Source organism: Callorhinus ursinus, unplaced genomic scaffold, assembly GCF_003265705.2.
Source record: "Callorhinus ursinus isolate GAN/ISIS: 27379988/994484 unplaced genomic scaffold, GSC_fseal_2.0 scaffold9, whole genome shotgun sequence".
Classification (NCBI taxonomy): domain Eukaryota; kingdom Metazoa; phylum Chordata; class Mammalia; order Carnivora; family Otariidae; genus Callorhinus; species Callorhinus ursinus.
In genome coordinates this window covers 21,625,966-21,698,054 of record NW_027397071.1, presented here as the reverse complement: position 1 = coordinate 21,698,054, position 72,089 = coordinate 21,625,966, and the positions used below count along the sequence as shown (strand labels likewise).

The following is a 72,089-nucleotide window of genomic DNA, read 5'->3' as shown; positions in this document are numbered from 1 at the left end:
AATAAACAGATTAAAAATAGGAGCAATTCCCCCATATTATGATAGACAAAAATGTCTAAAGATGGTAAAACTGCCTGTGATGTACAAAAATGGTCAAGAAATGGGGCGCCTGGGTGGCTCAGTCATTAAGCGTCTGCCTTCGGCTCAGGTCATGATCCCAGGGTCCTGGGATCGAGCCCCACATCAGGCTCCCTGCTCTGCCAGGAACCTGCTTCTCCTTCTCCCGCTCCCCCTGCTTGTGTTCCCTCTCTAGCTGTCTCTTTCCCTGTGTCAAATAAATAAATAAAATCTTAAAAAAAAATAAATAAAAGCATTCCTTAAAAAAAACAAATGGTCAAGAAATGAGGAAACTTGGGGAATGGAATCTTCATTTTTGATCACTTTGTCATTTCAGCCAATCTAATGCCTGTCAGTTTGCTTTCCACTGTTTGGTTTGGGACTAGATTGCTTTTTTCCAAACAACCTGGATCGTAGGTTTCAATTTCTTCAGATCACCTGAAGTGATGTTGCTTTACTCCTTCCGTCCCTCTTGGATTAGCCAGGGTTCTCCTGAGAAACAGAGCCAATGGGGTATATATATTGACTTATTTTAAGGAATCGGCTCAAGTGATCATGGAGGCTGGCAAACCCCAAATTTGCGGAATGGGCTGGCAGGCTGAGACTTAGTAAGGGCGGATGTTGTAGTTTGTGTTGAAGGCTGTCAGTGTGGAGCCCTAGGGAAGAGCCAGTGATGCAGCTGAAGTCTGGAGGCAGTCTCCTGGCAGGATTCCCTCTTGCTTGGGGCAGGTCAGCCTTTTGTTCTATTCCCATTTTCAATGATTGGATGAGGTCCACCCACAGTATGAAGGGCAATCTGCTTTCTTAAAGTCCACCGATTTAAATGCAAATCTCACCCTGAAACACCCTCACAGGACTATCCAGAATGATGTTTGGCCAAATATGCGGGCAATGTGGTGCAGCCAAGTTGACACATACAATTAGCCAACACACCTCTCAAGAAGCCATCCGTAGCTTTGCTTTTGGAGGGGAGGAATGTGGCTTTCAGTTCATAGCTGCTTAACTCACTGTGGTCTCTTCTCACCATGTACCAAGGCTACAAAACATTAAAGACCGATATGAATCTGTATTGGTAAGAAAGATACCGTTTACAAAATAAGTTAACAACTTGACAAACTGTAGTTTTCTTTGGCCTGAATGGCTCTGCTTGAGTCAGAACTGGCCACAGTAATAAATTCCACAAAAAGCTACATTTCTACTAGCCTAGGAGTATAAAAAATGTAGACTCAAAGATGTATATTGATTTTTTTTTTTTAAGTGAACTCACCTGCTTTGGGACATCTTTCTAGAGCTCTAAACTTGTGTTTGCTCAGTTCATTGTTATGAAGTATTATTAGGAGGGAATTCTGGAATTGTATTCCTTTTTTTGTGAACTCCAACCTAGTTTTTTCCTGATGTGTTTGACAATCCTGTTTCTCCATCACTGGGGGAAGATTAGCCTCTGCTAATCTTTAGGGATAGACCTTTATTGCAACTAGGAAAGCTGTGTTGCAAAGTGCTAGTGATTTCCAAATTTCCATGCATGGAGTTTTTCCACTTCTTTGTTACTTGGGAATTTTATCCATTTGCATATCACCTCTCTGTGGTTGTGGCTCAAGTTTACCCCTCAGGTCCTGACTTCTCCCCTGAACTCTACACACCCATTTCTAACTGCCTGATGTTACAACCTAGATGTTACAACCTAGATGTCCTGCCAACACCTTAAATCCACTATGATTAAAACAAACGATCCCATTTTTGTTGTTGTTGATATTGTTACCAAAACTCTCACTGGGCTCCCATGATTAATCTTGGATTTTCCATTGACTTCTTCCTCACTTCTTTGCCTCCAGTTAGCTGCCAAATCTAGATCCCCATTCTCACAGATATACTGTATGTCAGGTTCTTTTTTTTTCTGGCCAGGACTATTGGAAGTCTCCAATCTAGTATGCTCACCTCTGTTCTCCCCCTGACCCATCCCATACATTAATAATCCCTCATATAAAACTTGGGGTCAGAGGTGTTTCAGAATGCAGATTTTTCTTTTCCGTTTTTGGAGTTTTAGAAAGGTAATGTGGAGAAGATACTTTATGTTACAAAGTCTCCCTAATGGGGACTGGGGTAATGTCCTGTAGTCAAATCTTGTTTTTCTGCAGTGAAGTGTATGAATATTCACTTTAAGTAGGATAAATAAAAAGTATAAAATGGTCTTGTATTGTTCATGTTAAACTTTAATGCCAAATGAGTTCAGGTAAGATTGGCTTTTTTCCTCCAAGCAGAGTATCAAAAAAGAACCAGAACAATGTCCTGCATTTTTTATTTTTAGAACTTTTGCTTTTGGAATTGTGGAAAAGACTTTGTAGATCTGGACTAGGTAAATCTTCCTCAGGTAACCCTATCACTCCCATTTCCTACTGGGTTAGTTGTAAACTCTTCACTCTGCTATTTTCAAATATCTTCTCAATTTGACCACAAAGCATTGTTTTCTGGTTTTATCTTACACTTATCTTCTACATATCCTTTTGACCTACCTAAACTGGTTAATACTTCTTATTTTTTCTTCTGTGTATATTCAGGCTCATCCCTCTTCCTGAAATGTCCTTTCCTCTTGTCCATTCTTCTGCCAACTATCTATTGATCTTTTTTCTGTTTTCAGAATGTTTCCCTCTGTAAACCGTTTGATCCCCATTCTGGGATCAGTAATTGTTGTTTGGTCTAAATTCTTGTAGCAAGCTTTAATTTTCCCATATGGAAATGAGAATGATCCCACTTCCTTACCCCTTAGACTTGTCAGTGGATTAAAAAAATGTTACAAATGCACCTAGCACAGTGTTAGACCCATAGTAGGACTCAGTTGAGGTTAGTTCTTCCTTTTTCTTCTTCTGCTTTTTCTTCCTTGCTTTTTTTAAAGATTTTATTTATTTATTTGACAGAGAGAGAGACAGAGAGACAGAGAGAAGCAGACTCCCGACTGAGTAAGGAGCCCGATGTGGGGCTCGATTCCAGGACCCTGGGATCATGACCTGAGCCGAAGCCATATGCTTAACAACTGAGCCACCCAGGCACCCCTTCCTTGCTTTTTTCCTAGTATATTCTGTACTTCATGTTACAGTTTTAAATGTGCTTTCCCCCACTACTAGATTGGAAGTTTTCTGAGGATAAAACTTGCTTATTAGAAGCTCAGTAAATATTGAGTTATGTGAAATGAATACAGATGGTGTTGCTAGAGAAATTTCAACTCCTCCTTTGGATTCTGGAAAAGACTGATTTGTGTGTCTATGAATATACATTTAAAAACTCAAAACCAAATCAAACCTATGATCACAGGACCCATCTTGATGTTTAGGGTCATAATTTCTGTTTCAGGGGAATTCTGAATGTCTAGAGCCCTTGTAAGGGACACTGCCCACCCAGATCATGGCAAGCCTCAGGGCCTAGAGGAGCACGCTCTTTCTGGTACACTTAACAGCAGCCATTGGGAGACCTAGCCAGAAACCAGTGGGCAGACTGACTAACACAGTTCTTCCGCACTGGTGAGATACAGTGCTCACTCGTATGGAGCCTGGATCATGGGAGAACATAGATTCTGTTCCTATGCTATTTCTTGGGGCTCACTGGAGGGTCCCTGGGCCCCCTCAGGGAGGGGAAGGTCTCTGAATACCACCTTTGCTTTTGTGCACTTGGTCCTTTCAGGTTGGTTGTGCTTATCTCCAGGCTCTGCTGTCTCTCTCCCAAAATTATCTCCTCTAAAATCCCTTTCACCGCCCCCTCCCCTGCCCGGAGAATATTATGTCCCTGGGAAAGAGAAAAGCTAGTGGTGGTAGAGGTCACTAGGTGTTTACCTAATTTCCGTTTAACCTCCTTTCTTTTTTTTTTTTTTAAAGATTTTATTTATTTATTCATGAGAGAGAGAGAGAGAGAGAGGCAGAGGGAGAAGCAGGCTCCCAAGGAGCAGGGAGCCCGATGCGGGACTCGATCCCAGGACCCTGGGATCATGACCTGAACAGAAGGCAGACGCTTAACCATCTGAACCACCCAGGCGCCCTAACCTCCTTTCTTAATAAATTTTTCTTAGTAATTTTCTAAGTAATTTCTTAGTAATTTTTATCTGGGTACATTACTATCTAGAATAAAAACTATATTTTGCAGCTCCCCTTGAAGCTAGTTATGGCCATAAGACTAAATTCAGAGTAAAGGAAAGTGCTGTGTGACTTCCAGGAAGGCTCTTCAAGGTGCTGACTCACTCTGAGCTGAGCCTTGGCGCTTCCTCCTTTTGCTGCCTGGACTGTGGACACAGTGGCTGAAAGGCCAGTGGCAATCTTGGATTACGAGGAGAGCTTGAGGGTGAAAATGGAGCTGAAAATAGGAGCTACCTTCTAAATGCTTTTTTAATGTCAAAGAATATACCTTTTTGGCTTTTGGCCCCATTTTCAGTTTTCTATCATATGCCATCCAATCCAGCCCTGAAGGATCTGAAGATTGAACCCTAGTAAAATAATAGAAGCTAAAACGTGACTGATTGTGAATTAGTCCCGATCCCTTAGTTATGGCTTCAGTTTGTTGCCTGGAGTTCTTAGAAATCTAGATTTTCTTAATTCGAAGATTTCAAAACATGTAGCCTAAGAATTTCATTCTTTTGTTTACCTGTGTTCAGCTTCAACAGCCATTTCCTGTCATTAGAGGAGGTGGGAGGCCCAAACTGTTTGGGCTGGGTAAGGGATACAAGAACAAGTGAGGGGAAATGCGTGTGCGAAATACCATCCCACATCATATCCTATAGATAAATATGCTTTTACTGTTTTCAGGGTAATATCACCTTGGCACATTTGTAGTTTATGTTCCCATGTTTTAATAAAGTACACGTCAATTTGGTGTGCTTTCGTTTTTGTTTTTTTTAAGATTTTATTTATTTGTTAGAGAGCGAGCGAGCGTGCGCACACAAGCAAGGGGAGCTGCAGGCGGAGGGAGAAGCAGACTCCCCACTGAGCAGGGAGCCTAATGTGGGACTCCATCCCAGAATCCTGGGATCATGACCCGAGCCAAAGGCAGATGCTTAACCAACTGAGCCACCCAGGTGCCCCAATGTGTGGGCTTTTGTTTTTGTTGTTATCATCTTTCTGTTTCCCAGAATTATTACTAATAATTATTGGAAATTTACACGGTGCTAATATCTCCAGTCGACCTAAATGACTTAAGCTTTTTGCTTGGACTTTTCCAGAAGACACAGGTTCCTATGAAAATAACACGCAGGGAAAAAAAATGGAGAGAAATCTGCAGATTTAATTTTTGCTCACTTCTTGGTTTTCTTTAAGCCCACGGCTGGATTTACATCGTCAGCCCACATAAATGTGAATTCCTAAGAAATCCAAATAGAAAGAGAATAGAGAGAAGGGCAGAATGTATTTGATTTCTTTATGGCTTGAGCTTTGTTCTAGGCCCTCAAGTATGAAGTTCTTTATATCTATTTATAAATCATCCATGTAAATCTGTGTATGAACCCACTCCATGCACCAGGGAGCATCTCAGTTAACTTGGATGAATAAGGTTCCCCATGATCCAAAGGTCAGTTCCAAGGCTCTTTTGGAAACATTTTAGAGATGAAAACATTTTAATGATGTTTTGGACTCATCTGATGAACAGAATGGATTGAACATGATCTAAGCTCATTGCATGGGGATCGTTACTAACAGCCCGGACTCCAGCCTCTTCCAATATAAGAAAGCTGGGTCCTGGTCTATCGAGGTGAACGAGCCTCAGCTTCCACTTCTACTGCACGGACCCCATTGCCCTCACGTTCCTGCAAGTGTTGGTTCCTCCTTTTTCTTTCTTTTTTTCTTTCTTTCTTTTCTTTTTTTTTTTTTTTTTTTTTTTAAGGGTGGCACTAGGATTTATTGAACTGTGCCTTAGTACAGGCACTGGGGCTTGCCCATGGTGCTCTTGATATATAAAGCCCGGACGTTCTGCCAATTCTTCTTGAGCAAGGACACCAGGAAATTGACCGCTAAGTGGATGTTGTACACAAGGTCGTCATCTGTCATCTTCACATGGCCAACAGCCACTGCCAGACACAGCACCTTCTTCATCTGGGAATTTGATGGTGGACTTCACTTCATCTACTTTGGCCACCATGCTTTCATTGTGGGTCAGCAAGGAAGGGAACTTGCCTTCTTTATTCAGGCCTGGGCCCAGGATTCGTGGGATCTGCTTGATCAGAGATTCTGAAGCCAAAAAGGCATCATACTTCTTGGCCAACTTCTTGACTAATTTCTTATTCTTGTTGAGTTTCTTCAGCACCTCAATATCCATGTGGGGAATATCCACTGCCTTGGCCTCATCACAGTGCTGCTGATCCCCCAAAACACATACGGAGAACTTGGGGCGGGGAGTGGACTTAAGCCTGACGGTGCCCGAGAAGCTTTTGTCCTTCTGAGGGTCATAGTTCTTCAGACTGATCTGCAGCTCCACCGTCTCCAAAAACTTCCGGCCCTTGCGCTGGTTCTCGTGCAGGACTTCCCGCACCGCCTCATACAGGGTGTCGCGGGAGACTTTGCTGCTCATGGTTCTTCACGCTGCAGTAACCGGAAAAGCCTCCTTTTTCTTTCTGCTCCTTCTGCTCCATTTCCCCTGTCTCTTTTTCCTACTCACCATTTCTGATGCTTCCCTTAATCTCTACCATCGCAGAGATTTGCTGCTTATTGATTTCTTTCCTCTCTTCTCTCTTTTTTCCCTTTGCTGTCTCTTTTCTCCCTTTCTTACCACTTCCTCCAAATTTTATGACTTTAGGGTATCAGGGCTTAGGTTTTAGAGCCATCATCATCCAATGAGAGTGACAGCCAATCACAATGTGTCTTCTTAAACTTCAACTCTTTTTTTCTTTTTGTTATTTCCACTCATACAATTGCAGGCTTCACAAATTCTTTTTAGGCTCATAGTTTCCTCCTGAAGGTTGACAGTGTTTGACTGCTTGACTGGGGTATCATGTATATAGAAGTCATAGACCTTAGAACTAGGAAGTTCTAGGAAGAGTTAAAAAGATAGTTTAATCCAATTCCTTTTTTTCTTTTTTTTTAAAGCAGGGTACTGAAGTAAGTAACTTACCTAAGAGCATTCATATGTCTGGTAGCAAAACCAGGACTAAGACATAGGCCTATACATCTTCATTTGGAAGAGAATTATATTAGCTCCTTAGTCCTATATATAATACAAGGAGACCTCAAGGAGCCAAGCAAACAGTTATTGTCCAATAGCTACAGTCTCCAGGGAAATATCTGCTCCATTCTGTTCTGGTGCTTTAGAGAAGAGAGAGACTCTTTATTCTTGAGTTGTAAAATTATCCCTAAATATATACTCATGTATACATTGTGAGATCATTGGGTTTCTTCACAAATAAAAGCTGTTTTCTTATGATTGCAATTATTTATGTATGAATAGAATGTACATGACCCAATGCCTGAAACTTGCTTCATACATATTGGGTGTTTTAAACAGCTAAATGACTCTTTTTAGTTGGGAATAAGCACTCTGAGTATCACAGAGTCTTATATTTATTTTAAAAAAAACTTAAAAACATCTTGCTGTTAGAGAAATGAGCATACAATAAAAATCTTTTACATTGCATTTGCATATTTCACCTTCTCTAGAAAAGTAGAATCTGAGACTTAGACAGAAACGTGGAGTTTTTGCTCAACTCTCTATCCAGTGCAGGAATTTTTAAAAGCTATAACTCTGACAGATAGCCGATGTCTGCTTGAAAACCTCCAGAGCCGGGTATTACCGTTATGAGGCAGCTGTTACTGTTACTGGACAGCACAAGTGTATAAAAAGTTCCTTCTTGCACTGAGTCAGAATCTGCCTTCTTTAACTTCCAGCTTTTTATCCTAGTTCTGGCCTCTGGAACAACACAGAATTAGTATACCATTCTCTCCATGACAGCCCTTCAAATATTTGAAAGCAGATATTATACCTTTTCTTATTCTTTGCTTCCCAAGTTGCTTGAATAATTTATCAAAAATTATAGCTTCTCCTATTCATCTGGACATTTGCCTTTCATTACATCCTAATTGGTCAAAGTCCCTCTTAAAACGTGGCACCTGGAATTGAATTCTATATTGTAGATGTGGTTTAACTAGCTAGAAATCCAATAGAACTGTCATGGGTAGTGATCTGTGGGTAGTAATTTCTCACGGAAGCATCCTAAGTCCCTTAAAAGAAGGTGGCTTGTATGAAAACACTCAGTATACTGTAAAGTGCTTTATAAATGAAAAGCTTTGTTACACTCCATTTAAAAATACAAAAAATAATCAAAGAGTTTTCTTCCCTGTCATTAACAATGTTGATTTCAACCTTTGGGTCTACAGAGTTAGCAAAGAGGCTGCTATTTTTTCCTGGGTAAAAGTATGAAGACAATTTTAAACTCAGCTATTATGTTGTGGTACTGGTTGAACAAGTTTTAAATAATCAAGTCTTTTTGGCACATGATTTTTTCCTTTTTAAAGTGTATGATAAATGTCATTTTTAACCTGTGCATACTTATTTAATGAGACAAAAGCAGAATCTTCTATTGACAAGGCATTTTAATAAGTGGAAGCATTTTCACATTCAAAGTAAAGTTTTAAATATATAATCTGTGTTTCCTCCATTTTAAAATATGAATTTTAAATTTCCATTCCACACATTTCTTTTTTAAATATTGAGTAAAGTGGTTTATGGTTTAATATTGTCATCTAACCATTCATTCTCATTTGCTGAGTATTGATTATGTGTTAAGAACTTGAAAAGGACATTAATAAATTGTTTATCCTTCTTTCTTCAGTAACCCTAGAAGACTTTTGGAAAGAATAACTTTTTTTTTTAAAGATTTTATTTATTTATTTGAGAGAGAGAGAATGAGAGATAGAGAGCACGAGAGGGAAGAGGGTCAGAGGGAGAAGCAGACTCCCCGCTGAGCAGGGAGCCCGACGCGGGACTCAATCCCGGGACTCCAGGATCAAGACCTGAGCTGAAGGCAGTCGCTTAAGCAACTGAGCCACCCAGGCACCCTGGAAAGAATAACTTTTTATCTAAAATGCATGGCATGAATTTACATCTTGAACATTCTCACTAAGGGTATAATGCACTGCTAAATGGGATCATCTCAAAACTAGCAGTAGCAGATTACAGTTGGTAAATATAAATGTGTGTAAATATAAATGCAAAATAAAAATATGAAACCCAAATGGGATAAAGGTAATGATGGCGAGCCCAGCACACTCCCTGGCACATAGCAGATTCTTAATCAACATTGGCCTCATGAATACTGCCTATTAGGGGAGGATTATTTCTAATCAGGCAGTGAGCCTGGTGTGACAGCTGGAGGTTGAGTCCTGTAGATTGATGTGCCATTGCTCAAATGAATAAGACACATTAGAGACTGCACTGTATTTTAAGACCTCATATCTCTTTCATTGGAACATTATTTCTTGGTTAAGAGAAATTACTACATTTTCTAAAACATGACAATGTTGTGGTGGTTTATAGTTTGATTTACAACATATGTCAAACACTCTAAGGAGCATAAATTATTTAAAAATACATAAGTACTCAGAATAAAAATCGGTGGTTCTGTACTGTCCATACTGGAAAGAAATTTATTAAAGAAAATAACCCAGTAAATCACTTCCAAGGATTATAGTATTCTGATAGCATTCTGAAAAGTCAGAATTCTGGAAAATCATCCATTTGTTGGTACATTTTAAAAAAAAATTGTGTAATTTAATAATTCTTTTTTCTTTTTACAATCCTGGTGACTGAGGGCATGTAAATTGGAGAGGACTGCTTTGTAAAATTGGATTTGGAGTCACATAATTTAAATTTATATTATTAGGTCCAAAATTTCTCTTTCTATTGGATTTTCTTTCTTTTTAATAGTTAAAAAAATATACAAAGAGATGATCCTTTCTAGAGAAAGACTGCATTCTTTTTATATTTTGTACACTTAATCTTCCAAAGCTAGGTATTATTTGGTTAAACATGTAATTTATAGTTATACATAGGCTGAGGAAAAATAAATATTCTAATAGCATCTAGTTGTTACTGTTTTTGGCTATATGGATGTGTGGGCTTTTGTATCAATATTAGTGTTTTCTACACTTAATAGTATTTTCCTCCAGCAAAGAACTGTCTCTTTGCTGAGAAGGAAAAAAAAAAACAACAAAAAAACCAAAAAACAACAAACTTGCTTACAAAATGAGGCCATTTTGCATATTAATTAGGAGGTCTTTGAACTCTGAGAATAAAATCCGTTAATGCTTTGGGTATGGAACAATTATGCATTCAAGGACTTTGATTTTATGCTAATAATGCGACAAGCTTTACATTTTTCTTTGTTTTGTTTGCATTCCCTAAAGATAATTTAATGCAAATAATCCATCCATGTACAGCATAGAGCGTGTCGGATGGTTTCCCTATAGTTAAGATTGTATCAGCACTCCCATTATAAATCTCTATTACCCATGGTTTATAATTTAATTGAAAAAACCCACTGCAGGCAGAAACTCAACACTTAGGGTTTCAGGCTAAAAGCAATATTTCTCTTTTTAAAAATTGCCTCCTCTCTTTAATTTCATAGTTAATGGAAATGTAAGAAGGATCATCCTGGAGCTGATTTTGAACAAAGCCAAACAGATCATTGTCTATAACTAAAATAATTTCTAAATAAAAGTAGCTGATATCTTATCAGTGGCCTAATACTACAACATTTAACCAAACGAGAAGAGAGCACAATGGAATCTGCTTATCCTTTCTCTACACAAAAAATACATACAAGGAGAACAAGAAAATTCTGTAAGACCAGATGTCTATAAAATACATGTTTGACAGTATGGTCTGAGGCATTACATTTTTATTTGGTTCCCAGGGGAAGATTTGCGCCTAGATCTGGGCAAAGGCGGTGGAATCTGCTTTTTGTCAGACTGAGCTAGGAAGAGGGCGCAGGGTGGAGAGCCTCCTGCTCCAGAATTCTTTACTTTGTCTGCCATATAAATCTTATCAAGTTTATGCTTCAATTATCTTGATGGGATTCAGGGGTTAATTAACAGGCCCAGCAGTTTCAACCTGCTTACACAGTAGAATTGAAAAGATCAGTTTTTAGACACATGGTGGTTTTGTCATCAGCTTTTGAACCCAAATCCTGTAGTGTAGAAAGGTTAACCTACCTGCCAGGTAATATGCAATCTCCAATCAAGACTTCACCGTAGTTTTATCAACCCAGTGAGACAAAGAAACCATGAGTTAGTTAGAACGAGATGTTCTCTATTTCCTGCAACCCATCAACCTTTTCCTATTTAATTCCTACTTGTAATGCTGCATGTGAAATATATGCCATGATTACTTAACCCTAAGCAGACATCAGAAACTTGCTTAAAGATGGTCTGGCTCTGTCTTTGCAATGCATTGTGTTTCTAAATCAGTTGCCTTTGAGATCCTAAGGGCAATTATTGAGGACAGTAACACAAACTCACATCTTATAGCACTTAGCAGTGCATAAAGGGCTTCAATATATCAAATACACACAACTGCTCAGAAGTAGATAAAGCAGGGGCACCTGGGTGGCTCAGTTGGTTAAGCCTCTGCCTTCGGGTCAGGTCATGAACCCAGAGTCCTGGGATCTAGCCTGCATCCCGCTGAGCAGGTAGCCTGCTTCTCTCTTTCCCTCTGCTGCTCCCCCTGTTTGGGCTCTCTCTCTCTGTCAAATAAATAAATAAAATCTAAAAAAAAAAAAGTAGAGAAAGCAGAAGCTAAGAGATTAAGTTGTGGTTAGCACTCACACTCTATCTTGTCTACTACTCGTTCTTCTGTAGCCCAGTGGCTCCTTAGTTCTCTTAGGTGAACTCATGTTTTTAACTTTGAGAAATAGGGTGTAGGGATACCTTGATGAGAATCCCCTGTACTTACTTGACATCTATTGTTAGAAACCATAAGGGAATTCACACAATGTCTAAGTCCAATTCTTAAAACATTCCATATTTGCTTAGATTTATAAATAAAAAACTTAGAGCCTAGGTAACATTCATATATATCTAAGCTACACAGTAAGTCGATGATGAAATAAAACAAATATGGATTTACTGTTCTATCTCTCTGATTGAAATTATTTTTAATGTTGATATTTTGATTATATTAGAAACATCGCTTAAGTATAAAGGTTATGAGAAATTCTTTTCTGAACACACGTGATTGTACAGTCTTAAGAGATTTTTGAGAAAATAGTAGATAACTATTTTCTCGGTATAAATATAGTACTGGTATAATGAAGCAGGGAATACACAAGGAAACTCCCTAGGGTTGCTGTGAATCTGGCAGTCCATATTTGTTATGTATAGTGAAAAGCAGATTATCTTCTGATATTTACAAAGATTCAAAGTTTTTTAGTTTCTGTTATAAGAATTTTAATAGATCATTCTTTACTCCTCACCCACCTCCTTTTTTTTTCTTTCTCAAATTACTTTTTTTTTTTAAAGATTTTATTTATTTATTTGACAGAGAGAGAAAAAGGGCACAGCAGGGGGAGGGGCAGGCAGAGGATGAGGGAGAAGCAGGCTCCCTGCCGAGCAGGCAGCCGGATGCGGGGCTCTATCCCAGGACCCTGGGATCGTGACTTGAGCCGAAGGCAGACGCTTAACTGACTGAGCCACCCAGGCGCCTCTCTTTAGATTACTTTTATAAACTTAGAATGTCATGCAGGATTTACTTCTAAACTTTTTATAACAAAAAAAGTTTTCTGCCCCTACTAGGTGTTGTGAATGATGTGTGATTTTGTGTTCAGGAACTCAACATTTTATGTAAGTGAATGGTCACTCCATGTGCCACTGAGAACCCATAACCATTCCCTTCCACTACCCTGTCCTGAGCAGATGTCATTAACTGGTGCATTCTTTACCTCTCCTCCCATTCCAGCACTACCCAGGTCCAACCCTACCCAGCTTCTAAGATCAGGTCAGTCAGGGTGGTATGGCTACAGACATTTTTTAGCTCCTTTATTGCTCTTCATTCCCCCAAGATGAACTTGTGTCTGCTCTTCTATTTTCTTGCACAGAAATACTCTTGCTTAGGCCACCAGACACCTCCTAGTGGCAGCATCCAATAATTTTTAGGCAGTATTCGGATAGGTAGTGAAAGATCCTTGACAGATAATGTGTTTGGGATTTAGACCAGAGTTGGCAAAACTTTTTCTGTAAAGAACCAGATAGTAAGTAGTTAGGCTTCTCGGGCCACATGATCTCTCTCTCTCTCTCAACTCTACTCTGGCAATGTAGCGCGAAAGCCTACAGAGAAGATGTAAATAAGTGGGTAGGACTGTGTTCCAATAAAACATTACTGATGGACACTGAGATTTGAATTGCACATAATTTTTTATGTGTCATTCAGTATTCCTTTCCTTTGTTTCCACAGTTAAAAAGTGGAAAAACCATTCTCAGCTCGTGGACTATAGGACAATGGGGGGCAGGTGGGATTTGGCCTGCAGGTTATAGTGTGCCGACCTCTTTTTTAGACAGACCTGAGTTTACACAGCGGCTCTCTTAGCTACTGGCTTTGCCTCCTTGGGTAAATTAGTTTACTTCTCTGTGTTTCAGTTTTGTCAGTAAAATGGGGACTGCAGCAACTTCATGAAGTCTTTGTGAGCATTAAATCTGATAAGGTATGCAAAATATACAGAGAAGTAATTGTTAGTTGTAATTTTTTTGTAAATAGTCACTATAAAAGTAACAAATTGTTAAGTAATTAGTAATTAACCTAACCTGACATCTCTTCCTAAATTAGTGTAGCTGGCCTCTCCTTTTTTTATCAAAATGGAAACAGGTTTCTTATCAGATTAAAAGTAACACATGTTCTTTAAAAAAATAAAGTAATATGTGGTGCCTGGGTGGCTCAGTCGGTTAAGCATCCAGCTCTTGATCTCAGCTCCAGTCTTTTTTCTTTTTTTTTTTTTACGATTTATTTATTTATTAGAGAGTGAGAGAGAGTGCATACGTGGTTGGGGGGGAGGGGCAGAAAGAATCTCCAGCAGATTCCCCACTGAATGCAGAGTTGAACCTCGTCTTGATCCCATGTCCCTGAGATCATGAGATCATGACCTGAGCTGAAACCAAGAATTGGACGCTTAACAGACTGAGCCACCCAGGTGCGCCTCAGCTCAGGTCTTAATCTCAGGGTTGTGAGTTCAAGCCGCAGGTAGAGCTCCATGCGAGGCATGGAGCCTATTTAAAAAAAAAAAATAGGGGCGCCTGGGTGGCTCAGTTGGTTAAGCGGCTGCCTTTGGCTCGGGTCATGATCCTGGGGTCGTGGGATCGAGCCCCACATCTGGCTCCCTGCTCAGCAGGGAGCCTGCTTCTTCCTCTCCCTCTGCCTGCCACTCTGCCTACTTGTGCTATCTCTCTGTCAAATAAATAAATAAAATCTTAAAAAAAATAAAAAATAGAGTAATACGGAAAATACAGAGATAAAAAGAATAGTAAGAGAATAAGATCAACACATAGGGTTAATTCCACAGTAATCCTCCAATATAGGCACCATCACCTCTTTTATTTCATATATGAGGAAACTGGGAGTCAGAGGTATTAAGTAATTTGTCCAAAGTTATCATTTATATAATATTTATTTGCCTTTTTATTGTCCAGAAGAAAATTTTTCTTTGGGGGAGATTGTGTTTCTTCTATCCCAAACATGTGGTTGTGGTAGAGTGGAGGCTAATCAAAATTCTCGTGTCCTTTGGCCACAGAGTCAGGCATTTGTATCAGAAAGGGCCGATCATCATGCCTTTGGTCCTGTGGCTTACCGTACGTTTCTGTCATGGTTGGCCATGTGATCCAGGCTTGTCCAAGCAGTGGCATTTTCTGGAAGAATTTCAACTGAAGCACCAGGGAAACTCTTTTCTCTCTGGCCTTGTAGCTTGAAGAAAGTATTTTTATCATTGTGTTTGGCCATGGATTGAACTTACAGTAACAGCTAGCCTGAGAGAATGAAGCCAACCAGAGGAAGCAGAGCTGGTAGCCTCTGGGAGGAGAGCAAGAGTGGATGGAGGGAAGAGAGAGAAGAAACTGATGAGGTTTGAGTCTCTGGATCCAGGTATTTCTGAAGGCAGACCTATCCCCCAGCCTCTCCATGGTTTGGTGATATGAACCTTGATCAAAACTGTATTCCTCAACTCAATTTGATTTCCTGTCTTCTTTTTTTGCAGTCAAAAAAATACTGATTGAGCAGCTAGAGTCAGGATGCAAACCCAGATCTGGCTGACCCTACAACCTTGAGCTTCCTTCCCAACCTTCCTTGGAGACAACCTCTGCTAATGGTTTGACATTTTTCTCACTGTTTCTTCTTTTTTTAATGACTAAACAAATATTATGCTATATGTAAATATTTAAATTTATGGTATATGTTGCCTAATTATCATTCAATTTGGCTTTACTAATTTATACTTGCCCTAACACTTACATGCTAGATATCTTATGTTGCACCCCCGGGGGGTGCAACTACCCTTTCTACCCTGTTTTGTGCTCTGAGAGGCTGAGCTGGGAGTATAGGTCCCTTACCTTCAGGCTTCTGGTTGGGCTGGTTTGTCCAGGATGGGGGGCACCGGCAGGAGATGAAAAGGAAGGAGAATTAAGAGGTTCCGCTTCTCCTTGGCTCTTCCTGTGGTATTACGGAGGGCTGGCTGCCTTCCCAGACCTAAGGTTACAGTTCTCTCTGCTCCACTTTGTTTTTCTGCTTCTAGCCCTGGAGATTGCCCTCTTCCTTGTGGGTTCCCTCCACCCAGCTTGACACCCTTATGGATAACCCTTTTATTAAATGCTCTTCAAATTACCCAATTTGGGTGTGTTCTTAATTTCCTGTCTGGACTCTGAGTAATACCACTTGCAGAAGGGTATCTTTTCCTTCCACATTTCATGTCAACATAGGATATTGCCCACGTTTTTAATCATTTCAGTTCTCATAAGGGGAAAATGGTATCTTGTTTTAATTTATATTTTTTTGATTATTATTGCATTTGAACATCTGTTCATATGTTAATTGACTATTTGCATATTTCTCTTAATTGCTTGTTAATATTCTTTGCCCATTTTTCTTTTGGGTGATCTCTCTTTCTCTGTTTTAAATTCCTATTATGAGTGGAATATTTGTTCCTATTATATTTTCCAACTGATTGTTAGTATAAGTGAAAATTATTTCTTTCATATTTTGTTATTCCTCTAAACTCTGTTAGTTTTAATAGATGTTAATTGATTCTCTCAGATTTTCTAATATCATTTACAAGGAATGATAATGCTATCTCTCCCTTTCTGATGTATGCCACATTTCTTTACCCCATTTCACTGCACTGGCTAGATCCTCCAGAACACTCTTGGACAACAGGGGTGTCAGTGGGAATCTTTGTCTTATTACTGACTCTAACTCTGCTTCCCCCGGAGTGTGCTTCACAGAATGCAAACACTGACAGATACCCCTTGAGAAAAGTTTAGACTGGTGTGGGAAGCACTACATATTCTTAGAGAGTCCCGATGCACATGAGTATATTAAAAGCTCTAAGTTGTTTTTTTTTTTGTTTTTTTTGGGGGGGGGTTGTTTTTTTTTGTTTTTTTTTTGGTCTTTGCCTAATATAGCTCCGATACCAAATTTTATGTAGTACATTATCAAGCTTGGTAATTTCCATAGGTACTGGAGGACCAAAATACAAACAAAATATTTTGTAATAATATAGCTAAACCACTGTGGTTTTATGCAAAAACTGAATTATTCCAAGGCTGCTTCTTTTTTTTTTTATAAAAGATTTTATTTATTTATTTGAGAGAGAGAGAGAATGAGAGATAGAGAGCATGAGAGGGAAGAGGGTCAGAGGGAGAAGCAGACTCCCCGCCAAGCAGGGAGCCCGATGCGGGACTCGATCCCGGGACTCCAGGATCATGACCTGAGCCGAAGGCAGTCGCTTAACCAACTGAGCCACCCAGGCGCCCTCCAAGGCTTCTTGATTATGTCTCTTTTCAATGCTTATTAGTATAGAAACATAAGCCACTGTATTTTGAATGTAAGGGGTCATATGAATCATCCACCACTTTGGTACATTTTACTCTCAAAAGAAACAGCTGAGATTAAAACACTAACTTAAATGGAAGGATGGGTGTCAGGAAATCGAGCTAGTTTCTCCCCATCTCTTTCTCTCTGTTTTATGCACACACACTCACACAACCAAGCAACGAAATGAATAAAACATTCCTACCAACAGACCTCAGGTTACCCTTTTCTTTCATCTACAGGCTTCCTTATTAACCCTGTCTCCCTTCTTTCCAATACCTTTCCATTGTTCCTTCCTGCCTCCTTTCCCTTTCTTCCGGCAAGCGTGCATGTATGTGCGTGTGTGAATGTGTGTTGTCTCCAGGAAAATCTCTACCATCCCTCTTTTCCCATTGCAATTATCAGTTAAAAATTACTGTTATCGTTGTTGATAAAAATCAAGTGAATATTAGAGAATACGTGCAAGGAGAAGAGAAAAAAGCACTCATTTTTTAAACTCACCTCCACTGCATAATTAATAAATGTTATGTTTTCACACGAAATTAAGACCTGATACAGAATTGGTGACAACAACCTCCAAAGACCTTGAAAAGACTCAGAAGTCCCCTTCAGAATTCTCACAAGTGTCTCATCTACATTTGCTTTCTCTTCCAATTAAGTCTATTATTCCCAGAGCATTTAAGAATAATAAACTTTTATTCAATTTAACTTTCCATTTGCTTTAATTACTAGTATTGAAACAGCTTTGCTTTCTGCTATATTTCATTGCAAGTCTTTCAGCTATACTATAAAGCTAAATTAAGGCTTTTATAGATTTTTTTTTTTTTTTTTTAGGATGAACCTGATCCTTATTTATTGCTTCTAGGGTAATATTCATCTTAAGTTTTAAAAAACTGACATGTAAGTAAACTCTTAGAAAATAACTCACTCATAAATTGGCAATTTCCTGTGTGGTAAATAAAAAAAAAAATACCAAAAGATGGACTCCTATTTTTATAAAATTTCTTTAGTTAGTTCAATTAGGCCATTTCTGTGAGTGTGAATTTAAATCACATTTCAAGGTTAATATAGATTTACAGAAATCAGTGTTACCTCTACTTAATTGTTATGTCATTATTTTAGTCATATGTTTTCCATTTTTAGTAAAATTTCTTTGATTTCTGAAGTTGGAATTCCCATGTTTAAAAGAATAGATCCTGACTTTATGTTAAGTGAAATGGCACACCAGTTTTTTGGAGGGAGGGGCATGGGGTGGTGTCTGGAAAAATGCCTTTTTCATTAAAAAGATCTATAAGAAGAAAAATTCATTATTGCTAATGAATGCAGGGATTTTACTTACTGGAAGTAGTCAAGTGGTCTGGTACAAAAATGCACATTGCATTACGAACCATAACATTGGGAGGTTTGTAATATAAGAGCTGCTAAATATATTTTGAATATCACAAAGACTGTGTTTCTTCCCCGGAGCACGCTCTTTGTTATACCGTGCTTCTCATATTCTTATCTTTTTCATGAGTAGTGAATCTCAATAAAATCTATGGATTGTGTTATGTTTAAAGGTTATTTACTGAACCAATATTTTCACAGATAAGATCAATAATATATGTGTAAACCTTTGAAATTTAGATTGGAGAGGAAGCTGCCTAATAAAACTCGGGTACTGAATTTTATACAACATCTTACCAGCCTTTTAATTTTATATTCAGGTCCTGAAGGATCAGAAGACAAACTGAACACATCTGCAATTATCTGGATTTAGCCCCGATGGTTTTATGCAAAAACTCTGAATGCATTTAAGGTTTATGTATTGTGAAGGCGGTATGTAATGATTACCCATTTCATTTCTTTGTTAAGAACCTTTGTCTAATGTTAAAATTTTGAAGGAAAAGTTTTATGTTTATACCTATTTAGCTGCACCATTAGTGCAAGATATAGACTAAGGAAGTGCTAGAGTTCTAAAGCATGTTTCATTCAGTGATTTTTTTTTTATAGAGTTGGTATCTAAGCTGTATTTGTAAGGCCATCAGTTATTAAGCCACGTAAGTGTTAAATTCCTTTTGAAGCTTTCAAGAGGTATTTTAATTAAATTTTCAAAATTGCTTTTGGATCATCTTCACAATTCTGTAGTGCTTTATGTCCATTAACAAAATAGTAATTAAAATTAAATTTTAAAGGAAATAACCACAGTGGGTCATACTTTTATTAACTTGAGGTAGATAATGAACCTGTCCTATATAAAGACTGAGCTAAATCTGCTGAAAGGCTGGGGATAGTATATTTTAATTAAGGTAATCCTTGTTTGCATCTAACAAACAGCATTGCCACTTAGAAATTTAAGATCTTAGTGATGCATATTAGTACGTTACCTCAACAATCTAATAGAGATTTAATACTTGTGTTTTAAAGAGCAATTTGTCATAAATTAAGAGCATTTGCATAGTAAATTTCAAGGATGTTATTCTTTGCAGAGTTTTCTATAATTAGGGAATGCATTAAACATTAAAATTTTATAATTTTTGTAGTACTAGGAAAGCTTGCTTTGTTATTAAACTGAGCCTTATTTTCAGCTGCGCATAGCCGTATAGAAAAGTCCAGTCTTAATAAAGACATAATGAATGTACTGTCACTAAGATTTTTTTTCCCTCTTAAATCTTAAGTGAAGGCTTATGTGTTTAAAGAATGTTTTATCGTGCGAAATGCAGCTCTGAAGATGTCTATTTACTTGGATGGAGAGTATTTAATCATTTAAAAAGTAGGCCAAAGAGACTTACCCCAACCATACTGCTAAATAGTTGTAAGCTGCATCATATATAAATTAAGTGTTCTGTAATTGGGGGTATGGGTAGAATCTTCCTTTAGTTGGCTAAGTGTTTACAGTATTTGTATCAATGTTAGTCAGTTAAAGGAATTAAAAAATTAAGAATGACAACCTTATTCTCAAGGTTGCTTTTATTTTAATGGCTAACAAGATAATTCTAGCATTTGCATTTTATTGATCCAGAGAGAATGATTTTATAAAATATAGTTTAGGATAAGGCTCAGCAGCCTGGTTCACCCATGGTCAGATGGAGTTTTGACTTGTGGTTGAGAGTCTCTGTCACTTAGACACTTTTACCTGGGGATAACTTCAGGGGATGAAGGGGTGAAGGGCTGTGTGCCTCAGAGAAGGATTTACACCGAACTCAGTTTACCTTAGATTACTGTGTATTCTTCCTTCTTATTATCCTCTCCTGTAAACTACCCGACTCCCTGTGCTTTCTCCAACCAAGAGGAAAGGATCTAGACTCTCTGCCACCAGGATCTACAGAGGTCATTGGCTTGAGCTTGTAGTAATTTTTAAAAAAAGTTTCCCCTTGGCAGGGAACACAAGTGTTTATTGAACATTCATTCAGTGGATGTCTTCTGTCAAAGGACTAATTCAGGTTATATAGGTGTGAACATTATGTGACTCATGATCTTTAACTCAGCACTGCATCAGTTCTAACAATAGTTATAAAATATTTAGATTCCTAGTTTTATGGTATGTTGGAGCCAGCATGGAAGGTGATATTTCACTGTTCTCATGATTTAGAGATTTCTATGCTGTCAATATATCATCATCATCATCATCATTATATAATTAGCTATAAGAGTCTCATAGCTATAATGTGTTTTAATTAGCTATAGCTAAGGAATAATAGTAATGAAAGAGGATATTCCAATTCTTCCTTTCATCAGAAGGGCAGGCTGAAGTGAAAATAGTAGGCACCTGATGACAGTAGGTTGTGAGTTCAAATCTCAAAATTGTAATTATTGGCTGGGTGATCTTGGGCCTGAATTTCTACATTTGTATGTTGGAATGTACACACTCCGTTCAGTTTTAGCTCCCTCTTTCTTCCACTTTAAAAGACTATATTAACTTGAAAGCTCTAGTGGTTTCAGAGATAACATCTCTGGTGAAGATTCCTTCTTGCCCTGTTTGTACCACCAACTGCCCATCTCTACCCCTCGGTATTCAGGAGTTGAAAAATTAAAGCCCAGAAAGATAAAATGATGGATTGAGGGAAACACGAAATAATTTAAAAATAAAAATGAATAGTGGACGCAGATCAACTTCTCCAGGCCGCTCAGTGTTCAGGATGGATTAAGTGTCCCCGTGGGGGGTGGAGTGCTGAGTTTTACCACTGGGACTTAGGGAGGAAGTGCCAAATTGTCTGTGATGGCAAAGGATCTACCACCTAAGGTCTTAGATTAAAACTACTTTCAGGCTATTTTGTTGTTGAGGTTGTACTGTATTAGATGCTCAGCAAAACCTGGTGATTAGAAGCTGGTCAATGAAGATCCTGAACTATAATTGACCCAATCTCCATCCGTTGTAGCTCTAAGAGCCGGAAATAGCATCCAACGCTGTTCAGCACTTTCTATGTCAGAAACCACGCATTTCACATTTACTAACCTATTTACTTATCACTAAAATTTCCTGAGGTTAGTACTGTTACCACTCCCATTTTACTTATGAGGTTAGTGAGGCGCAAAGAAGAGGACATTGTCCGTGTAAGGAAGTCAGAGGACTGGGAAGCTAATCTAGGCAACCTGATGCCGTGGCCTAACTGTTTAGCACTTTGCTATTCTGCCACTGAATATTATGTGGGCTGTCTAAGGAGAATTAGCACAAAGGTATGTATGGAGCCCAGATCTTTCCTTCTGTGACTGTTTTTAGGTTGGAAGTAGCTCTAATGGAGGGCACACATGGGAAAGGGTCTGAGAGAAGAGCAGCAGAATAGAGAGTAGTCATGTCACAGGGCTCTGGAGGCAGGAGATATGGCTTTCACTTTATTTTTTAAAATATTTATTTTAGAGTGAGAAAGAGAAAGAGTGAGAGCATGAGCAGAAGGGGCAGAGGGAGAGGGAGAGAGAATCCCAAGCAGACTCCGTACTGAGTACGGAGCCGCCGCGGGGCTCAATCCCAGGACCCTGAGATCATGACGTGAGCCCAAACCAAGAGTCTGACGCTTAGTGGACTGCGCCACCCAGCCGCCTTAGGAGAGGTGACTTTTCACAATGGTTCTGCAGCTCCTAGCATGAGCTCAGGTGAGCTGTGGAAGCTCACTGAATTTCCTGCTCAGTAAGGTTGTGATGTTAATTTCCACATGGTAGTATTGTTGTTTCTCATCACCCACGTGGCCGATGCCTGGTTCAAAGCAAGGGCTTTATCCTCAGTAACTATTGTCAGGATTTACCCACTTATTACTTAGAGAGATAAGGGATCGCAGTCGTACCCTTGTGCCCAAAGTATTCCTGTTCAAAAGTTAAAGTCTGCCTCATTTTTGTTAATCTTGGTGGCTTATAATGGCCCTTGTTTCTGTGATACGGGTTTTACAATTGTGTTTTCAAATAAATATAACTTCCTTTTCTGGTTACTTCTATTTTTCCATATGAGAAGGTAATAAGCATCTGCAGGAGATTGGAGGCTCACTGCAAAAATCCAAGATATGTTTATGAGCCACTTATTTGCAGTTAATCTCTATGATAACACTTTGTGGGAATTAGCAGTGGTTAGATTGATTTTGGAAGGACAATCCTAACAGGACGTTTTCATTTGGAAAGAGGAGAGGGAGTTTTATTTTTTCATTTCAGTAAATACAGAGTACCTACCATGTGGCAGATACTGTGCCTGAGTAGAGTGAATACATTTCATTTTAAGAAGTCACTGAGCAATTGATGGAAGCTGTTTGCTATGCTGTGTTGACATGGACTGTGATCCCAAGCGGGCAGGAAAGTGTGCCAGGGTTTGAGAGAACAGGATGACAGAATCTGACTATGTATTTACTCTACATGATGTAAGTACAATAATATGAGCAAAATCCAAACCCAAGTCATTTTTTAATGAAAGATGTTTTTTATAAAGTGTTTTGAATATGTTGACTATTTTGGACTTTTTTCTACTATATCTAAACATAATTTGTATTATGCTTGTATTATATGATCACTGGCATATTTTGCCTCGCTCATTGTGTCATTTTATACCAACTTGATATGATCAGTGTATAGATAGGAGTTTATCTTCAAAGAGAAGTTATTAATTATTTTTACGTATATAACAAAGACATAGACCCTTCCCTTTAGGAGTTTAGAGTTTAAACTAGACAGTACTAAGACCAAAACACGCTATAATATCAAACAGGTACCTACATTGAATAAAACATTTTGTATTTCTAGAAATGTCACTTACCTACCTTGATCAGCATGTGTGCTAGTAATTTTTGCTTCTCTTTCTGCAAAAACAGAAAGAACTAATGATTCAGTCCTAATGGGGAAAGAGCAAAGATGTCACAAAATCATACAGTTCTTTAAATTAGTTTTTTTTTATACTTCTTATTAGGATTATGCTCTTTATCTATGATTGCTGCTCTAAAATATTAACCTTTAACAAAATTCATTGCACAGCCGGTTGTAGTTCTGTGATCTGCCCAATTACAGCATTCTGAATGTTTATACATCTTTGGGAATCCCCAGCCGGTCTCCCTAAATTCTCTGAAGAGAAAGAAAAATTCCAATCATTGTTTCCCCTTCCTGCTTTTGTTCCGAGAGAATACAGACCTGCTCATCAAGAGCAAACACACGGAGGTGAGAGATCAGTGAAATTGTAGGACAAGGCAGCCGAGTTCTGCTTTGTTGAGCAGAAGGAGTGAGCCCTACGGTCTCCATGAGGTGTCTCGCTGTCTGCGGAGGATTTGTGTGAACTGTCGGTTGAAAACATTGACAGCGTTCCATTAGTAATGAATTATGGGAGTAATTTCATTAATTTCTTTACCTCAGTCAGTACATGTCAGTGTAAGTTGCTCAACCAAACATCAAAAGAACCACTGCATTGTAACCTTTTAGTCTTTTACTGTGTAACCAGGAACAGCAAAGAAATAAATTAGCATAACATTCCTTTAAAAAAAAAAAGTGACTGGAGATAAGCAGTGGACATAATTTTTCCTGTTTTTAATTTAATAGCAGGTTTATGGTTTTATGCAAAACCATTCACATTATATTTGACCCTCTGGGAGCTGCCTGTTTTTTTTTTTTTTTCTTCTGTGGGTATAATTTTGAATCTTTAATAATCTGTTGTTAAATCCAGTCTGAGTTTGATTAATGAATTGTGATGAGCCAGTGCATTAATTTGCAGGTTTGGTCTAATGCCCTAAAAGGCTGCTTTGTTGTGGATGTTATTAACGCTAAACTCCTCAGGAGGAGCCATGGGATGGCAGTGTGCCCCAAATAATGGACAAGCTACATCTTTAGGAAATCCCAATGAGGGAACTATAGCTCTAGAAGTGACTATGGAGCTATGTTATTGAAGGAGAAAATCCTGATTGAGTTTAATGTCCTAGAACAGGGGTCTGCAGAGACCAAGGGTTCTCTGGATGAAATTCAGGGGGGCCTGTGGATTTAGATAGTAAAATAATTCTTTACTTTCATCAGGCTTTAACTGAAAATTCACATTCTGTTCAATTATAAATGTAGGCAACAGGCCACAGAATTATTAATAGTATCTGTGACTTTGTCGTCAATAAAAATCACAGATATTTTTATAACATATTATGGGGTTACGAGTAGCTCAACATGCCATTTGTGCTTATCACTGCTTCAAAATTATAGTTGTTATTAGGACAGCTGCTGGGTCTGGTTATTTAATGTGTTAGTAAAGAAATACACATAGCACAAATTTTTAAGATGATAACCATATTTCAATATGATTGGTTGCATTTGTATTCTTGTTTTAGGCATTTAAATACATGATTCTGAGAAGGGGTCTTTGGCCCCCAAATGGTTAAGAACTCCCCTTTCTAGAGTGGCTGTTGTCCATGCCACCATCTTTGTCTTTGGTAAACTGATACTTTACTTCTTCCTCAGAGCTCTATTTTCAGGAGCAGGGCCAAGGCTCAGATGTGATACCCATGTGGCCAGATGATAGTTGACTATGTGGTGTTAACATTACCAACTTCTCATTTATTCCCCTACTTTCCTCCTTCTGGGCTCCTGGAAGCTACAGACTGTTTATTTTATTTGCTGTTAATTTCCCAACCACATATTATACTGTTTGGCACATAGTAGACACTTAGAAAATATTTAATGAATTGTGATAGTTTAGGAGGAAATAGATTTTTTTTTTGCCCCATTTGAGTGAATCTGGGCTTTAAGATCATTTTTTAAAGTGAAAGAAAAATCTGGTCACATTCTGAAGAGTTTATTGCATTATAAAAGGTATTTACAAGGCATTAGGAATGTTTTTTAGGAACTAATATTAACCAGTTTATTGTCCAGCAGCTCCGCTTATCGGGGAACGGTAGACTCTCATAACTGATTTTTAAAAAGTATTGTTATCATTAAACAAAAAGAGAACTGGAATTCTCCAAAGGCAAATATAGCCGCAGAGAGATAAAATTAGATTAAGGAAAGAGATTAGCATGTGTGCTGGGAGTGTGTATAAGTGTGTGGATGTGTTTTTGTGTGTGTCTCTGTGTATAAAGAGACCCAGCCCGACTGAGAGAGTCTTTAGAACTGTAGTTGCCTTGGAGATTATTTTTCAATTTAATTTAACAAGTATTGAAACTGAAGCACAAAGAGGTTAAATGATCAGTGACCTCCTAATTGCTAAATCCAATAAAGCCTTCCTGGACCTTATCTTACTCGACCATGCTCCTGCATTTTATGTTGTTTACCTTCTACTTTTTCTGAAAGTCTGTGCATATGCTGTTTGTACCACCCAGAATGCTTTCCTTTCCTCCTCCTTTCTATCTCTGCCCCCTACCCTTCTTCCAGAAGAACACAGCTTTCACACCCACCTGGTCTCCATCCTTTAAGTAGAGCTTTGCTCTAGTTCCGTGTTTATCAAATTTATTTTTCATTCTTGCCATCCTTAAGTAGCCTTTTTAGACATTTAAAAAAAACTCTCCTCATTCTCTCCTCCACCAAAACCTGGTGTAATTTTAGAACCACAGATAGACTATAGATCAGTTGATGTACTCTAACCTTCTGCAGGGAAACAAACCAATATAATATCCAAGAACCAATTTCCCCTCTCTGGGAGTTGGATCACCCCTGCTGAGAATGCATACTCTTGTGGAATTCAAATGTCACCAGACTGTGGATTCAAAAGAGGTTGCGAAGGGCACCAACTTCTAGCCATTTTGCTAACAGAAATTCCAGTCTTTCCTACAGAATTTCTTCCCTCCCCCAACTTTTCAGGAGTGTTTACCTGTTTTGTATAAAAGTAGGTTTTGTTCTGTCTGTTTCTACCTGTGGGGGAACTGGGAACACAGTCACTATCTCAAGGATGGACTGGAAGAGAATTGTTCTCCATTTTGTCTTTGGTCATGACAGTCAAGCCCAGTGAAATGCAGCTGGTGGGCAGTGACTCTCAGAACCCTCTTGTTGCTTCCACAACTGCCTAGTGGGCGGGAAGGTGGTCACCCTCACTGCTCTTGCTGCTGGCTACAGGTGCCCATGTTTACTGACTGGTCTCTGATAGAGTAATTGCTCAGGCAAGTGTGCTATTTGGTGATACTAACTCTTTTACTTCCCATCTTACACAATTGTGTTCTCTGGGGTGCATCTGAGACAGCAGGTCAACTATGCAACTATCCCACCGTCTCTCTGCCCTCCAAGTTTGGCCCATGCTGTTCCATCACCCTGGAATGTTTTTCTCCTTTTCAACTAGATAACTCTACTCTCAGTTACCATATTATGATATCATTTCTTTCAGGAAGCTCCTCCAATGCTCCCCCACAGTCTATGTGTGGATACTCTTCCTGCAAGCTCCCCTGGTATCTTGTATTCCTAGAGTTATTATATGACAGACTGCTTATTTTTCTGTATATCCCATTATCATTCAGGCTCCTTACATGCAGAAAGCATGATGGTTGTGAGGTTTAGCAAGTGAAAATACAAGATGCCCAGTTAAATTTGATTTTCAGATAAACAATGAATATTTTTTTAGTATAATTATGTCCCATAATTGAATATTTGCATATGGGGCATATGTATTTGAATATGGGACATACATATACTAAGAATTATTCATTATTTATATGCCATTCTAATGTAACTGGCCATCCTGTCTTTTGCCTGGCAATCCTAAGAACATGTCATGTTTTACTGTATTCCTGGAGCCTAGCGCAGTACCAGTCATCTAGGAGACACTCCGTAAATCCTTACATAGTGGATGAATTTCTTTTAGAAGCTGGTGATAGAGCAGGGAACAAAACAAACAAAAGGGTTTGCCTTCTTGGAGGTTATATTCTAGTGGGTGAATATAAATAATAAATAAATAAAATACATAGCATGTCAGTGTTAGTAAGAGCTATGGAGGAAAATGAAGCAGAAAAGGGGATATATAACATGTCTAACATAGGGCTGATTTTTCTTCTTGTCAAACTTGCTGTATGTTCATTCTTCCTCATTTCAGCTGATGGCAACTCCATTCTTATAGCTGTTTAGATCAAACCCCTGGAAAATCATCCTTCCTCTTTCTGTTATAGTCCTCATCCAATCTGTTAGGAAATCTTATTTGTTCTCCCTTCCAGAATCTGACCACTTGTTACCATCTCTACTAAGAAGTCATTGGTCCAAGCCACAATCAACTCTTACCTGGATTACTGCAATAGCATCTGGGATGGTGTCACTTCTGCCCTTGTCTCTGTATGCCCCATTTTCAACACAGCAATAGAAAGAGATTTTTTTTTAAATCTAACTCAGATTATGTCATTCCTTTCTTCAAAACATTCCAATGGCTCCCTACTTTCCTCATTTTAAAAACCAGGTCTTCAAGGATCTTCATGATTCAGCCCCATTATCTCTTTGATCTCAACTCCTGCAACTCTTTCTCACTAGGATGACCGGCCAACCATCTCAGTTTGCCCTGGATGCCCTGAAAGTCACACATCCCAGGAAAACCCTGAGTCCCTGGCGAACTTGGACAGTTAGTTGCTCACCCTATCCATCACTCTAGCCACTGTGCCTTTTTACTGTCCCTCCAACGTACCAGGCACACTCCCACCTCTGGCTTTTGCACTTGTTCTCCCTGTTATGAACATTCTTCTCCCTATATCTAAGTCACTAATTCCTTTCTACCTTCCAAGTTTTGTTCAGATGTCATTCCTCTCAATAAAGCTTGCTTCCAAAACTCTATTTATAATATAATTTAAACTCCTTTCACATGCCCTCTGAACAGTCTGACAAATGCTCCTTGACCTGCCCCTGTTTTATTTCCAAAGCATTTATCCATCTCCAACACACTGTATAATTAAGGTGTCTGTGCTTATTGTTTATCTCTTCCTTTTAGAATCTAGGGCCCATGAAGGCAAGAATCTTTGTTTTGTTTACTTATTTGTCCTAAGCACCTAAGTACCTGGCTCACATTGGCACTGGATAAATATCTGGTGAATTGAACTGAAAAGGGATTGGAAGTTGTGGAAGAAATTGCAATGAAAATGGTCAGGGATGAAGGTGATATTTATGCAGAGATCTGAAGAAGGGAGGGAATGAGCCATGTGAATCTAGGTGGAAGAAACATCCAGGCATGTGGAAGAATGAGTACAAATGTCATGGGGCAGGAATGTGCCTGTCATGTTTGCAAAGAGCAAGGAGGCAGTAAGACTAGAGTAGAGTGGTCAAGACGTGGTGGGTAGGAGATGATGTAGGTGACTGGATGGCAGTCCAGATGATGTAGAGATGTAGTCATGACCATTATTTGGCTTTTACTGTGAGTAAAATGAGACGCCAGTTGAACAGTTTTGGGGAGAGTGGTGACGTAATGTGATTCAGCTTTAACAGCTTACCCTAATGACTGTGTTGACAATCAGCTATAGGGAGCAAGGGTAGAAGAAGGAAGGCCAGATATGAAAGGGAAATGAATCAAGAAAGAGATGATGTTGGTTTATATAAGATTAGCAGCTGACGGTAGTGAGAAATGACCAGATTCTGGATAAATTTTGAATTGAAGCTGACAGGAAATGTTGATGATCTGGATGTGAGGTGTGAGAAAAAAGAAGAGTCAGGAATAATTTCTGATTTTTTTTAAAGTAAATTTTTCCTTGCAGTATAATCATGCATACAGAAACATGCCCAAATCGTGAGTGTAGAGCATGGTGAATTTTTCTCAAAGGGTCAATACTCATGTAATCACCTCTTCCAGCAAGACATAGAACATTACCAGCCCCTGCTATGCTGCTTCTCAGCCATCATCCCTCCTCGAATAACCATTGTCGCTGATTTTTTTCCCACTAAGCACAGCTTAACCTGTGTTCACAAGTTTTGATGTCATGTTTTCATTATCATTTAGTTCAAAATATTTTCTAATTTCTATTCTGACTTCTTCTTTGACCAATTTCCAAATATTTGGTGGATGTTCTAGTTTGTATCTGGTTACTGATTTCTTGCTTAATTCCACTGGTTCCAAGAATACATTAATGGTTTCAATATTTTGAAATGTTGGGGGACTTAGGAACTCAGTTTATGGCCCAGAATATGGTCAGTTTTGGTAAATGTCTCACGTTTCCTTATTAGATGGAGAATTTTATATCTGTCAATTAAATCAAGTTTGTTAATATATATTTAGCCTATTAACAAGTCAGGAAATGACAGATGTTGGCGAGGATGTGGAGAAAGGGGAACCCTCCTACACTGCTGGTGGGAATGCCAGCTGGTGCAGCCACTCTGGAAAACAGTATGGAGGTTCCTCAAAAAGTTGAAAATAGAGCTACGCTATGACCCAGCAATTGCACTACTGGGTATTTACCCCAAAGATACAAATGTAGTGATCCGAAGGGGCACGTGCACCCCAATGTTTATAGCAGCAATGTCCACAATAGCCAAACTGTGGAAATAGCCAAGATGTCCATCAACAGATGAATAGATAAAGAAGAAGATATTATATATATATATATATGTATAAAATGGAATATTATGCAGCCATCAAAAAATGAAATCTTGCCATTTGCAAAGACGTGAATGGAGCTAGAGGGCATTATGCTAAGCAAAATAAGTCAATCAGAGAAAGACAATTATATAATCTCACTGATATATGGAATTTGAGAAACAGAACAGAGGATCATAGGGGAAGGGAGAGAAAAATGAAACAAGACAAAACCAGAGAGGGAGACAAACCATAAGAGACTCTTAATCTCAGGAAACAAACTGAGGGTTGCTGTAGTGGAGCGGGGTGGGAGGGATGGGGTGGCTGGGTGATGGACATTGGGTATTTGCTATGGTGAGTGCTGTGAATTGTTAAGACTGATGAATCATAGACCTCTCCCCCTGAAACAAATAATATATTATATATTAATAAAAAATATATTATTTAGCCTGATTGTTCAGTGAGTAATTTTTCAAAGTTTATTGAAGTCTCCTACTATAATTGTGGACTTAATCTCTTTCTATATTTAGTTCTGTTAATTTTTGCTTTACTTTTTTGAGAGACTGAGTTTAAAATTGTCATATCTTTCTAGAGTAACTTTTTTTTTTTACTATTTAAAAAGTTATTTTATTGTCAAATAAATCATACACACAAAAGAGAGGTAATGTATCACATATATATAGTTTAAAGAATAATAGAAAAATAAGAGTCTGTGAATCCACAACACAGCTTAAAGATAGCCCTGTTCTTGTTTACATTCCTGCCTAGTTCTCTCTCACACCACGATCCTGGATTTTTTTCCTAAAGATTTATTCATTTGAAAGAGAATGAGAGCGAGCGAGAGAGAGCATGTGAGTAGCGAGTAGGGGAGGGGCAGAGGGAGAGAAGCTTCAAGCAGACTCCCCACTGAGTGCCAAGCCAGATTTGGGGCTCCATCTCACAACCCATGAGATCATGACCTGAGCTGAAACCAAGAGTCAGCACTTAACTGACTGAACCACCCAGGCATCCCTATCTTGGATTTTTTGTTAATTGCTCTTGCTGTTAAAAAGAGTCTTATCATAATTATAAGCATCCCTAAATTATGGTTTAGTTTTATCGTTTTTTCATCTCCACATCTGGCAGATTAACTTTTAAATACCATTATGAAATGTCCCTTTTTATGTTTAATGATAGTGTTTATATATCTCTCCACTCTTTCTCTGTAATTTCAGATGTGCTTATTTAGCAATGTACAGTTGAATTTTTATTTTTTCATTTAGTTGAACAAACTTTACCTTTCAGTTGAAGTATTTAGTCCATTTACATTTAATGTAAGTAATGTAAGGATATATTTGGGATTATATTTACTGGATATAACAGCATGCATCTTTAATGAATAGAGTCTAATACAAATTACCACTTCTCAGATAATGCTAGGATTTAATAACATATTAATTCCATTTATCCCCTTTGGCTATGAGAATTATTGCTCCTCATGCATTTTAATCATGCATCTTAAACTTCATAGTATATTATTATTGCTTTGTAGTCAATAGTCATTTATATTTATACTCATATATACTTTTCTATTGCTCTTCATTCCTTCCTGAATTTCTGTCTTTCCATCTGGGATCATGTTCCTCTTGTCTAAAAACCCCTTCAGTATTTCTTTCTTTCTTTCTTTCTTTTTTTTTTTTTGATGTCCGATCGTATTTATTTGTCACTCATAGAAAATCTCATTTTTGACTGGACTCAGACTTAGAGGTAGAAGATCTCAGAGACGACAGCCTCTGTCTCTTGGCAATCTGTTCCTGGCATTTTTCTTTGGCCTCCTTCATTCTCTTGGCCAAAAGTTTAGCATATTCTGCAGCCTCTTACTTATTTTTCTTAGGGCGCTGCTTCTTCAAAACAATACGCTGCCGTTTGTGCTGGAGGACTCGTGGAGTAACAAGACGCTGAATCTTAGGTGCTTTGGATCTAGGTTTCTTCCCTTCTTTGTTTAGGGCCTTTCTCACAACATACTGGTGGACATCATCTTCTTTAGAGAGACTGAAAAGTTTGCAGATTCTGCTGGCTCTTTTGGGCCCCAGGTGACGAGGCACAGTAGTATCAGTGAGTCCAGGAATATCCTTCTCCCCCTTTTTTACAATGACCAAGTTGAGAACACTGAGATTGGCATCCACAATGCAACCCCGAACAGATTTGCGCTTTCTCTCTCCAGTCCGCCTGGGTCTATAGCAGGAATGCCCCTTACTCAGCAGCAGGCAGACACGACCATGGGTCAAGACACCTTGCTTCATGGGGAAGCCTTGTTTGTCATTGCCACCACTGATTTGGACCACATAACCCTTCCATTCTTCACCCAGAGCATCAGCAGCAACTTCTGTGGCCATACGCTTCTCATAAAAGGTACGAAGTTTGCGTTCATCGTCCACTTCAATGAGTTTCCGGCAGCCAGTAGCTGGGAAAGAGATGTTCAGCTTCATCCTGAAGCAGCCTACCGCCTCCGAGGCGCCACGAAAAAGAGCACCCCTTCAGTATTTCTTTTAGTATGGGTCTGCTGACAACAAATGCTCTTTTTTTTTTTTTTTTTTTGATGCCTTTGTATCTGAAGGATGTTTTTACTGTGTATAGACTACTAAGTTGTCAAAATTTCTTTCAGCACTTAAGATGCATTCTATTTTCTTCTGGCTTCCAAGGTTTCTGTTCAGAACTTAGTTGTCATTGTTGTAGCTCCTTTGAAGGTAATATGCTTTTTCATCTGGCTGTTCTTATGGCTTAGTTTTTGTCTTTGCCATTTGGCAGTTTTATTGTGATGTGACTAGTAGCTTATTTATCCTGCTTGAAATTGATATCTTTTGTCTGTTTTAGAAAATTCTCAGACATTGTATCTTCAAATGTTGCTTTGGCCCCCATTCCCTCTTGAACGTACTTCTGGATATCCAGTTACACTTATATTATACTTTTGCCATCACTCATGTGTCTCTTGCACTGTTTTTTATATTTCCATTCTATTTTTGTTGTTGTTGTTTTTTGGGCTAAATGTTTTCTACTGAGCTATCTTACAATACTAATCCTCTTTTTACCTGTGTTTAATCTGCTATTAAACCCTTCTGTTGACTTAATTTTATTATTTATTTATTTATTTATTTATTGTTTTTTAAGCTTTTATTTATTTATTTGACAGAGAGAGCACAAGTAGAGTGGCAGGCAGAGAGAGAGGGAGAAGCAGGCTTCCCGCTGAGCAGGGAGCCTGACGCGGGGCCCGATCCCAGGACCCTGGGATCATGACCCGAGCCGAAGGCAGACGCTCAACCTACTGAGCCACTCAGGTGCCCCAAGCATGGGCAATTTTAGAACTCCAATTAAAATAATGCTCTTAAGCCTACAAAATAAGCAAATCTAAAGCTTAACATCCAGGACTTTCCATATATCAAAAAACTAGTAATTGAACAGTTACAATAATTGATTAAAATAATATGATCTATAGATGTCCAAGAGGATTTAACTATTTTCTTCTAGTTTTAAGCTCACACTAAGCTTCCACTACCCATTTTATTCACTTAAATTATCTCCTCTGCCAGCATTAATTAGTTCATAAGCAAAGGAGCAAAAGCCACAAAAGTCAAATTTTATTTCATTAACTTAAATGCTGAAGAAAATGTGTATTTCAAATCTTTAATTAAACTCATTTATCTGAAACATGTTTACACACAGGACAGATAGAGGATTTCAAGTAACTTATGGTAGAGTCCACTGTCCATTTAAAAAATATGCTTCTTTCTCCCACAAAAACTCTATGTTGAAAGGCAAAAAAATTTTCTTTTATACTACATAAAAGCTAGATGCAAACTTCTGATGTATATTTACTTCACTGTCAACTCTGATGCTGAAGCTGGGAGGCAGAAATGTCCGTAGTTCGGTTAAATGATGCAAATAATAAGCTTCCGTTTCTCTGAGATATAAATTAGAAGCCTTCATTCACTGTCTATCACAGTAGTACCAGACTTGATTGACTCTCACATCTGGTCACTTCTTCTTTCCTTTCCCTTTTTTACTTCCCTCTCCTTGCTGAAGACTTTGGTCACCACCTCCTGTTTTTTGTGTCCTTGTTTTTAGTTTGGGTATCATTTCTGCTACATACAACATTACTGACTTACGTGATGGGAACTGTACGAGACAGAGGCTGCCATCTTCCTGTTTGAGCTGGAACCGGACTCTGCCCCTGTACTGAACATCACGATTCCACTCTCTAGAGTACATTTTATTTTTCTCAAGGAATACATTAAGTCCAACTGCTGAGCACACATCTTGAATCTCAGTAGCTGTAGGATTTTCAACAGCTTTACTTATGGGGATTCGCCTCCCCTCTGCGATGGTCTTCTTGTTATTTAAATAAGCAGGATAGATACAAATGAACCTGTCCTGATCGGCCAGGGGGGCCGGGGGGGCCGGGGACCGAGCGGCAGCACAAGCCATCTTCACCCAGGCCCGCACAGAGCCCACCCAAGACCTCCCGGGGAACGACCGGCCGGAATTCGGTTCTTGACTTCTTAATTTTAATTATTGTATCTTTCAGTTCTAGAATTTCCACTTGATTATTTTTTAATGGATTCCATTTTTTCTAGTGAAGCTATCTTGTCATCTATTTTTAAAATATATTTATCCATGTTTGATAACTTTGATATCTGAATTATCTGTGACCCTATTTCTATTGTCTTCCTTTTTCTTTTTTCTGATTTCTTGGTATGTCAGCTAATATTTTGTTGAGTGCCAGAAACTTTGCATGCAAAATTATAAAGGCTCTGGATGGTGCTATTTTTCTCTAGAGAGGGTTAACTTTATATAATGGTAGGCAGCTGGAATAAGAGCAGAGCAATTCAATCCAATCAGTCTATGACTGGAAATAATTGGGTCTCAGAATTTGTAAGGTTGTAGATTCATCTGCTTGGTTCGACCTGTAGGCTGCGTAATCTTGGACAAGTACATAATATTTCTATTCATCACTTTTTTCATTGATAGTACAGGGAAAATAATAGTACTTTCCTCACAGCGTGGTTAAGAAAATTAAATGAGTTCATATATGAAAAGTACTTAGATTAGTACCACAGTAAGTGGTTAGTAAGTGTTTGTTAGTGTAGCTAGTAAGTCTTGCCCTGATCAAACAAACATCCAAGACCAAAATCTTCTCCTTCCATTCCTGCATTTAACAGATATTAATTTGAATGGCTACTGATGGAACTCAATATGTGGAGAAAGATTAGACCTTTTTAGAGGATAGGAACAGGAAATAGGATGGAAATGTAGAACACTTAAAAGCTTTTGCTAGATTGATTATAGTGTCAAAGATATAATGTAAGCATCTCAGTGTTGGCCCATTGTTAACCAGATAATTTCCTACATGTAATTCAGTTAGTTCCCATAATGTTAAGTGGAGTTTCAAGGTGCAAGTCTTGCACTGTGGAGGTTATTTTAAAGACTGGTCAATTTCCTACTTGCTGTCTCTGAAGTGGGAGTGAGGAGTGGTTAGAGAAAGCAAGCCTCAGGAAGAAGGAGTAAATAGTTTCTAACGTTCTCCCCATTCTATCTCCTGGGCTTTGTTTTACTTCCTTTTGGAGCAGTGCATTCTTGATGTAGGTTCCAGGAAAGGTGTTCTATCAACCATGAATTAGACATAATTTCATTAGAGAATTTCCCAACTAATGTTTCTTCTTCACTTTTATAAGAATCATCCTAGTAGGATCATTCTAGTTTGATCGGATTCAAGGTACCTGATTATGCCACAGACACTGTACATGAAGCAATCTGTGTTTTGACTGGTGATAAATTGATAATCACCTAGCTGGCTCAGCCAGTCCACAGAGAGGCAGTTAATATTGTGAAACTTCAATAAAGTCGGCTGTCAATGCGATAGATATTACAGGTGAACTCCTTGATCTCTCATTGTAATCCTTTGAATCTCTGTTATCCATCACTCTATAATACATTTGTTTAGGAGGAAAATAAGCTTCTAAAATCTCACCATCAAAGTGAGTCTCCACAATAACAATTCTAAATCTGACATACAAGTCTCAACAACACTGTCAGAATACTGTTTAGCTATCAAATTTAGTGAGGTGCTGTACATTTACAGAAGGATGGCAAGAGATTGAAAAGCGTTCCCCTTTGTTTTCTTGGACAATAAAAAAGTTGTAGAAGCATATCCTTTTCCACTCCCCTTACCAACCAGCCCTTTGAGTAACTTGGTATTAAGCTTCTGAAATTTTCCTACTGCTAAGCGTTAAGTGGTACAAAGAGTAAGAATTAGATTACAAAAGGGTACAGCTTTATACTTATGAATGGAAGCAAAACTCTGAAGAAGCAAAATACCGACAGATGTTTTTTATTTATGAAAAAGGATTAACTTCTTTTTTGTTTTAGTTATCTTTAGTTTTGTTTTAGTTAGTTACTTGGTTTCATTGTCAAAATGAGTTAGTACCTCAGTAATTCTTCTCAGAGAACTTTTACCCACAAAGGCCAAAACTCAAGAGTAAAACTAGTTGTGGCTCCACTTAGCATTTCTAGGATGTTACCTTTTAGGAAGAAGACATTTACTCTTCCCATGGTATATTTTGAATTTATATGAACATTCTAGTGAATGATCTTATTGTGTGCAGTTTAGTCTCCTGAGGAAAGAATTTTCTTCTATTTAATCTCAGGAAATGGGATCAGCTCTGCCAAAGTATTATAGAACCCAAGGAAACACTTCCTGTATTTAAGTTAAGCAGCTTTAAAATTGCTTAAAGGGGTCTTACTAATTAGAATTCCAGTGGAGAAAGCTTGGGAAGGTTTCAGAATGCTGTATCTGAATCCACTTCTTTTCCACTCCTGGTGGGAATTTTGAAGGGATTTCACGTCGTTTCCCTAGGAGGTCAATTACAGACCTACTTTCCCCAATAATTTTTTAATTCCTTATTCTCAAATATTAAATACACAAAGGAAAATATAGTCTTTAAGCTATGGTATGAGACATAGTGATTGAATCAAAGGTTTCTTATAGTTTCAAAAAAAATTTGGTTTTCTTCATCTTTATTCAGAATAGTCTGGGAGAAGTGTGGAACTAAAAGTTTCTGAGGATATGGGCTTCATGACAGCAAGCTCCTTGAGGACAGGGACATGTATCGTAACTTTTCTCAGAGCAACTTGCACAATATTTTGTGCAAAATTTACATTCAATAAATATGTGATTAAATCTACTGATTTCTGTTGCTTGGAAAAATACTTCTCACTTAGGTATTCTAGAGCAGCCTGATTGTTTTGAAAGAGAAGGATCGTGTCAGAACGTGTTTCAGGCAATCTTTAGTGTGTTTTACTTGTAGTTGATCTCTCGTGCCATTTGGACCTTCCTGGTGTGAGTAGAATGTTGCTAACTAACAGAATGTTTGCTCTGGCTTTTGAACCTATCATAACTAAATTTAATGAAAGGGCTGGAAAGGAAGGGAGGCAAGCATAAGATTAATTTTTTTTTTACATATGGTACATTATTATTTCCAAAAAGAAAATTATATCTAACATTATAATTAAAGCAAATTTTCACAGACTTATTGGAGGCATTGTGTAATATTTTTAATCACAGTAATAAGCACTAAGTTGAAATGCTCAGAAAGGAAATAGTAATAATAGCTAATATCTATTGATTACTTAGATGAGCCATGTTCTTAACTTTTAGGAACAGTGCCTTCCAGAGCCGAGTCACATTTGCCATTTTTTAATTCAACAACAAGGTGACCGACTGTATTTTAGGTCCAACATAATTTCTTTCGATCCTCGGTATGTGAGGCTATGTTCATTTTCATAGTCATGTTAAAGGTTTTGGACCTTTTAATAGCATCTCATCAGATGCTTCTAAGGACCTGACAGGAAATTCTGTGCCCCATTTACCTTGTGTCTTTAAGCCACATTCAGTTCTCCATTCTGGGACATCTTCAGTCATTGGACTCTGAGGAATTTGAAGAGCTCACCAAGGCACTTCATTTTGTTAAATGCTCCCAGTGAGGCTTCATGTGGTATGTGGAATTTCATTAATTTGGAACTCAGTGTCATTGCATTCAGACAAGGCCAGTCTAGAGGGCAGAATTTCAGAGGAATTCATAGAAAGGAGAATGCTGGAATACGCAAAGGAGGAACATAGGGGTAATATACCGATATTGTTATTTACCACACAGAAGATGAGCTTCAAGGGATTTTTAAACCATTTTAAACCTTTGGTATGAAAAAAGCTGATAGATAAATAAATTTATTGGATTTGGGAAAGACATATGGTTCCTGCATCCTGACACACAGTGACAAAGTTGTAAGCAGATAAACAAGAGAGCAGAAGAACTCACTCTCTTTCTCAGTACTCTCTGAGGCTGGTACATAGTAAGCTTCCAATTAACTTTTGTTGAGGGGATGAAAGAAATTGCTGTGAAGGAAGATTTTTTAGGATACTAAACCAAAATACCAAACCATGATCATCTCAAAAGAACGTTAACTCTGGATTTACTTGTACAAATGAGGAGGACAGTGTGAGAGGCAATGGGGACAAGTAATAAAATAAATGCTTGTTCCCTCAAGATTCAGTGTGCCCATTCACTAGCACACTTTACAGTATAAAGGAGGCTAGTATAAGTGGGGACCTGTGGAGCCAATAAGCTTTTGTTTGATTTTTAAAACTTTTTTGTTTGCTTATTTGCCCCCTACCCTCAACCATACTCCTATGTGAGAATAATGGGGTGTGATAATCTTAGACGAGTCACTTGACTTGGATTTTTCATCTCTAAGGAAATGGGGTTGTAACAGGTGAGACTTGACATGTTTTTGAGGTTTTATCTTGGATTTTTTCTTTCTTTCCCCTTCTCTCTTACTTGCAACTCACCTCCCCACAGTTTTATTTATTTTTTATTTATATTTTATTGGCTCACCCCAAAATTATAAAATCTCTAGGAGAATATACTTATGCTTGTCTTTGCCATTTACTATTTGATTAGAGCCCAGAAACTGTGAGGTTATACCATTAACTTGTAAATTTCTGTCTGATGGAAAAAATAATCTCAAAGATTTAATTAATTACCCTGAGGACATTAACCAGTTTTGTACCTAACCTTGCAGTTTTATTCTATCTTTCCTTTATTAGAATTGCCTGTAAACCCAAAGTCCTCAAGTGCTTTTTGTTTTTATTTATTTTTTATTTTTATTCAAGTATAATTAACATAGTGTTATATTAGTTTCAGGTGTACAATATAATGAGTTGATAATTCTATATATTTCTCAGTGCTCATTAAGATAGGTGTACTCTTAATGCCCTTTTTGAACTAATTGGGTTGTATATATGTTGGTGTACACAGATTTTCTGATTTTAAGACTTAGCTGCAAATGGAAAGAGCACAGAAAGAAAATGAGAGATTGATTGGGGTGAGGTGGTGATGTATAAAGGGGCAGTTGAAGAAAGACTGATTCCCTGGTCCCTTATTTTAAGGAATTTAATAAGATGAAGATTGGAATTCCCAAGAGGAGAGACAGAGCAATGGATTTCTTTCTGTAGTTAAGATATTACATAATATTCCTGGAAAGACCTGTGTGGATCCCAGCTCTGGCAGTCGCCAAGCAGGAGGGCTTCCCCTACCTGCTTCTTGTTCCCCACCCTGACTCATACACCTGACAGAGCGGCAGCTCACACTTCCCTTCTAGAAGTCTTGCGACAAGATTCTCAAGATGGAATGGTCTTTGAGAGAGAGATCAAAAGCCCCTCAGTTTACATTTGTCTCTCTATTTATTTCTCTAGGTTGAACAGGGATTTGCTTTTCCTTGTTTTAGGAATTACCCTATTGGGACAAACAGCTGTTGAGTTATATGATGCAGAAGAAGGGTTATCAAGTTTATCAGTCTGAATTCTCACTTTTTGAAAGCAATGTGTTCTGCAATTACTTCAGGTATCAGTTCTAAGTTTCATAAAGTTAAACTTATTGAGTTCTGGGCCATTATTTCCAGTATGGAACACAGTAACATGTATGTAACATCTGAAAAGTCATTCCTTAAAAAATTATGAATAGCACCTTATTGTACATTAGGAGCTTCATGGATTTTTTAAAAAATGTATTTTCAAAAACTAGATTAAAAAACATAAGTTAGCTATATCCTCCAGTGAATTAGGAAACTCAAAATACTGTTTACTTGGGGCTAAAATAATCCCCAGTATACTTATCTACTTCTTGGGTCATACTGCATCCAGTCATGGTGGAATACTAGCTGGACTTCAGAGCTCTACCAGAGAATCACAGACTACACCTGGGGATCCAAACCGAAATGCTCAGGTGCTCTCAGTAAAAGAGGTCTTGGCATGCAGACGATGCTCAATAAACATTTATTGAAAGACTAAAACAGAGGAAATTGCTAAGAGCATGTTAGAGGTAAGGAGGTCTCTGGCAACTTTATAAAGCACAGCAAAAGTAAACAATTACTTCATGCAGGAAACCATAGCACAGAGAGGTTGAGGTGGCTGAACCAGGTGCCGTAGATCTAGCGCAGCCCCTGCTACAGACTTGTGTCTGTGGGCAAGATATTTTAACTTCTGTGAGCCTCAGTTTCCTCTCTCTAAGAGGAAGTGGCTTCTAAACTGTGGTTTTCCTTTTTCAAACTAAAGTTTCTGAAGAATTGTAATATCCACAATAGGAAAAGTAGACCCCTTGGGTTGAATCAAGGAAGGCAGACTGTAGCCCTGCCTGCTCTGCCACCCCCTGGACCCCCTCAGCACACAGTTTGAAAGTGGTTGGACTTCCTCTGTGAGGCCCTCTCTGGCCATGACATTTGTGGGCGGTGTTAATAACCAGGGTTCCAGGGAGCTGTCCGGAGGCCAGGGGAGGGCACTCAAGGGCATACTTTGAGAAGTACTACTTTAGAGTGTCTTCTTCTCCCCTCACACCTATTCTGGGCCCTTTGGTCTCTAAGTCAATTGATGGCATCACAATCTATGTTGTCTCCTACACCCGAACCCTGGGAATTATCCAAAACTGCCCCCTCAGTGCCCATATCCACTAAGTCACCAACTGCTCTTGGTTTTCATCTCTGAATATTTCTGAAACCTACCATTTCTTCTGCAACCCCACTACCACCCCCAGGATTCAGGCTTTTATCCTCTTTCTCTTGGACAATCACAAAAAACCCTGACCAGTCTTCTGACCTTCAGTCTCAGTCCATCCCCATCTGTGCCACTCCTTAACAGAAGTATTTTCATTGCTCCCCATGGCCTAAAGGACAATCCCAATCTCCTTCAGAGGGCAGGTGGGCTCTCCATGACTGGCCCGACCCACCTCGACAGCCTCTACTCACATGTGCCATCTTGTCCTTTATGCTCTGGCAGGATCAAACTGCCCAGAGTTCTTCAGATATACCACATAGTGTTACACCCTCACCCTTGGGTCCTAGGGATTCTCCTCCTCTCTTGCCCTCTACCTTTCTTTTCTATAGCTCCTTTTTCGTTTCTTTACGACTTTGTGCAAGTGTTATCCCTACAGAAGGCCGGCTAAGGGCCCCATTGTGTCTGTTAGGACTCTGCTTGCCACTACCACGTTATGTTAAAATTATCCAGATAGATATAGTTCCTCCATTAGATTGTAACTCACTGGAGACCAGTATTATTTCTTTTTATACCTCTTATTCCCCTGTGTCAAATACAGTGCCCATGAGCTTCTCAGTAAGCAGCCTGTCATGGGATTATCTCTGATCTCAACACATCAGCTCACTGATTCGGTTTCCCATGAGATTAGTCAAGAGATGTAAGGGAATTCAGGGGCAAGGGAAGGGCTAATGTATAGTGTAATACTTGCAAAATTAAAAAAACCCAACTTTTTCATATAAATGCTATTCTAGTACTTACCATAAAGCTACTTAGAGCTTTAAAATTCTATTTTCTTTTCCTTTTAATAAACTGCATCATTTAAAGAAGAGGAAAGTCAAAACACACAAGTGAAAGATGGTAAGTAAATTTACTCAAGTAAGCCTTGGGTATTTTGAGTAAATTGCCAGTTGTTCCTTTGTCTTAGCATGAGCTTCATGGAGGGTGAATGCCTACCTTGTCCCCCAACCCTGGCACACTTGAGGATCAGGGAAGCAAGCTTCTTCAGTATATAATTCTCTCTTTCCTTGTCTAGCACCAAGGCTACCTCTAGCCTATATGACACCCTTGTGTGAATGAGGAAAAAGCAACTCCTCTGCAGTGATGCAGCCCCAAAGGCACAGGGTTTAGCAACAGAACCATGACTTCGTGCTAAGACAAAGGTGACTGCCCTCTAGACAGATGGCCCCATAGGAAGGGAAGCTGGATTGGAGCGCCTCCACCAGGCACCTTTATGAAGGGCACAGACTTACGGTGCCTAATGCAAAGAGCAACACATTCCCTCCTTGTCCTCAAATGATAATCTGTTGCTGCCAACTAAGCAGGAAAAGGAATAGTCATGGTCTCTCTGAAGAGCATTTTGGTAGGTTTTCTTGTCAAGTCTAGCTTGCCGTTTTGTTGGGGCTAGGTAGTGGCATTCTGTGGTGCTTTCTGAGCTGTGACCCAGAGAACTCCCTTCTTTGCATAGAATTGTCATTTTGTATAGCTCATTTTGCTAAGTGACGAAGCTGATTCTGTCACAACGTGAGCCAAACAAAATGGTGACCACTGGCTCATGCGTGAGGGATCTCTTCATTTCCACGCACCCTGGTAAGCGTTATTCACGAGCGGTTCATTATTGGTCTTTATGCATAAAATGAATGTGACATTTGAGACAGATGTTTATTGTTTGTTACATACATATATATGTATTTTTTTTTCTCCAAAACTCCAGCTACTGAAATTGGCCAAAATTACCATCACAAAGCGCAGCTTTTGTACGTTTGGCGTTGCATTCTGATCTCTGACCTGTAGTAACAGCATTCAGATGTGGTGATCTACACATGGACAGACTTTTCTTTTTATTGACAGGAGGGATGGAGTTTCTTGAACAACTGTGCTCAGGCTGAAACAACTGCTGAGTTCCACCAGGGGCTGCTGTTGAACTTCTAAAAAATATATAATATTTTGGAGAAGAAGGGGGTTGGTGGTGGATGGGGAGGGAGGGATGGGAAGGGGGGAAGAAGAATAGAAAAAAAATCTTGAAAGAAAACCTGACATTTCTGTCTAAGGTGCTTTTGCTTTTGCTGATGCCACCCGTGGAATGTTTCGGAAGTGTCAGTAATAAATACTTCTCTCAGAAATCTTCTCATTCTATATCTCTGCATATTATACCCCAAGGAGAGTCATACAAAGACATAGCTGTCAGGGTCTAATTTTGGATCTGAAAACTATGGCGGTTGTCAGGCATCATTTCCCATGTGTGATATTTATCTCCTCTCACAAACAAACTGAGTGCCGGGTTTTTAATTAATTTCCAAGTGTCTCCCATGATAATTTCCCCCCTAATATATTAATACGACGATTTAAACCTTCATTCAGAGGCAGACTTTTGGTTGGAAATCACTAAAGGCTTAGATAGTGTTTAGTATTATCAATAAGTTACATGTTCTTTGGTTTGCAGGGAATCAATAAAGTTGCCCTTTCCTCATTTTTGTTTTTAGAGGCTTCAGTGGGATTGTATCTCTTTTAAGTATATTAGGGAAATCATGAGTGAGCTGATTTTGTTATTTTTCTTCTTGTGATTGGAGGCAGTACTTAGCCTGCTCCTCTTATTGCTTGTGGTAGAGTTACTTTAAGAAAAGTTCTTGATTTGATGAGAAGGGAGTGAATTTCCTTCTGGAAAGTATTCCCTTCAGAGAAACTTGATTTTTTTTTTTTTTTTTTAAATAAGGGAACCAGAAATAGACTGTGGAGAGGGGCGTCTCCCTGAAATGTACAAATCAACTGGGGACAGCAAGTGAATTCACCTCTTCTTTCCCTGCCCAATCTCTCTTTCAATAGAATATGTGGAATAAAAAGGATAACATAAAAATCCTAAGGACAGGAGGGGGATGGAGTTATAGTGCATGTTTCTTAAACAGCGTATTTTTAAAAGAAATGAAAATAATAAATTTGTGTCTTCCGTAGGAACTCACATTTGGTAGAATTTTATTTATTTTTTGGCTATGCTTCTATCTTTATTAATATTGTTATTATTATACTCTTAGCTAAAAGGTTGCCCCAAATTTCATCAAGATATTTTTTTCTCAATTCACCTTTAAGATATTTGATTATTGGGGTGACAGGGCAGTCCTTGCAGAAATATTTATCTTTCTCTGAAAAGGACATTCCAACACCATTGGAAAATCATGACAATAAAAGGTAAATTCCTAAGGTCTTATATGCGGCTTCTAATTATTGGCAATCAAAATATTCAATTCTTGGAAATGCCTGAAACTCCTTCTTATAGGACTGCAGCTTACATTTGTTATTTTTTTTCTGTATGAGGGTTTATTTCTTTCCTTCTCTCTCCCAACTCCCAGCACCTGCTATACAAATGCTTTCCTTGGGTCCCTTAGGGAAATTTAATAACCAAATATCTATCTAGTGAGAGGGGAATTTTTTGAGGTTCAATTGCTCTGTTAATAATTTGTATTTTTTTCTGTCTTGCAGTTTCTATGTAAGTACCACAGAAATCAACCTTTTAAAAACAGATTGACTCTGACAGTTTTTATTTTATGTGATTTCCAAGAATTGGTATAGAAATGCCTCTTAATTGAAATAGTTCTCCTTTTTGGCTTTTGTTTTATTGTCCTTTACTTCTTGACATCTTGTACATTAAATCAGAGGCTGTTTTAGAGACATGAAATGACAGCTTTTTCGGAGCCCGATTCTGGATCCTGATAGATCTGCACTTCTCAAAGCAGACAGGCTGCTCTCCACAGCCTCCAAGAACCGTCCTGCACGATGGGCTCGTCACCTGGAAACACAACCATAAACTGCAGGTTAATCACCAAGGACCGACTTGTGTCAATTCTCCACTGCCCTGCTTCCCATCTAAGAGGAATAAAGCCAAGAACTTTTTTTTTTCTATGCTATTTAATTTAACAGAATCTGGGCTCAACTTTAGTTGGAAATTATATTTCCTCTCGGCCACAATGGAGAGGCTACTCACGTAATTTAGTAGTGTGTTGTAAAGAAAAATCAAAGCGTCCTTGTGGAATATTTTCCCCGATTGCATCTTCCTGTGATGAGAGAATACAGAAAGTGAATGAGATGTGACACAGGCATGAACACAGAACCCATTTGTTACACTGAAATTCCGAGAAAAATGCTGTTTGTGTTACTATGATGTTTTGGAGTTAGAAAAGGGTTATTTGGGGGAAAATGTGTATTTATATCAGAGTCAGGAGGAATAAAAATGAGACAGGATGCAAAAATATGATAGCACAGGAAAGCACAGCTCCACAGACCAGACCAGTCCTCGTTGAAGGTAGCAGGCAAACATCTTATAGCCGGAACGCTAACAAGATGAGCATTCTGGATTTGTTTTTCAGTTCTAGCTAACTCTTTGTAACTTTACAATGTAAGATTCAGAAATTGGAGCCAATTACCATAATATGTGGTGGTTTGGTGGGAGCATGTTCTACATCAGACAGTTAAAAGGTTTTATTGCTATTAGGAGCATGTTAATGCCCTTGATAATGTCTCTACTTGCTTTGTAATGTCTCTCGCTGAAGTATAGAATTCTTTTATCTTCTTATTACATTATGCAAAAACTTGAATTGAAAAGATATTTGCAGGAACATTTAAAGTAGTGCATCAATCAGCTTCAAAGAAGAGAAAATGTTCTCGGAATAGCTTATAAAAGGATAACTGTCAGTTTTATTTTGGATGAACAAAGGCGGCAACGTAAAAAGCACTTTATTGTAAAAGCATACTGTGCAATTCAATAAATATGCCATATAAATATAAAAGAGAAGAAAGTTCATAATTATCTGATGACTTAAATGTAATTTAAGTAATACTTTTAAAATGCATCTAACAGTGAAGTACTCTTTTTCTTTTGGGTTTCGAGTTCTAGCCTCTAAGCCCCCATTAGGTGATAACTTAAATCTTTCTCTCTCTCTCTCTCTCTCTCTCTCTCTGATAACGTAAGGACTTGATTGGATTAGTCATGGTCCTGTTTTTAATATATCTCAGAATGATATAGAAAGGAGTGTGTGTGTGGAAAGCATTAGCAAAAATTTTAAACAGCCACTTAATGGTGCAAGCTTTTCAGAATGATTTGTTCTCGTCTGCGCGGTATTCAGTTGTTTCTCATCCTGTCATTGCTGCTATAAGACAATTTTGAATTTGAATGTAACCGTATTGTCACTTGAAATAGCATTTCCAAGTATTTTGTGTTTGTTAGGTAAATCTATTAGCATTGTAATTGCTGGACTTTCTAAATCAGGGGTGCTTTGTTACTTTGTTACTTTCTACGGAAGGATACTTGCACCCTTCCTTATATCTAGAAATATAGATATATATATGTATATATATGTATAAATGTATATTATATGAAATATATATATGTGTATATACACACACACAATTTTAGAAAGTTGACTTTTAACTGTAAATGCTAAATGTATAACCTTATTTTCAAATGTGTTTCCCAGGTGATAAACTTTAGCCTGATAAATGCTGCAGAGACGACTCTTTTTGACAAGGTTTATAAATCTACAATGTGAACTGTCTATTAAGAAAGTATTCAGATCCAGCACATGGAAAACATATGTAAATTTTCAGAATAGGAAAAAAACATCTACAGAACTCAGTTTTTCTGTAATTTATGTTTCTACACATATCTATATGCATCTAGGCATGGACAGTTAGCTCCCTGCACATAGAAGGCACTTGATAAATATTTGTTGATTAAGTTTACAATATAAAAAGAAAAATATCCCAATCAGTAAAACTCTGTCTTCTGTTTTGTAGCCTGACAAAGGGATGCTAATCTGTTATTAAATATAGGAATAAACATTTTTTTCCCAGACTCAGGCCTTCTTAAGATTCAAAAAAACTTCATTTGAAGTCAAGTAACCAGCCTAATTCACTCCCCCACTGTGTTGTCGCTTATAAAATTATATTAATCTTCGGAACATTTCTAAGAAATAATCTTCATTTATTTTAAAACTGTAAATATGGCACCTTGTAATAAAAAATCAATTCATAACTTTATTTGTAACATCATTTTGCTAGCGACTGATTTCTCATCACTATTGTACATGACGCCTAATTCATTAAAATAATGTTCTCATTTTACTGGGTTTCATCCAGGCTTTGTAGAAAACAGTCCTCAGTTGGCTGCTACTCTCTGATACACCCCATTTTCTCATCCCTCCTTTCTTTTGGCCTGTTTGGGAACACTCTCATTTTGAAAGTACAAGGAAAATTATTTCATAAAAGAAATTTAATAACAACAGAACTTCTGAGATTTCAAAAACGTAGAATTCTTAAGTTATTGAACTATGGGAAAAGCCGTAATTTATAACCAGCAAGTTAGTATGTTGTACACATCTGTGTACTGTTTCAGAAAATAAAGGTTGTTACTATAGCAACTGCCACATAATATGGAACATACGTTATTTGTGAGATGCCAGGCTTCGTGTTAAAAAAAAAACAACAACTCCCTCCTCATGGCTACTCACTGATGTTTCAAGGATTCCACCTTTTCCTTTACTATTGTTGGGGATTCTCATTTCAATATTCTGTTATTTTAAATATTTTTCTTATTTTCAGTTTCCTATACTTTCGGAGTTTGTTAGCTAAATTAATAAGTTTGCATAGCACTGCCAGATTTGGTGATCCTTATTGAGACATTCTCTCCATTTCACTTTGATTTTTAAAGAATTCTACTTAATTTTTTAGATAGAGCAGTAAGTGTGTAGTAAGGACACGTATAGCTACTGTGAATACACAGGTGCTATGCCTAGTAAGGGTTAATTTGGGCTGGCCCTTTCAGGGTTTTAAAATATGTATTGTACAACCATTGTGGTATTTGACCCTTTTTAAAAAATAAAAATGTCACAAAGTATGTATCTACTTTATGAATATCATATTTCATCTGAAAATGTGTATGTCATACTTAATTTTATTTGAAACAATTGTTTAGACAGCACTGATCATTTCATGACGGGAAAACTTAACTCCTTTGTGGAGGGTAGATTTCCAGTCTTTCTTGTAAGTGGTGTGTCAAAGAACAAGAAAGTTGACCAAAAATTCCAAAATTTCAATTTTGGGAGAGATCCTTTTAGTTTTATAGGCAGAAAAATGAATCCATAAAAGAAACAAGGTAATCATGTAAAAAGGGGGCTCCTTTGATATGGCTGGACGAGGCATCGGGATGTCCAACTGGTTCAAAGTAAAAGTCGGAAAACAACTTGACACTTAGAACAACGGTTTTTGATTTTTGTTGGGTCCACTTTGTGGCAGAGATTTTTTGATATGTAGATGTTCTGATATGATTGAATTTCTTGTGCATGGTGACTTTTTAGTATGGATTTCATATATAATTACGATCGTTGACATACTTTGTCAGCTTAGGGGTTCTTGGGGAGCAGTATCTAGGTTTCCCTTTGCACCAGAGAGGATGCTGGGTACTAGTTCTCCTTAGAGAAAACTACCTCTGTATCTCTGTGTCCAGAGATACTGTATCCAGACAACTATCTCTGTGTGCAGGATGTTCTGTGTCATCAAGATATGCTCTATCAACCCTAAAAACAAAACACTTCTGGTGAAAATGGCAGAATGAATAATACCTTTCCTTTTCTCGGAAAAAAACCACAACTTGATAGTTTAATCAATAAACATTTATTAACCATCTACCATGTGCCAGGCACCGTTTGGGGGGATAGAAAGATGAATAAGCGCTTCCTTGTCTCCAGGGAACTCACGGATCTAGTTAGGGAGAGAAGCGAGCCCCAAACTAGCCCAGCGAGGGCCATGGTGGGACCTAGCTCTCCGTGGGCCTCACCAGTCAACGTCAGCGACTTGACAGCAGAACAACAACAGCCAACATCTACTGAACACTTACTTTTTGACAGATACCTCAGGCGCGTTTGTCATTTAATCCACACAATAGCAGTCTGAGGGTTTTACTGAAGAGAAACTGAGGCTGAGAGCGTCGGAGTCACTTGCTGGCCGTTAGCCAGCCGAGTCGGGATTCTCACGCCCGTTATAACTGGGACATTACGTCTTGACTACTTGTCCCCATCGGCGCTGATGGAATCCTTCTCCGAGGCACCTTCGTCTCTCACTGGGCTCAGCAGCATTTGTCTAATTGGCGTCCCTGCTGCCTCTTGGCCCCCGCCGTCCGTCTCCACATGGCTCCCCACGTGGAGGACATGAAGCAGATCACGCATCTTCCTTGCCTGGGCCCTTCCAGGGGCTCTTCATCACATGGGGACATAATGCAACTTTGCAGTGTCTGCAGTTTGCTGCCTGCCAACACCCCTTAAACTCAGTTCCTACTGCTTTCACCCAGCCTGCTCACCAGGCTTGAGACCAGAGGTGGGCGCGCTCTCTGTAGAGGGCCAGGTAGCAACTCTCACAGGTTTTTCAGGCCATACAGTCTCTGTGGGAACTCTGCTTTATAGCACGAAAGCTGCTGTAGACGAACGGATGAAGGTGGCTGTGTTCTAATAAAACTTTATTTAATAAACAGGTAGCAGGCTGGATTTGGCCCCTGTGCCATCATTTGCTGACCATTGTTTGGACTTACTATCCTTCCTTTGTTCCTCTAATATGCCAAGTCTTCCTACCTTAGGGTCCCACACTCTGTTCCCAGATCTTCCGTGGCTATTAGCCCTCACTGTGAATGAGAGACTTTAACTTGGCTGCCATATTTAAGTAGTGCTCTCTACCCCATCTGTACACCATATCACCTGTCTTATCGCCTTCATAGCTCTTAAACAGGCAAGATCCCACTGATTTGTTTTCTTACTTGTTTACCGTCTGTGCCCCCTCTATAAGGTAGCTCCATGTGAGGAGGAATCGTATTTGCCTTGTTCACTGTGGTATTTCCACCGACTAGAGCAGAGCCTGAGGCATAGGATAGATGCCTAGTAAATACTTTGAGTTGAAGTACAAGCCTGTCTGAAACCAAAGCTTGTGCTTTTAATGATGTCTCAGTATTCCCTTTCTGTAAACATAAAGTCACACCCATGATAATATGAGGAATTGAGCACATCAGACCCCTAGAGGACCTCTGTGTCCTGGCAAAACCCCACCTCCCAAGTATTTCTGGTTGACCCAGGGAATATTTCTCATGGGCATGTGGGCAAGTCCGGTGTCTCACCCTGTGGCGTCCACTGAGTACTGACCCTTCTTATGCTGCCATCACTGCCTTTGCTGACACAGTTACCGTGTCCCCTGGGTGGCTTCACTTCAACCAGACTCCTCTGTCACTTACATTGCTCTGCACTCACTGGACACCTTGGATGTCTTGCCACCTCGCAACTGGGTACCACAAAGGCCATGCAGAGACGGCCACGCCTCCTGATGGTCACTGCTGCTGTCGCTGCTGACAATCAATCTCTCTGATTGCCGCTGCCCCTGTCAAGCTCTGGAGCCTTCGGCTTCCTGTCCCACTGGATGCCACCATTTCAAAGTGCTGTGCTGCTTCTGGTCAATGGTAGAGGTGGGAAGAACACCTATCTTTTGTTTTCTCTCAACTTAGTGGTTCCAAGTTAGTGCTGCATGTGCCCCAAGGCCTTATAGCATTTTCAATTTTTTACTCAACTGTCATCTCTCTTCCTAATATAATAGCTGATGCTTATTATATGATGCTTATTGTATGACAGGCACTGTTGGGGAGCTTTGTATTCATTAACTTGTATAATTCTCATGACAGAACCATGAGGCAGGAATGCTATTATTACCATCTCCACTGGAGCTAGAGAGGTTAACTGACTCACTCAAGGCAACTAGTATGTAACAGAATTGAAATTTGAATGCAGGCACTGAGCTTTAGAATTCACACTCTCAAGGCCAGGCGATATGACTTGACATGTATCCGTGGGGATAGGCTGGGGACAGATGCAGGAGGCCAACCCCACACTGTCCTCTGATCCTCCCTTCCCCTGTCATCCCGGGGCTTGTTAGCTACTCAGTGACCCCTCTCGATGCCTCGCGTGCACAATTCCTGGGTGCACACCGTTGATTTCTAGATCTGTGCCAATACATCTGACCATAGGCACAAGGGAGAACTGCTCTCCCCACATCCTCCCCACAGGTCGAATAAGATGCTACAGTAGATGCTTGAAATGTGTCTGTAACACAAAGGAAGAATCATGAACTCTTCAGGGAAAGAAGTGAAATTTGAACTAGACTCTGAAAGATGAATATGATTTTGCCATTCAGAAACTTTGGATAAAAGGGCGTAACTAGACTAAGCACAGACTGCAAGATGTATAAGGGCCCAGCCTAAGACATGGTGAGAGGTAAGGCAGGGAAAGGAGAGTAGGGTGGATCTAGAAGGGGCCTCGATGCATGCTAGGAACTTTGGACATTATTTTGTAGACAAGGATGCGGGTGGAAAGATGGGAAAAATAGCAACAGCTTTAACACCCATGTGCAGGTGAAAAGAGCTCTCTAATGTTCCAGTTGAGTGGAAGGTTTCAGCTTATGGTTTAAAGTCTGCTTGATGTCTGTTTGGTCTGTGGGTTAACTTTTGTAATATCGATTGGCACAAGACTATATCTGCATGGTTCTAATGTGAACTAAATACTTGCAATGCCCTTTATCAAAATCAGTTACACTTTGCTTATTCCTTTTGATAAAGTCTCCCCTCATTCCTGCTCCCACTCCCGCCTTGGCAGGCATGGAGGTGATTCCTGAGTATTCTATTCTTTTTATTTTTTTTTAAAGATTTTATTTATTTATTTGTATTATTTAGAGAGTATTTATTTATACATACTCTCTATTTATAATAGAGAGTGCAAAAGAGAGCGTAAGTGGGGAGGAGGGGCAGAGGGAGAAGCAGGCTCCCCGCTGAGCAGGGAGCCCAATGCGGGACTCAATCCCAGGACCCTGGGATCATGACCTGAGCTGAAGGCAGATGCTTAACTGACTGAACCCCCCAGGTGCCCCTGAGTATTCTATTCTACTAGAATGGCCCCAGGAAGTTCTAGAACTACTGCTATAGAGGACCTCAACCACGGGATGATGTCACACCCGATTGCCTTGAATCACTTCATTCAGGTTAACAAGCCTTCTGGGGACCTATGTGGAATCCCCCAGCTACCTTCTTGCTGCGAAGGTTATGAAAGCACTAATTCTTAGTCTGAGAAGCTGCCTGCCTCACACGGTCATCTCTAACGACTTTGGAGGCTCTTCAGTTTTCATGGACACCTAATTAGGCAGTTATTTACATTTCATTTTACTTACTCTCGTGACTCCCTTCTAACTGGCACACTAATGAAGTTCCTCTGTGACATCACAATGCTCCAACTGATGAAATATGTCTTCCCTTTGGGAATCAAACGCCCATTTGAAATTAATGAGTCTCTTGTACCCAAACTACTTGTGAATTTTGTCAGCTCTGTCTGTGAGAACTATTTAAACTTGCCTGACTCTCGTCAGAACAGAGATCTTAGTTCTTTGGCAAATTTACATAAAATTGTAGGGAGAGTAACCCAATCAATCTGATCTATGTGTCCCTTACACCTTGCAAGGAGCAGGGGGTATGGGGAGTGGGAAGTGATTTCCAAGGTCACAGAGGAGCAGGATAAAAATTAATGAGCCTTTTGAGGAATCAAAAAAGAAATGATCAGCCTGAAGAAATATTCACCATCCTTAGAGTTATTCTGTTTTCCCAGGGTCAATCCAGGAACATGAATTTTTCTATTCCTCTGATTTTCTAAGTTTTAAAAACAGGGGGATCCTTTTATTTAAAAAACGGAATCTTCAGTGATTCCCATATATAGAAAACAGGGAATGATGGAGTTGCGGTGGTCGGGGGCGGGGGGGGGGCAGAGATGGTGGAGTCCCGGGAGCTTGTCCCATAATGCCTTTTTCCTTACCCCACAGCTTCTCCCCCGCTCCCACCTCCGGCTACTGCAGGACTCTGAGGAATTTGATGTGAATATCCCAGCTCTATACCATCCATTCATTCCAACATTTGCTCTAGGAGGTATAGCTCACATAGAAAAGGGTTTAAAGAAGCATTCTAAGAATGGTTTATTTTCTCTTCATAGTGAATTACTCTAGAGTTCCCTTGATTACCATTTGAAATGGCATGACTCCTTCAAAATACTGCAAAGAACACCAAAATGCAATGGTTCTCAGAAGCATCCCTCCCGTAGGTCTTTATCTTCTTCCAGTCCATTAGTTATTCTTATATTACCTTTATTACTCTTCCCACCAAGAGGGGGGAAGGGCCCCTTTGCTCCAGCACTAATTATTGCTCTATTTTCAATCTTGGGGGTGGGAGAGGCACTGAATCATACAGAATAAAAATACTAGAACCATATACAAGTGAAAACCAACTTAGGGTTATTCTTAGACTAATCCTGCCTTTTTGGAGAACTGGAAATATAAAGCTTTAAAATCATCTGCATTTCAAACTTGGAAGAAAAAACAAAAAACTTTATATAAATAGAGCAAATAATGAAATAATAGTTTTCTGTGCTGCTGTAGTCAGTTCAGTTGGTGAAAGACAGGAGGAGCGGGGTGCCTGGGTGGCACAGTTGGTTGAGCCTCTGACTCCTGGCTTTAGCTCAGGTCCTGATCTCAGGCTTGTGAAATCGAGCCCTGCGTTGGGCTCCCAGCTCAGTGCGGAGTCTGCTTGGATGCTCTCTCCCTCCCCCTCTGCCCCTCCCTGCCCCCTCTCAAATAAATAAATAAATCTTAAAAAAAAATAAAAAGGACAGGAGCGGGGTAGAAGGGCAGGGAGGGGAAGCCCAAGATGTGGAGTGCATGGAGCATGGGGAGAGGAGGATGGCTGGCCTGTTCGGGCACCTTCATTTGCTTCTACCTCTGGGACCCCATCCAGAATCTCCTTGTGGGTGGCCCTCACCTGATGGTCAGCATCAGCCCAGTCCTGCCCTGATGTGACCTGTTGAGCTACTAGGAACAACCTGTACCGTGTCTACCACTTGGCCGAGGCTCTTCTTTATCCTTGCCTTTCTTGGCTTCTTGTGAGGTACCTTCTGAAAAAATTCCTCTATCTTCCTGAGAATGTCTGCTCCGAATCTGCTCTCCGCATTCAAGGAATATCACTATGCTGTGGTGCTTTTCCTCTTTTTGAGAAATGTTTTCCATGCATCCAGGAGAAAAGTAAAAGTTAAAATAGTTTGTCCTTTCTTGAGGTTTTAATTTTCTTTGAAAATTTTTGTGAGAAATGCCTTTCTTTTTAAAAATTAAGAACTCAGCCCTGATGGAGACGTGATTTTCTAGGATACTGTTTCTTAAACTTAAGTCATTTCTATTTCTCTTTCATGACTTTGCTATGCTTGCATACCACCTGTGATATTTTTCTCCACATTTTTCTTTAAGTCAACTTAAAAGGCAATAATTCTAAGCAATAAAATAGGTGAAATCAAGCGTTTGATGTGATGTTATAGTTTAAAAAAATAAATAGATAACAATGAAAATATTTGGATGTGAGGCAACTAAAATGATCCCTCCAGTGGTAAATGTTCTACCATTTGGGAAATACCATTCATTCTAGTAAATGGTCTGCTTCTGGCTTATGACTTTGAGTATAAACTTAGGGTCTGGTACAATATCCCACTCTGCACCAACAAGAAAAGAAATGGTAAAGCTGGCGGACTGGGAGGTTGCCAGGAACCGATAGGTCCCAATATAAAATTTATTAAAATCCTGGAATTTTTTTCAGTATAAATAAAATGTATGTGACTTCAACATAAATAAAATATATATGTATATTTTTTTCAATTCGTACCCCAGTTTTAAGTGATAAAGTTATTCCAAGTATATGGCACAGAAGATGACTGCACAAGAGCATCATTTAGGTAATTTCCTTGTTAGTTTCAGCTGGTCCTTCCACGTACCAACTCATTGTCCTGAAGGTGGTGTGATGGTCCTCTCATCGTCCTGTATTTGTTATCCCATAAATAGACAGGGTTTCTGTGATTAAAAAAAAAAATCACGCTACTTAATAATACTCTCAATCAATGGAGAACCTTTGTAGTTTCTCAGGAAAAAGATACAATAAGATTATATTATTACTTTATGTTTTTCTGTTTGCCATAGAATTTCCATTTCAGATTCCAGGGCAAATAGAACAAAGGATCGGTTTTTATAATTTGTTTTTTTCCAAAAGTATGTTCTGGTGTCTCATTATTTGGAGATTGCTGTGAAAACTAGGATCAAAAACATAGAAAGGCATAGTTAATTGTGTAATTCATAATAATAGCAAATTTTTCCTGTTCATAGGTCTTTTTGGATGCATTTTTTTCTTCTGAGAAAGACTGAATGGAATAATTTTCTCCTTTTTCTCTCCTTTTCAAAACTATTGATGCGACACAATGCATGTTACATAATAATCACAGTTACCATGACTTTGGGGAAGCAGGGTTTCAAGTACACATGCTGTACAAAGGATTTTATGAAAATTTTGATTCTCATGTTTGAGGAGAATAAAAGGATTCCTTTGCTTCTTAGAAAGAAACCCTGAAAACAAACGAACAAACGGACTCAGTGCACGGACACCTAGCCGAGCCTGCGTCTGGGAAGAATGACATGCCTTCAGCATGAAGTAGCTACAAGGAAAAGACATGTAATTAAGGAGGGGGAAAAAAATCAGAAACTGGAGCCATTAAAGAGACTGTGATATGAGGAACACATTGTACAGGAGATGTGACCACAGATCTCTGATCTGAGAGCTGAAAGGAAATGAAACTAGTTAAAATTCCACTGCTCATTCACTCCACAAGAGAAAGAACATTCCTGTTCAATGCCACTTGCCACTTCAGTTTTAGAAATAATTAAAAGATGCAAATATTTGTGAATTGCTGCATATGTTGTAATCCTGTTTTGAAAACAGAACAGTGCCTTGTACCTGAGGTTCTCATTGCTGGTTATGTCGGGATTCAGGGGTTAAAGCAAACCCTTCAGAATGAGTTCACTACTGCTACTCAGACAAAGGGACGCAACTCTGAGAGTGCGTTCTGTTTGCCTGCAAGCTGTTGCCTATGCCAAATGAGCATTTTAAAAACCATTCAAATTAAGTTGAAAATTTGTAATTATATTTTCCCTTTTAATTGTAACTTATGCAAATGCTATATTCCAGCTGTACAAATAATTTTCGCTTCAGACTACAACATCCACATTAAATCTAGCATGTAACACCCTGATACAAGATTCTTCCTAAGCTGTAGTTGCAGATTTAGAAGGCTGGGGTTGGCGCTGTTAGTTATGGCTTTCATTGCTGTTACCCTGCAGTTAAGTATAGATTGCAAAGTGGCAATAGAGAAGAGAGACACCTTTGCTATAATTTGCTGGAGACAATTTATGAATAGAGCGCGGAGAAAGAGAATAGGAAGGCAAACAAACAAACAGAAAGGCACAAAGTCTAAGAAACCTGGCTGTTTTGGAAGGTGGATATTGCATCCTTGCCATAATTGATGAATCTGGCTTGCAGCGCATTAGTTACAGGAAGAGGCTGCCTGCGACTCATTTGTTAATTGTCATGCATTTTAAACCACTTAGTGCAAACAGAAATTGAATATTTTCCATTTTCAATGGAAATTTCACTTGGGGAAATATGTACAAAACCATTAAAATTTTTAAACAAGGGTGAAAAAAGCATGGATTGTTTTAAACACACACACACACACAGGATCACACATATGTGAGAAATAAAAAAGAACATCCACCCCCCCCACCCCGCCATGCAGCATACTGTTCTGATTACTGAAGTGCTTTCTTTACATGAGCTTGGGAAAGTTTTCATACTCTTTTTAGGCAAACATGCAGAGCCTTGACTTACTTCAATCCAGTTGACCATTGATCCTCTTTTTGTGTTTAACTGTTCTGGAAGCAATGGAAGAGATGGAAGAAGAAAGTTTACTTCACATCCTCAAAACCTTGTTGAGAAACAAAGCAAACTTATTGAATCAGATGGACTATAATAAATAATACTGTGTGTTTATAGAACTAGCAGAGAGATCAACACTTCATTTCTCAGGGGGGCAAACAGCTCTAGTGTGGCTTAGTGATTTGTTCAAGGTCACACCTAATAGTGGTGAAAACATGTTTCAAACTTAGGAGGTCTAACTTCTTGTCCTTTGTCTTTTTCCATCACGAAGGCATCGGTTAATTAACAGCTGTACAACTAAAGAATCTATTAGCTAAATATGGGTTCTTCCTATACTTACCCATGAAATGAACTTCGACTCAGTTGGAAATGGTATAGGTTTTAAAATACTTTCATCGGTCCTAGATAGAGATTGGAAGGTTTCGTTGATCTCTAATTAGCTCTGATTGTTAAGATTGATTTTTAAACTGGGAAAATACAAGATAAAGAGCCCATAGCCCTGAAACGTATGCTGTAAATCTATACGCTTTAGGTCAAAGAGCAAGTGATTAAAAGTCCAGATTGATTCTTGTGTAAAAGGGCAGTGCAAGGAAATGCTAAAAAAGCATGTGTATGGACAAAAACCCTGGTGGTATGTGTCATTAGCCTGGGAATGCTAGTGGCTTGAGCTTCATTTATTACTGCTCTTGCCACAGTCTGTTCTATAGTCAGCTACCACGATGACCATACTTTACTTGTGTAGAGCTTGGGGACCAATGTCTGCAAAAAGGACTGATGATGGTAGGGTTGGTGTGTTGGTCTATGTGCAGTGATTTCCTATGGGCAAGTATGGATATGTTCAGTTCTTCATACACTGATTCATTCATGTATTTACTGACTCATTCGCCATGCATCTATGCGACATTTACCACGTGCTAGGCAATATTGTGTTCAACACTGGGAATACAGATTGGTAAAGTAAAAATAAATAATTTATTTAATGGATATCCACTACATGGAAGTTCCATAATCTGATGGAACCAGAAATTCTTGACTTCTGTTCTCGGTTCTCATCCAGAAAGTCAGCTGTGCTGCCCATGTCCAAAGCCAGGTTAGTTTCCCTAGTTGTCTCGGCATCTCTCATCTAGCCACACTGAGTGTAAACCCATAGACGTAGACTCTTCCTCCTGTGTATCTTCTCAGAAGGGCAGTTTTCAAGCCTAACCCACTGAAGGGACCCGGCCTCTTCTGTAGTAGGATTGTGGGTAAAAGCATAGACTCTGGAGTCAGTTGTATATGGCTGGTTCCACCACTCACAAGATGAATGTCCTTACTACATATTTAGTTTTCTCATCAGTAAAATGAGTGTAATCTGGAAAGTTCACAGTGAGCATGGCATTTAAATAAATTAATGTGTGACACTGAAGGCCTGACAAATGGTGGCCAACCAGTAACATTTTGCTAAAATTCGTTCTTCTCTCAATACTCCTTTCCATTTGCAAGTGATGTCTCTTGTCTGCCATTTATTAGCTTCATGGGCCCATGACATTTTGCAGTGTGAGTAGTAACTTGGACAACTGGAGTCAGCAAGAATTTTCTGGCTCCCTTTGACTACTCTGATATGCTGCTAATTGTTTGATTTTTCTGGTGGTAAGCATGAGTGGGGCTCCTGGGCTCATCTCTGGCTACTTTCTGGAGGGCATCTGGAAGTGCAACCTTGAAGAAGGCTAACCTATGCTGGCTTCCTTCCACAGGGTCACGGTGGTTTGGGGCATGTAAATTGCTTCGGAATTCCTTGATTCCTTCTTTCCCTCCTCTCCCCCACCTTCACTTTCTACTTTCATTTCTCTCTCTCTTGCTCCTCTTTCCATCTAGTCTTTGAGACATTTACAAATACACATTAACTCCACAGTTCCCGACTCGGGCATTATCTTTATTAACTTTTGCAATTTGTGTAGATTAGAGATCTTTCATGACCTCTGCAGAGCCCCAGGATATGCCAGGGCCATTTATTTGTAGTCTTCTACTTTGATGAAATGCAGATAAATTGAAAAATCTGCCAAGAATCATTGTCCTCGGGATACTGGGAAAAAGCACTTCCATAGTTAATTGTGTGTGCATTTTTAATCATGGCCTAATAAATTGGCTTTTCTTTTTTATGCCTTTAAATTCACTCTCAGAACAAAATCTCAGAATATTAACATTATGGCTTTGCATGTGGTCAACTATTTATCCTCAGATACGGGCTGAACTGGGGAGAGCAAATGACAAAATCAGGTGGAGGAGGCAGAGATTTTTTTTTTAAGTAGGAAGTAGGAGAAATTCTTTTCCTTCAAGACTTGAAACCCTATGAGGCGGGGGTAAGGAAAAATCACGTATAATGTGATAGCAGCCCAGTGGACTAAGAGTCACAGCATGTTTTCTTCATCTCGCTAACTTTTTTTTTTTCCTGGGCAAAAGATCTCTATTTAGAGCTTCTTGGTCTTTAGAGCACACGAGAATCACTGGGGTAGCTATTAAAATGCCGAATCCCAGAGAGTCTGAGTCACTGGATGCGTTGGGACCTGGCAGCCTACGTCTAAAACCATGAGGATGCACAGGGTCTGCTTTCCTCTCTCCCTTGGTTTCTACTCTTGGCTCTGCCCATTTTTGCAGGCTTGGCTGAGAAAGCCTGTGCAAGAGGAGGTGCCTGGAGAAACAGATGCAGCGGTGTCAGGGCTGTTTATTCAGAGCTCACAGCACTGCCTAATACACAGTGCCATTGGGTTGTTGCTCAGGGAGACACCTATGATTCCATTAATTATTTGGGGATCCAAAGTAGCCGCCATTAATGAATTTGAATGTATTACAATGATCCTAATCAGAGTAACAGATGCAAAATGACAATATGATACACACAATTTTCCCCCAGCGAGTTACACACTATTAAGGTCTGTTGCAGTCAGTGAATCCAGATGCTTCCACACTCTTACTGACCATGAAAGATCTTGGTTTCATTACCTGAAAGAAAATAAGTTCATCCTGTCATTTTGCAGAGTTAAAGCAGGATCCAATTCAGCAGCTGGTAAGGCATCAGAAGTTGGTTTGCAATAATCCTGCTTCCATTTCAGGATTGACTGAGTGGAAGAATTCTATTGCATCTGGGCTTATCATTCCCTTTACATTATTTTTATGCTTTCCCAGATGAGATGGTTTACTCCAGCTAAGAAAGCCTCCGATGGACTAAACAAGTTTTATACACACTCTGAGTGAGAAGAAAGTGAACTACTTTTATCGACGGTAAATTCATTAAAACCAGAGCAACAAAACCAAAGTCAACCATGATAAAATAGGAGGCATAAAGCTTCTCAAGAGTATATCCTGAATAATGTTGTCAGACCTCTGGTGCGCATGCGGCTGTGCGTGGCAGCACTTTTCCCCTTCTTGTCTTAGGGATCATACAAAAGGAAAAAAAAAAAAACAGAAAAGGAAGAGCCTCTGTCGTTTTCAATCAGGAGACAAATATAAACCACAGACTGCAACACCTGTGAGAGCTGCCAAGAGAAGCTGATACTGTGTAGTAGCTGTAGAGGAGGAAACAAAAAGAAGCAGCACAGATGGCGGCGAGACATCCCAGGGATGGCAGAATGCAGGGAGTGCCGGCAAAAATACTCTTCCTGAAGGGGAAGGGCTCACTTGAAGAAGTGCTAAGGTTAACAAAATGGTTGAGGAATTTAGGTTAGCAGGGCTGGTGCGGGAGTGCTCCTCTCCTTCTTTGGCTCTGAGAAATACAGTAAAAGGCTGAACAAAGAATCCAAAGATAAGTTGTATTTGTAGAGAACAGCCCAATTCTAGGGCAGCAGAGAAGGATAATGAAGTCCGGAAGGCCATCGTGGCCCCTCGCAGGGCAAAAAACCTCTTGAAAATAGCTGATTTGGGAAATTGTAACTCATTCACTGATGATAAGTTAAAAAGGAAAAGGCATTGATAGAAAGATCCTATAATGAAAAAAACGTGGGAAAAAGCAACAAAACTAACCAGCAGATGGAGAACACTCCTAAGTAGATAAAAATCTTGTCCTAACAATTTTCCATGAATTAAAATAAAAATAGACTCAATGAAGCAATTACCCTGATGAATGAAGACCACAAAGCAGAAATAGAAGAACACGGAAGGGAGGTGGGGAGTCAATGGAAAACATGAAAGATGAGCTGAAATGCAGAATAACTTTGCTGAGTCTTTATGGGTAATAACTGACAAATTATTTTATTTAAAGCTGAGAAAGAAAGTAATAAAGGTGAAATGCTTATTTAGCAGTACAAAGATAACAAGTAGAAAAATAATAATATATCTCTGGGTGATGGAGGGGAGAGAGAAATGAGGAGGAGGACAAAGAAGAAGAGAGTGAGTAAGAAAACAGCCGAGGTGACTTATCTCTGCTGCACAATATCTGGGACCTCATCTGAATGGCTGGGGAATAGAAACATCTGGGAGATTCTTCACTCACATGGTTGGCTTATGGGCTGAGATGATCCAAGGCTGGGTTCAGCTGGGACTCGACCAGCGCCCCAAAGTGTGATATCTCCATGTTGCCTGCGCTTCCTCACAGCATGGTGGCTTTGGCATCACCACACTTCTTACATTGGTAATCCAAAAGCAAGTGTTTCCAGAAACAAGGAGAAAGCTGCCTGGCCCTTGCTGAGCTAGTCCCAGAGTCACGTAGCATCACTTCTATTGTGGTCTATGGGCTAAAGTAGCCACAGGTCCACCCAGACTCAAGACAGGAGGCAGAGACCCCACTTCCCTAGAGGAAGGTAGAGGAAGGATTGTCAAAGAATTTGTGCTCATGTTTTAAATCTGCCACAGTGTTAAAGGATTCACAAATTTCAGTCTAAAAAAGCAGTTACTCAATAATATAAGAATAGATTAATATTTCCTTAATATGGTAAAATATATTTGGCTCAGTGGAAATGCCAGAATCAAGTTGAATGGCAAACAGCAGAGGCATTCCTTTTAAAGATAAGAAAAAGTTAAGGATGTGTGCTATTACTAATATTACTTAACATTACTTGAGAAGTACTAGCCAAAGCAAGTACATGAAAAGAAGGAAATAAAACTAACATTATTTGTAGATAATATGTAATCTTACCTGGAATTTCCAACAGAATTAGTTGAAAAAATATTTCAAATAGAGAATTCAGTAATTAGTGGGAACAAAATTAGTACAAAGAAATTAATAGCTTTCATATACGAACAGAAGAGAGGATGGAAAAAAATACCCCATATAGTAGTAAGTCATAATATTAAATACCTAAGAATCTATGTTAAAATGTTAAAATGACAATAAAAATAACAACAAGCTTTAAAACACTCCTCAGGAAACTGAAACAAGTCTACTGGAAAACCTTGAACAAGTTGATAGAAATACTTAACATCATAAAGAATGTCATTTTTTCCGAAGCTAATTCTAATAAAAATAAGAATTTGGTTTTTGAAACTAGATAGTTCAATTTCAAAGTTCACTCTGAAAATTAAGACCAACCAACAAAACCGAGAAGGAAGAACAATGGTGGTGGGGCGGGGGGAGGAAATGAGTCAGGTGATACCACATATTAACACATATTTTAAAGCTTAAATAGATGGAACAGTGTGGTAGGTAAATGAATAGAAAGAGATTAATGAAACAAAGCAGAAAATCACAAAGTAGTCAGATATCCACAAAAATAAACCTCAATATATATGATAATGTAGTACACGGTGGAAGTAGACTATTCAAAAATTAGTGTTTCAACTGTATAGACATCTTTAAAAAAAGTTAGTTCTTCTCAACCATTATGGTAGAATACATTCCAAATGGATCAAAGATTTCAGTTAAAAAAGGAAGTCTTGACAGTACTAGAAGAAAGTATAAGGGCGAAGGAAATTCCGTGAAGTCCTTAGAATGGGAAATCTTGACGATAACATAAAATCGAAAAGAAAAGCATGATGAATTTAACTACATTAAAAAAAAACTTTTGCACGTATAAAACACCATAATCAAAGTCAAAAGACAATATAAGTTGCAAAATTTTTCAACTTATAGAGGGTTAATCACTCTAATATATAAGAGTTAGAAATGGATAAGAAACAGGCCAGTGATATAGTCAAAAATGGAAAAAGGATACATGTAGATTACAGAAAGTGAAATCCCCAATGGCTCTTCAACATATAAAAACATCCTAGACTTTGTGCATAGAAAAATGCAAATCAAATCTGCTCTGAGATGACATTTCTTAACCTCAGACTGGCAAAATTCCATATGTTCGATGACACACCGTGTTGATGAAATCGTAGGGAATCTCATCAATTGCTGGGGGAAGATGACCACAAATATTGTAACTTCTATTTGATTCTTGTCGATGGCTAAGAAAAGAAACTCTGTACCTTCCTCTTGAATTTTTTAATATTTTGAAACCAGTAAAATTCCCAAGTTTTTATTAGCTCTTCTGTATGATGATGAATTGCTAACTTAGTCATTATACCACAGTGGATGAAAACCTTAGACAGTGGAGTAAATATGACCTTAGCAAGTCACTTAACAACTCTGACCTCAGTTTTCTCATTCAGGAAATGGGCATGGTAACCACTTCGTAAGTTTGTGTTGAGAATTAATAAGAGTCTTGATGCAAGATAGGGTGAAATGAATGTTAGCTAATAATATTATTATTTCAAACCATATCTATATAAAACAGTGGAGATTTTGGGGGGGCAGGAGGGGGACAGAATTTAAAACCTTACCAAAAATGTCACTTAGAAAATTTCTTATCAATGTGGATAAGCCTTTTTTTTTTTAAGTTATTATATAAAAAATTTTACGTACAGTAATGGGCACATTTAAACAGCTATGGCAGAAAAAAATGGAATGATAAAAATACTATTTTACTTCTCCTTAGCTGCTATTCTACTAATGGGTTATGTTGTGGCTGGGTAGACTACAGGAAATGAATATTTTTCCATTAGGTACCCTTTCTCTCCACCATTTTCAAGCTCATCCTCTTCTCTCTTTCCCTTTGGTCAAAAAAAATCATAATGTTCATGTCTTCCTTGTCTTGGACAACATCCTTCTTTGGTCTCATTGTCTCATGGAACTTTCTTTCTGACCTCATTAGCAAACTTTTTGGTGGGGTGTGCTACCTTTGCCATCACAGGACCATCCCCTTATTTCTTACTGCCTGAATTCTAGCTCTTTACACTTCAACTGCACATGTTGACTCCAAGGACACAACCACCCAATGGCCAAATCAAAAGCTCTTGGAATTGTCTTGCTCCTGGACTGCACATGCATTTAGCAGTTGATTATCCTTTTGATGCCCACTTCATTATCTTATTTCTACCCCACTTCTGTCCATTTCTTTCCTGTCTTTTTCTGCTTTGCTTTCTTTTCATTTCTCACTCATCAGCATATGCACATCCCAAAGTTTACTCCTTATTATTTCTGTTCTTTTGTGCCATTTTCTTCCTTGGAAGTTTTACTCAGTCTCACCAGTTCAACTCCTAGAACACGATAGAAGATTCTCCACAAGGAATCACCTTCTCTCTCTAAAACTATAAACCCTCCAAGTTAGAGGCAGGGAGAAGAACTTTAAAAAGCAACTTTCTTTTGAGGAAGGGTAGCTATATATGTATCCCTGACTCTTATTCCTCTTTCCCTGTTTTTCTTCTCTTTAAGTTTTCTCTAAATGTTTTCTTCTTCTTTAATCATATCCAGACCTGGATTTTTCCACAATAGGGGGAATTTTCAAGAAAAAATATTTGCAAAATTCCAAAAAGAAAAAAAAAGAAAAATCATAGAAACTTTATATGGCATAAGAACAAGTCAGTTTTAAAAAGACAGATTTCCAAATTTGATATTACATAAAAGAAATACAGCCTTATTCAGATAGCTAGCCTTAGTTGAGATGATGGGGACTGGTATCAAGGCAGGAGAGAGGGAATAGTGGGTGGATTTGTGAGATATTTATTGGAGGTAAGGCTGTGATTGATTCGCTATGCCACTGAAGGCAAAGGAGGAGTTGAAGATGACTCCAAGGTGACTCACTTGGGCAACTAAGTGAATGGTGATGATATTAATCAGAATGGAGATCCCAGTAAAAGGAGCTCACTCACTCTGTAGGGAGGATAATGAGTTTGATCAAGGACATCTTGAGCTTAAGCTACCAGTAGGGTCTTTAGAAATAAGAGTCTAGGGGTGATATTATTAAAATATATTTTGTAATTTTTTCCTTCTTGGGGGTAGAAGATCTCATTTATTTTCATAATTTCAACTATTGTTTACATGACATGATTCCTATGGCAATCATCAGTGCTGGTCGTCCAATATTTTGGGTTTCTGTTTCCCAGACATATGGTAGGATGTACTTGCTGCATTTTTTGAAGTTAGGTGTGACCCTGGGGCTTGCTTTGCTAATAAAATCCAAGAAGTGACATGTGTAACTTCAGTGTAGAAGCTTAAGAGAGCTTATGTTATTCTCCACATTTCCTCCTCAGTGACAAAGGGATTGTGAAAATACTTTCTGAGGCACAGCCTTCCTCAGCCAAGGGTCCTAGTGAGTATGACACAGAACATCTGGGCATGTCGTGATTTTGAAAAGTAAACCTTTGTGATTTTAAGCTGGGTGTTTGTTACCACACCATAGCCTACCATTCCAACTGATAGAATTCCTAAATCTTTATCTCCAACCCCTCCTCTACTTAGTGATCATAAATCCACTAATTTTTCAGAGCAGACCTCATTTCAGGTAATTTTATCCTTTCAAAAGGGGTCAATTATGAAATGTAAAAGTAGATGTGACTTGCTTTTTATATACCTTCATAAGATCTTAGAACAATGGCTTCAAAACTCTTCCAACCGTGATATATAGTAGGAAATAATTTTACACTAGGACCTAGTAGACACATCAACCAGAAACAAAAACTTCATGAAACAATACTTAGGGTTACTATGTGGAAGCATGACTGTTTTTTATTTCACTTAAAAACACTTTTTGCAAGCCCCTAAGTAGATGTTATGACCCAGTAATGGATCTTAACCTATAGTTTGCAAAAGCCTGACTTAGAGTGTAAGCTTTGGGGTTGGAATGCCTAAGTTCAGTCCTGGCACCTCCACTTACTACTACTGCTGTGTAACCTTCAGTAAGATGTATAACCAGTGAGCCTCAGTTACATCTTCTATAAAATGGGATACTAATTACTTATTTTGTAATTAAATTGGATTAAATGAGAACACATATAAATATAAAAGCATTTGAATAGATGTACAAATATATAAATAAAATTATTTGTATATATATATATATATATATATATATATATATATATATAAATTTAAATTGCCAGGCATATTTCCTGAAACATTATAAGTGGTCATAAGGCCCAAACCTTATTTTTGGTTGGGAAGATAAGTCCTGGCAAGACTGAAAAGTCTGAGGATTCAACTTTTCAGGAGCTGTGGTGGGACAGATATATCCCTTGCTGACATACCTAACGTCCCTGATCTCCCTGTTCCCACAGCGGTTTGACCTCCCCTGTATATGCTCACTTAACACATTCCTTCTGGGCAAGTTCAGCTTGGGGGATCTCTAGGGACGTGGGGCTTGTATACAAGGATCTCGTTTGTGACAGAGACTGGAGTCTGCAGTGCACTTGGGGACACGCTGCTCTTATGACGATATCATATTATTTTCTCAGCCTTCTTCTTGCCAGTCTCAGTGACTTTGTTATGAAAGAACACCTCTTTGCCTCAGGACCCAGCTCAAATTTTTAACCTGATACCAATTATCAACATCCTGTGTGTCTTTTTGATGGCTCAGTCATCTTATCTCCCCACATGATTATCAGCTCCTAGAAGTTGCTCAGTGGGTCCTTTCTGATGGGGTCTTCCTGTAATACTCTTTATCTCCTATTTGTTTTCTTGGACACTGCCTATTAATCTTTCAGTTCTCTGCTTAAAAATCACTTCCTCTGTGTGCTCCTATGTTGAGCTCTCAAGGTCCCCCTTGGTTTTCTTATCTTTTAATACTTTCCAAATAATTAAGAAATTCCTTGTTTAATTGTCTGTCTTTCCTGCTGGAGTATGAGTTTTAAGAGGGCAGGAGATGTTCTGATTGGTTGTAACCTAGGATGAACTATGGTACTTTTTATTCAAGAGCATTTTGGTATATATCATTCTAGACCAGACATCACATACTTGAATGTCTGTATGGACGAGACAGCTTACATATATGAGGCAAGTCAGTCGGTGGGATCTGGGGAAGTGAAGACTGTGGGCCTTTCCTAAAGGGGCAGCTACTACTTTACATCAACAGAACATTACCCAGAGGAAGTAGCCTCTCATTGCTAAAAATTCTGATTTTTTTCTTAAATTTGAAATCCCCTGGATTTTTTCTAATTAAAAAAACCCCTTTAGGCTGCTAGTTAATCTTTACATTATATATAATGAATATATGCACATATTTAACAATATATATTTTGGGGGCACCCAGGTGGTTCAGTCTGTTGAGCATCCGACTCTTATTTCGGCTCAGGTCATGATCTCAGGGTTGTGAGATGGAGCCCCACGTGGGGCTCCATGCTGGGTGTGGAGCCTGTTTAAGATTCTCTCTCCTTGGGAGACAAACTATAAGAGACTGTTAATCATAGGAAACAAACTGAGGGTTGCTAGAGGGCAGGGAGTTGGGGGGATGGGGTAACTGGATGATGGACATTAAGGAGGGCATGTGATGTAATGAGCACTGGTGTTATGTAAGACTGATGAATCACTGACCTCTACCTCTGAAACTAATAATACACTATATGGTAATTAATTGGATTTAAATAAAAAAATAAAAACAAACAAAAAGATTCTCCTCTCTCCCTCTGTTCCTCTGCCCCTCCCCCATTTCTCTATCTGTCTTAAAAAAAATATATATATGTATTTTTTAATCTGGTTTTTAAAACTTCTTTGTGAGCATCCTTCATAGTCAATCTTACGTATAATTTTCAGTTCCCGTATTTGTCAGGTGGGGTTAAGATACTATTTCACAGGATTGTTGTGAGGATGAAGTGAAATTGGGCAGGCAAAGCCCAGAGAGGAAAGCTGGGCCCACAGTAGGTTATCCAGGAATGGGGTCCCTCTTCCCTCCCTTGTTCAGTCTTCATGTCAGAGAATCGGTAGCTTGAGAAGTGGCTACAGAGAGTGTGTTCCCTGGAATGCTCTGTGAGGTGTTAATATGTATCAGGGTGGCAGGGGTCCTATGGGCAAATAAATTTGGAGATTGCGACCTGAACCAATGTAAGCATCTGTCCTTACAAAGGACTTCTTAGAGACCTTAATATGCTAATGTGCCTCCTGACTCTTCGAAAAGGAATTGAGATGCAATAGTCCTCACATTTGATTGACCTGAATGAGTGCCTTATCAAACACACTCTTGAAACTGCCAAATCCACTGGAGTCTGGCTTCAGGGCTTCCTCAGGCTCAGCGGTCAGAGCCCAGGAAATAAGCTTCCACCATGTGGGTCTGTGTTGCCCAGCTGCCTACCTCGCTAGCCTGCATGGTGTTGGCACTCGAGTTCTACAGAGTCAGAAATCCAGGGCCTGCAAACAACTTCATTGATCCTGCAATGCTTTTGTAGCGAAGCCATAAACAAATGTGCCCACTGAACAGCAGTAAGTTGATGCTGGCTAGCGAAGCCACCCCTCTTGCTAGCATTGATTTTTATCTTTAACTAGCTATTCTCCCCGAAGAACCAAAGGAGGCGATTTTATTTCTGTTGATTCCATTCTTGAGATCGTTATGTTGATTATGTGTATTCTCTTTTTTCGTGTAGATGTTTGAAATTTCCCTAGGAAACATTTTCTTCTGCTTAAGATTGCACCGAGCATCATTTTAACACATAGTAAATGTTGCTGAGTAGAAAAATGCATGCATTACCACGTATTTTTGCAAAGTAAGAGGTTTATATCTTTGTAATTATTTTCAATGTGTGTTTATTGATTTTTATAATACAGGGATATTAACTTGAAAGAGAACAAATTACATACAACAAATTAAGCACTTGCATGGATTAGAAAATGGAGGTAGTGCACTCAAGGCATGACTAACATGAGAGTGTTGCACGATAGAAGAACTGCGTGGGTTCACATAGCATCTGGAAGAGTTTCATCCAGCCACTTGTCTGAAAGGATCTTTAACTGGAATGCAGGTGCAGGATGGCATGCATTTATGGAATAGTAGTATTTGAGAACTGGAAGAGAACCTCATCTAGGGAAACTGAGGACAAGATGAGTTAAGACCCCATACACAAGGTCACAGAATATTGGAGGCATGGCCAGAGCGAGAACCTAGGTTCGGGGACCCTGGCCCTGTGTTGACTTTCCAACCACACACGGTGTCTCCCCAAGGCCAGGTGTTACCATTTATCAGCTCTGTGTCTTTGGGCATGACACTCTTTCCTCGTTCATAAAATTAGAGCAATAACTGACTGATGGGATAATGTGCATGGACACAGCATTAGGTTTAGCACAACTTAATGCCCTTTAAATAACACTTCATTCATCCATTTGAGATGTATTTATTGAGTCTCTACTAAGTTTCAGGCATTAATTTCTTGGAGAACAGATTTTTCCTTCCAGTACGAATATTTACCATAAATTTTAACATAATTTATACGGCACATTTTTAGTGTGTAGGCATTACACTTCACATTTGAATGAAAACCTGTAAAGAGGATACATTCAAAATCCCCAAATTCTAAAATCCAAAGACTTGTAATATTATCCTACAACCCATTGGACTACAGTTGCTACATAAACTACTTTATTAATGTCACTAACATTGCCATCCCCTGATGTTAAAAAGGGCAGTGATAAGTGACTCTGACCCTCTTAAATACTGGATTAAAAGTTCCAGGAAGGTGGAGTGCAACTATCCCAGTGACTCAGTGCTTTCAAATGATGGAGTAACCCAAAGGGTTTGGGCATCCCCTGTTTGTCCTATATCACAGGGTTTTCCTTTCAACTTGCTTTCTTCCCAGTTCAGTCACCTTGTTTGATTTATACGTGAGGGTTTTCGGAAAGATGATTTCAAAAGTGGGGGATAAAAATTCATCAGGATCCTGGGAAGATTCAGTTCATGGTGTCTATACCCTGGGTCTGCTTCTTTGTAGAGGTTGGAGTTCAATTTGTAGAAACAGAAGACACGGTGAGTAGCGATCGTGTAGGTCATGTATGACTTGTTCATCAGTGCTGGGCATTTCCACCAAAGATGATCTTAGATCTGCTAGTAGTTTTTTAGAACTCAAAGGTGGGGTTGGAAGGAGTGTGGGAAACAGTAATAGATTTATTTGAACATCCTCTTCAGCAGGACCTGATGTGTCCTTTAATTTCTTAATGTGACCGGTGAGTCCATGACATATCTTGGCTACCTCTGGGCAGGGGAAGGTCTGCTCTAGGACTAGAAGAAACTGGGTGGGAGTCCTTGGAATTGCCTTATAGTTTCAGACTGAGAACTGGGGGGTTTCAAGCAGACCATATCTACTCTTTAGGGAAAGTTCATCTCTAGATCTCTCCAGTTGATTTCATTTGGTTGATTGCCCTTCTTGGTTCTAAATGCTACAGAAATAATGTTGGTTCCTAGAACACTTTTTTTTTCTTCAGTTATTTTGAGCAAGTGTCAACTTTTCTAATAAGTTGGACAGATTTATTCCTCAATTCATATCTGGCAACCCTGGTATTACGATCACTTTCATAAGAGTCAATAATTATTCATTGGTACTTGCTGTCACCCGACTCTTGGCTATGTTTCCCTCCCTTTCATTAAATATGAAAATATATTTTCTAAATTTTATTATATTGCCTCAAATCTTTTTTTTTTAAAGAGTTTATTTATTTATTTATTTGAGAGAGAGAGCACACACAAGTATGAATGGGGGGAGCGGTAGAAGGAGAGAGAGAATCCCAAGCAGACTCCTCACTGAGTTCGGAGCCCAATGTCGGACTTGATCCCATGACTCTGAGATCATGACCTGTGCCAAAACCAAGAGTTGGACACTCAACCGACTGGCCACCCAGGCGCCCCATTGCCTCAAACTTAAATATTATGTTGATAAATGTGATGTCTTCTACAGGATAGTCTTCAACTTACAGATTATTTCTTCCATATAAGTTTATTTCTTTAATTTTTAAATGCTTATTTGGAACTCAGAAAGCACTTTTCCCAAAGAAATATCATAAATGTGGTGAGTTTTCCATACAGCTATTTTCATCTCTAATGCACCTGAAATACTGTACATTTATATTGAAAAGTAGAGAAGAACACAATTACTGAAATAACAAATAAGACTAAAAATGTAAAGATTGAAAAGAAGCCAATATTTATTTATATTAATTGCTACACGTTGGGAAAAAGGATTTTAATTAGCAGGGAATTTTTAAAACTTTAGAAGAACACCTGAAAGGGGTTTTCAAGATCATTAAAAGGGTTCGTTATGTGGGCTCCTTAATACATCGGCTCTTGTTTTTTGCTGGTTTTATACAAGTGTACTAGTACAGTATTCTTATATAACCTCAGCTATGACCAGGTCAACTCTTCGGTTTCATACATTTAAGAGGTGGGGTGTGATAGGAATCCGTAAAAGAATTCCTGTTGGGCCTTGAAGGTCCTGAAGTGGATGTACATCAAGAATTAGAAATAGGGCAGGGGCTCCTGGGTGGCTCAGTCGTTAAGCGTCTGCCTTCGGCTCTGGTCATGATCCCGGGGTCCTGAGATCAAGCCCCACATCGGGCTCCCTGCTCAGGGGGAAGCCTACTTCTCCCTCTCACACTCTCCCTGCTTGTGTTCCCTCTCTCACTGTCTCTCTCTGTCAAATAAATAAATAAAATCTTAAAAAAAAAGAATTAGAAATAAGGCTGCTATGGACTTAATTGTGTCTCCTCCCCCCCACTCCCACCCCTTCATATGTTGAAGCCCTAACTCTCAATATGATGGTATTTAGAGATGGGGCCTTTGGGCAATACTTAGGTTTAGATGAGGTCATGAGGCTTTACTGTGATATTCATGTTTGGAATTTGAAGCTTTATGTTTGCTTCTTTTTTCCAAGTAAAACCCATGGCTTTTCAATTTCTCTATTTTTTACATTAGTACGTTATGAAATAGTTTTTAGGACCCCGTAATAGGACACTGTGTGATGTG

At 38.9% G+C, this 72,089-nt stretch overlaps 1 protein-coding gene, 1 long non-coding RNA gene and 2 pseudogenes across 2 annotated transcripts; 1 reads left to right on the top strand and 3 right to left on the bottom strand.

The window, feature by feature from the left end:
• Nucleotides 1–5,920: 5,920 nt before the first annotated feature.
• On the bottom strand, nt 5,921–6,603 carry LOC112824413 (large ribosomal subunit protein uL1 pseudogene; annotated as a pseudogene).
• Nucleotides 6,604–15,005: 8,402 nt separating this feature from the next.
• Nucleotides 15,006–42,987, top strand: LOC141373412 (uncharacterized). The gene is made up of 5 exons (XR_012379355.1): nt 15,006–15,138; nt 15,251–15,361; nt 17,914–17,979; nt 18,786–18,897; nt 42,790–42,987. It is a non-coding gene; the product is annotated as an uncharacterized lncRNA (long non-coding RNA).
• LOC112824412 (small ribosomal subunit protein eS6-like) lies at nt 31,661–32,513 on the bottom strand (annotated as a pseudogene).
• On the bottom strand, nt 33,136–34,588 carry LOC141373352 (signal recognition particle 19 kDa protein-like). The gene has a single exon (XM_073896003.1). It carries the CDS (start codon nt 34,421–34,423, stop codon nt 33,974–33,976), a length of 450 nt encoding a protein of 149 aa, XP_073752104.1. The 5' UTR covers nt 34,424–34,588; the 3' UTR covers nt 33,136–33,973.
• Nucleotides 42,988–72,089: the final 29,102 nt, after the last annotated feature.

What these genes read in the sequence shown, in the direction of transcription:
- LOC141373352 (XM_073896003.1), bottom strand. Translation starts at nt 34,423, where the DNA reads ATGGCTTGTGCTGCCGCTCGGTCCCCGGCCCCCCCGGCCCCCCTGGCC.